The sequence below is a fragment of the Peromyscus maniculatus genome, chromosome 19, assembly GCF_049852395.1.
Source record: "Peromyscus maniculatus bairdii isolate BWxNUB_F1_BW_parent chromosome 19, HU_Pman_BW_mat_3.1, whole genome shotgun sequence".
Taxonomy (NCBI): domain Eukaryota; kingdom Metazoa; phylum Chordata; class Mammalia; order Rodentia; family Cricetidae; genus Peromyscus; species Peromyscus maniculatus.
The window spans coordinates 23,325,231-23,397,319 of NC_134870.1; the positions used below are offsets into that span (position 1 = coordinate 23,325,231).

At 42.3% G+C, this 72,089-nt stretch overlaps 1 protein-coding gene and 1 pseudogene across 3 annotated transcripts; one reads left to right on the forward strand and one right to left on the reverse strand.

The window, feature by feature from the left end:
• Positions 1 to 4,179: 4,179 nt before the first annotated feature.
• Nrep (neuronal regeneration related protein) lies at positions 4,180 to 31,926 on the reverse strand. 3 transcript variants are annotated; one of them, XM_076554894.1, is made up of 5 exons: positions 31,436 to 31,562; positions 30,958 to 31,001; positions 29,628 to 29,691; positions 10,007 to 10,084; positions 4,180 to 5,952 (listed from the first exon to the last, which is right to left on the reverse strand). In XM_076554894.1, exons 3-5 carry the CDS (start codon positions 29,628 to 29,630, stop codon positions 5,827 to 5,829), a joined length of 207 nt encoding a protein of 68 aa, XP_076411009.1. In that variant the 5' UTR covers positions 29,631 to 29,691; positions 30,958 to 31,001; positions 31,436 to 31,562; the 3' UTR covers positions 4,180 to 5,826. The 3 variants fall into 3 exon arrangements, with proteins under 3 accessions (XP_076411009.1, XP_015852127.1, XP_076411008.1); XM_015996641.3 differs by lacking the exon at positions 31,436 to 31,562 and adding an exon at positions 31,173 to 31,291; XM_076554893.1 differs by lacking the exons at positions 4,180 to 5,952; positions 10,007 to 10,084 and having other exon boundaries at positions 29,624 to 29,691; positions 31,436 to 31,926.
• Positions 31,927 to 65,005: 33,079 nt separating this feature from the next.
• Positions 65,006 to 72,089, forward strand: part of LOC102913804 (elongin-B pseudogene) — a 22,226-nt pseudogene continuing 15,142 nt past the window's right edge.

The following is a 72,089-nucleotide window of genomic DNA, read 5'->3' on the forward strand; positions in this document are numbered from 1 at the left end:
TGAAATTTCTCTTCAAAAAAATAGTGTGGAAAAGGATTATTATGAACCCAGAATCATTTTCTGCAGATTGATTTTAGGAAAAGAATACAGAAGACCTTAAAACAAACTTCCTTAAAGCTACTCATAAACATACAAGTATACGCTCTGTGGAAAGCTGTCACATACTCCATTCTGAACTTCTTGAGTCTCTTCTGCTCATATATCGTCTTTCCTGAACCAATTCAAGACTTCTTTTCTTTTTTTCAATCATAGAATCTCAGGGCCTGGAGGAGGATTACTGGACATTTCCAAGGAGAACCCGAGGAGGTGCAGATGGTACCACGGTCAGACTGTTGGAATGGTATGGAGGAGCTTGTTTCCAGTCTGCTTAGTGCTACTGCAAGTAGTTCCACTGTAAACAACAACTCTTGATAAAGGTCCCTGACCCTTTGTTGGTAAAACAAGGGTCTCATTGCTCCCTAGGCCCAAAAGATTAATGTTGAAAACTGCCTTTCCAGCGGTTTCCAGGTGATAGATGTGAGTGAGGCAGGGAGTGAGAACAGATGAAGAAGGCATGTTTCATGCCAAGGCAGGGTCCGCTGTATCAGCTGTTCTCCTATTGTTACAGCGGCCATTTTTCTACCTAGATGTTTACATGGACTCTCTCAATTTGTAAGCACTTGCAACTAAACAACACTCTTAAAAAACACAGTGTAGACAAAGTAAGGGGTCAACAGGTTATATCTGGTCCCTAGTTGTTTGGCCATCTGCTCTCCAAGGCGATATGGTAATACTTTTTTTGCCACTGGTGAGAGAACAAAGTCTTTGATCAAAGTCTGGGGCTCCTGCTTGACTCCAGCCAGCCTCCAAATGTAGCCTTGCTCTGCCATAGCAGGTATTAACCATTAACAGTTTAATGGCTGCTCCTGGAATGATTCTTGTATGTTTACAGTGGATGGCAGGGTCAACAATCTATCCCTGTAAGCTTATGGAGGCTGTATAAGCCGTCTTCAGTGACCTCCCAGAATACCACAGGATTTTTTTTTTCAGAACTGTAAACATCATGCATTCCAACTTCTGTGTTTTTACAACTGCTGGCAACTATTTCTTTGGGGGGTACCAGCACTCTGATTAGTAAATGGAAGCTCCATGGCCTCCAGTCTTGGTTTAGACATGCTCCTCATAACCATGGTCTCCAGAGCTCCAAGAACTTTCAGTTGAAGAAGCATCTGTAATTCCAGGTTTCAGATTTTCTTATATACACAATATATAAGAAACCTACAATAAACCCTAGGTTGTTTTTACTAGAGATGGTGTATTATTTCAAAATTATGTCCCCAAATTCTTTAGTTTTCCCCATTTCAAGAGATGTAACTTGAGTTTCTATCTTGTAGAGTATACCATAAGACTGTAAACTTAATGGCTAATTTACACGAACAGAATATGGTATTCGGTTTGGGGATATCGTTTGTTTGCTTTCTAGTTTCTTTTTCTTTTTTTCTGGTCTCTGATTGTAAACCAAGCTGGCCTGAAACTCACTGTGCAAATGAGGCTGACCCAAGCTGATGGCAATCCTTTGGACTTGACTCCTTAGTTCTGTGATTATAGATGTGAGCCACCATCCCAGCACAATGGTGAGGTCTGAGACTTGATCAGAGTTACTTGGGCTTGTTCCTAGCTCTTTTTTGGGTGTGGTATGGGGTGGTGGTGGTGGTGTTGGTGGCGGCGGCGGCGGCGGCGGCGGCGGTGTGTGTGTGTGTGTGTGTGTGTGTGTGTGTGTGTGTGTGTGTGTTGCTGTAGATAAAATCCAAGGTTTTATGCATGCAAGGCAAGCTATTCTACCAACTCAATGATATTCCCAAACATCTCTTGATATATTCTTTAGGAGGGCAGAAATTATGGGGACATCTAGACAGCTCTGCCCAAAGACCTGTGTATAGAGGGACTGAGATGCTGTGGTGGTTTGAAAAAAAATGGCTCCCAAAGGGAGTGTCACTATTAGGAGGTGTGGCCTTGTTGGAGGAAGTGTGTCACTGTGAGAGCGGGCTTTGAGGTCTCTTTTTCTCAAGTTTCCCTCAGTGTGACAGTCAGTCGACTTCCTGTTGCTTCTGAGTCAAGGTGTAGCACTCTCAGCTCCAGCACCACATCTGCCTGCATGCTGCCATGCTCCCCTTCATGATCATAATGGACTGAACCTCAGGTATTGTAAGTGAGTCACCCCAACTAAATGTTTTCTTGTAAGAGTTGCTGTGGTCATGGTGCCTCTTCACATCAGTGGTAAACCCCAAGATAGGTGCCAGGCCAACAGCCAAGGGAGTGGGCGTGGTTCTCCAACCCCAACCAGAACATCAGGTAGCTGTAGCATCATTTGACATCTGGGCTGCTAGGAGATACTAAAAACCACCAGCTATACTACTCCAGAAATCCTGACCTGTAGAACCTGTGGGATATGAAAGTATATGGTTTCAATATGCAAAATGTGGTTGCCACCTCTTTAGTAGCAACAGATGATTAAGATAGACAGAAATCAAATAACAGAGAAATGCCACCCCAATGGCCCAGTCTCATCATCCCTTCATAATCTTAATTTGATAAGGCAGAGTATATCCCCTCATAGCTGCGATACCCATCCAAGCAAAGGGAGCTTGTTGAGTAGGAAAGTAAGGATTGTTTCTAAGTAGAAAGGTAATGAAATAAAAGAAGACCTTCCTTTATATGCAGAGGCATTAGCCTCTGGGTGTGTATACAGGTGCTGGCATCTCACCTGAGATGTGCATTAATTTCAAATTAAACCTAAAAACCTCCAATTTATAAGATATCTCTTGACATGCACGATCAGGAGCCAGGGTCTTCCCCCAAAGCATCTCTGTCCACCCTACTGAGGATACACTCCCAGTGTGGGGATTGTAAGACCTCTCTATTTCTCTCTCTCTCTCTCTCTCTCTCTCTCTCTCTCTCTCTCTCTCTCTCTCTCTCTCTCTCTCTCTCTCTCTGTCTCTCTCTCTCTGTCTCTCTCTCTCTCTGTCTCTCTCTCACTTTAGAATTCTGTTCTTTATCCTCTACTGAGTTGAAATCTCAGTATCTACCGTACACCAGTCGATTTTGAAGCTGTTCCATAAATCAAGGGGATGCTTCTGTCCCATGATGAATGAGAAAAGCAGTAGAAATTTCTCAACAGACAAGATGGCAAATGGGGCTAGAACCATCTGATGTTCTGGCTGGGGTTGGAGAACCATGCCCATTCCCTTGGCTGTTGGCTGGGTAACTCAGTCCCTTTACTCATAGGTGTCTCTTAGAGTTATCTAGATGTTCCCATAACTTCTGCCTTCCTAAAGAATATATCGAGCCGGGTAGTGGTACACGCCTTTAATCCCAGCACTAGGGAGGCAGAGGCAGGCAGATCTCTGTGAGCTTGAGGCCAGCCTGGTCTACAAGTTGAGTTCCAGGACAGCCAGGACTGTTACACAGAGAAACCCTGTCTCAAAAAGCCAAACAAACAAACAAACAAGAATACATTGAGAGGTTTGGGAATATCATTGAGTTGTTAGAGTAGCTTGCCCTGCATGCATAAAACCTTGGATTCTATCTATAGCAACACATGTACACACACACACACACACACACACACACACACACACACACACACACCCCACACACAAAAAAGAGCTAGGAATAAGCCCAAATACCTATGGAGTATGAATCCCCCAATTTTGTTTTCAGAGTCACTTGAGACCTCTAAAAGGCTCTGATGATGGCATCTTATCACCCACAGGGTTCTGAGTGATTACATACCTACACATTAATGGCTTAAACGCTTAGTTCAGAATTATATCCTCTTACACATGTAAGCCTTTTCTCTGTGTGAAGGTGCAAACACTTCAGAGTGGGTCACCATGGCAAGGACGGGGTGAGAAAGTACATTCTGAGGTGTGTGGGAATGCCCTAGAAAGAAAATGTCTAGAAATGAAAGGATTTGGATTTAACTCTCCTTTGTGACCAAGGCAATGATGTTAATACCCATCTTAATAAGCCCCTACCTTGCCCCTAGTCTCATAAAACCCTCAAAGAGAAAATTCTTGAAAGGTACATCTTCTCCCTTCTAACACTTGGCCGGGTGTGAGAGGTCCTGGGAACGCAAAATAACCATGGATCTGCATAGGCATTAAAAAGTATGACTGCAATGACGGGCCACACCACAGGTGTCTTACAGCTTGCATATTTATTGAACCAATACTACTAAAATAGCTCCAATACATTGGGTACTTACGAGAGCAACAGTAAGGACCACATGTTACAAAGGCTGCGTCTCCAGCGGTGCGCAGCTGCAAGTCTACATAAATGCCACAAATGCACAATACTGTTTTCTTGCTCTATTTACATATCTGATATATCTATCCTAACAAAGGTGGGGGGTAGGAGGGGGGGGGATGCACGAGAAACTCAGGCCAGTGGGAGGAGCGAGAAGAGAAGGAAGAAGGACAGTGCATGCGTCATTGGTGTTTAACAGTCAGAAGCGCAAACAGTTCAGAACAAGGCCTGCCCTGTCAAAGGAAGAGCTAAAGACGTTATATAAAAATTAAGGTGGGCTTTCAGTCTGGCCAACACAACAACATTCCGTGAAGAGATGGCATTATCGGATTTTATTTTTGTTTATCCATTTCACTGGGAGCAAGGACAAAAATGTAAACTCTACACCTTGCTTATCAAAACTGCCCCCCAAAAAGGTGTTTTGCCTTTTATCAACGTCATCATTATCATCATTTTCTAAAGACATTTTTTCCAATTTCAACTTTGGGACAGGTATAATTTTCAAATTCCTACTCGGATGTCAGTACTTGGATTTGTTTTTCCCACATGGCACTTATTGAAAAAGAGTGGACCTTTACCCCCCTGAATACCAGTCAAACAAAAAGAATCCAAAGAGATACCTCGAGATGCCTGGGGAATTATTGCTTTTCTTTTTTCTAAGTCAGGCAGGTGAGGCTGCAGAACGGAAGAGTTCTGGTAGGTACATTACAGTTTTGTGATTGCTCCCGCTAACGTGACTGCACATCCACCAGAGCCAGCCATGAGGGGACAGCCCCTCACCCTCCTGGTAGCATCCGCTCAACCTACAACACTGAAGAAGAAAGCCACACTGAAGACACAAGGAAAACAAGACGATCCAGTCTAGAGAACAACATTCGGGGAAACAGAGTACCAACAACACCTTCTCAGAACATGGAAATAAAAAATAACTCCATCAGAGCTACCTCGCCAAGGAGCATGTTGAAAGTCCAAAATAGCACCATTCATCAGTGTCTCAGGTCCTGTGGCAGCATCTCGGTCACTTACCACCAGGAAACAATGGGTTTCAAACTACTTCTATACATCAAAAGAGTACATGGATAAAATATAGATATACAGACAATTGATGAACATAAACTACTAGGCTTGTTACATCTAAGTGAGAAAAAAAAAAGTGGGGGGACTCTCAGCCTCTGCAAGAAGCCGTCGGGAGCCACGTGATGAAAAGGTGGGAGTGGACCAGTCATGTGAGAGCAGAGGGAGTCTGAGTTGTGGAAGACATTGTTGTGGCGAACCAGGCCTGAGGGCCCACCTGTGGGGGGTTGTAAACGTGGATTCACAGTGTGAAATTCTGAGTATTTTCACTTGCGTCTGAATGATTAGAAACTGTTTTGATGATACCTATTTGTCCACTGTAAATTCTCTAAAGCAAGGCTTAGAGTCCCATAGTTTCTTCTTATATTTGATGATTTACACAGAAAAAAAAAAAATCCCATATATGATACCAAGACCTCATCAAAACCCCATACACCATATGCAATACAAATGGAGGTGTTACAATTAAAAAAAGTAGAGGTAACTGATATTCGGGGAGCAGAACTCATGGCTGCCTGGTGGAGTCAGAGAGGCAGCGCTGGTCTCCTCCATCTTCTTATGGTTCACTTCCTTTGGCACAGGAAGTCTTCCCTGCAGGGAACACAGACAGAGAGACAGACAGACATACACACACAAAGATATACTTAGTCACTTTTTAAACCATTTGAAACTTTTTTTTTTGCTTCTTCTACCCACTTTTATCCTTGAACTTGTGCTATTTTGCAAACAGTTTATATATTAACAGTATTCCCTTGAATGTAAATATTAGGTCAGTGGGCGGTGAAGCAATTAAAGACCAGCTTTCCTTTGCTTGTGCAGAGGCAAGTGTTTCTGTCATGGTGGTGGCACTGTTCCTCAGAGTCAGATCTCTGGGAGAGTTGCTAGTCCTAGACAGCACCCAGGATCAAACTGGATTGGGAATGCACATCAGAGTACCAATACACTTTTTAAAGATTTATTTTATGTGTGTATAAGCATTTGCCTGCATGTATGTACGTGTACAGCATGTATGTCAGTGTCCATGGAAGCCAGAAGAGGGTATTGGATCCCTGGAACTGTAGTTACAGATGGTTGTGAACCATGATGTGGATGCTAGGAACTGAACTCAGGTCCTCTGCCAGAACAAAAAGTGTTCTTAACCACTGAGCCATCTTTCTAGACTCCTATTTTTTTATTTTTCAGTGAGTGATGTGATGGAGGGCTGACAGTAGTCTATTTTCCATTACACAATAAAGACTTTAAATATCACGGTGCATAAATCTCCCTGCGTGAACTTTCTATAAGCAGCTGGCACACTTCATCTAAGCGCTAATGTCGGGACTAAAATGGTACCCAAGATCCAAGTGTTTGAGATGCACACAATGGAAGGGAATCCCAGATGGCAGCTGTAGGAAAGAGAAGGAGAGTGGGAAACTACATCCAGAGGATGGTGAGATTCAGGCAGCCTAGAGCTCAAGTCTCTCCTTACAGAGCTGACGACTGAGATGACGGCCCCACGGATGGCTGAGGACCACCGCTGTGCCGCGTCGGCTGACACACTGATGGGGAAGTGCAGCCCCCACCAGAACCCAGCAGCAAAGAGAGCAGGACAGCGGGGACCACTGAGCAACTGACACAAAAACTTCATTCATTCGAAGAGGAAGACGGCATGCCCCATCCAGACACCCTCACAGTGAAGACGAAGGTCTCTCTTAATTAAACCGTTACTTATTGGTGTTTTCTTAGGGAGGAAATAGCCTTTGTGGGTTTTAAGTGTTTCTTTTCTTTTTTTCTTTTTCTTTTTATCTTTTTTCCTCAGGTTATAGGTTCTAACAAGAAAGTTTCAGTGAAGTTACCTGGATGGAAGTGCTTGGATTGAAGTGATATTCTGATTTTGTGACTTGTAAATTATCACATTTGAATCTATATTGAGGATGAATTTGGGAGGCAGGAACTTCCAAACAACCTGACACATTTGAATCTATGTTGAGGATGAATTTGGGAGGCAGGAACTTCCAAACAACCTGAAGCTGAGTACTATTTCCAGTAGCCTCAGGGTAGATCACACAAGCTGAAGAAACAACACCTACTGCGTTCGACACCCAGTGTGCCTACAACTTTGAAAGCATTTCCACGTATTCCCTATGTGAAACACACACAATGTGCCCCTTAACGATCCAGCCTAGGTTGTGATGGTGTTTTGGTATCAGTAAATAGCCAGAAAAATATAATTCTTCACACACCATTAAGGGTCTAAATAAAATTCCTCAAAGCATATTATTGGGGCACTCAATAATAGTGTGTAAAACATAGTAAAAATTAGTAGTTTTCAACCTTGAAATTTGGTATACAACCCACAAATTAAGAAAAGAAATCCATTGATATTTTCCAAGCAATGCCGCCACCTCATCTGACCAGTTAGTGCAGCCTTGAAACCGTTCCAAAGTCAGCACACTGCTGTGTCTTGCTTTATGAGACTCAGTACCACTAACCTTTGACCTCCATGGAAAACACACTATAAAATGAAAACCGAGAGCTAGGGAAGAGTATTTCAGATCTGAATTTAGCACTAGCATGACTTTGTCTCCCTCAGGCACTTCGTCACTCATTATGGTTCTGAATGCTTGCACTCATTACTGGATTTTGAACCTACAGAGAGAAACAGAAACCAAAACAGTCCCTACCCAGTCTGCCCTTAATTAACTTGTTCTAGGGGAGACACCCAAGTAACCGCATGACAGAAGACCATCAGTAGGTCATGCAGAGGCATGCTACTGAAAGACCTTGAGGGCTAATAAACTAAAACGCCTTCAAGGGGAGGAACTCCCAAAGAGATGGCTCTCTGCACCTCCTCCCTGGAGCCTGGATTTACTAGATTACAATCCTCTTCTTTGACTCCTACCATTCTGTTGTAAAGAACTGTCTGTGTCCAGCATACCTTTTCCCCAGAAGTCAGGCCTTAGGATAGTTGAGGTCAAACAGGCACCTTTCTCCATCATCCACACACACACAATGATTCTTGTGAGGCAGAGGGCCCTGAGTAATCTGCAAGTCTGAGGGTGGGGGCAAGCAGAGATGCTCCGTGTCCACAACAGGCCTGCTTTGCCAGAAGCTACCTCCAGATGGATAGAGTTCCTCCCAATGACTGCTGGCTCAGTCCCAGTTACTAAGTAATGTGCTTTGGACCAAGTATATTGAGATTATCTTTCATGCAGGTATGCAAAGGTGTGCTTTTCTAGAAGTTTCCTTCTGGACAAAGGACAAGTATATTGTGCTTAAAATACCACTGCATTTTTAGAGAAGAAATAACAAAAGAGCTGAGGGTGTGGCTCCAACTACCTACAGCGCCCACCCTAGAGCATGCTTTGACGGAGGCACAGAGTGAAGGGACGCACCACTGACCTCACACCTCACTGAGGACCCTCAGCTAGTCTTTCCCACTTGGTTGATATTGCCAACATCAAAGGCTGCTGTAGGGAGGGCTGATCCTTTTTCACCCTCAGCTGCTTCAGGGGAATTATGACCTGATTTGGCCCAGAAAAGAATGTCTAAGGACAAAAATACACATGTATATGTAGAAATAATTTTAAAGGGTGAGGCATGTAGCCAGTGGCAGAATATGTGCCTAGCATGGGTTCTACCTCTAGCACCTTCAAAGCAACAACAATAATAATAAATAATAGTAGTAATGAGGAGGAAGAGGAGTGGGTGATGGTAGTGTTAAATGGTTAGATTGCTACTGCTGTATGTGGTGGTGCTGGAGTTGTGGGGTGCGGATGAGTTCTGTACTTCAGTTCTTTTCTACTCCAGCTCAATAAGACTAGCACAAGTTGAGTTCCATCCGGTCCCATAAAATTCATTCCGTTCATCTGCATTTCTGCCAAAAGTTTCAACTTGACCTTCAGAAAGTCTCTGAAAGTCTAAAAATGACTTAGAATTGTTTTCTTTCCATGTCAACTGCCAGAGGACAGGACTGCGATTTCTAAAAATTCTGTCAATAATGGGAACTGCCTAAATCATTTAGTGTAAATCAGGTCATCTCATACAGGAAAATGACAGCAATGTTACATCTGGGGTGGTACCATTGCTCAATGACATGAAACTTTGATTTTGGGGGGTGGGAATAATATTGTATGTGTATGGGTCTTTGGCCTGCAACATGTCTGTGTACTATGAGCATATAGTGCCCACGAGGCCAGAAGTGGGCACTGGGTCCCCTGAAACTGGAGTTAAAGACAGTTGTGAGCCACCATGTAGATGCTGGGAATCGAACCCTTACCCTCTGGAAGAGCAGCAGAACTCTTAACCACCGAGCCATGTCTCCAGCCCCAAGAAACTGCTTAATGGAAATTTTATTTTCAATGGATTTTTTCTTTCTCGTGAAACTAGCTGATCAGTGCTAAGAAGCACAATCCTTCCATTGAAGGTCAAACTAATATTTACTGTAGTCCAAAGTATGTACAGGGAAAACTGGTGACTTACCTTGTAGGTTATGTTTTTAAAAATATGTTATTTCCAAGACCAGCACAGAATTATATTAGTGGGTGATTCTGGGAGTGTACAATGGACATTAAGATGAAATGGAGTAAGCCTGATCTATTTCTTTGTGTGTGTTTATGCTTCAAACTTGAAAACGGGGTTCACGGACAGCAGCTGGGGCTCTTACCTTAGTGAGACTTCCCTCCATTTCCTTGTATGGAAATGGTTCTTGGCTGACCCAGACCAAAAGTTCTGGGTAGTAAACCTATGGAGACATAAAAGCACACACATTCAAATCACAAGGTCCATCCTGAAACCACATGGCCTCACCCCCACAAGCTCAGTTCTCAAAGATGACTCTAGATTCTAGGCTGTCCTCTTGCCCCCCCCTCCCCCCACTGTCTGCTCAGAGCACCAGGAAACTCATTACATGTTTTCCCAATATGTACTGCACACAGAGAGCTTTGGCTAGTCTTCCAAGATGGAGTCCAACAGAGCAGAGATATCAATCGACGTTAGCTACAGAAGGCAAAGTGGCAGTTGAACGGCATGTATGGCAGGGTGCACTAAGGGGCCATGGAGAGCTTTCAAAGCATCTTCCATTCCATAAGTATCTTTGCAAGCCTCAATGTTTATGACATAACCATTCGGGTGGTGATCAACACTGTTAGGAGTTATCCTTCATTTATGAGAAGGTTGAAGAAGAGGAGGAGGGCAGAAATGTCTTCTATTCTCCCCAGCTCCATGCGGCCACTCACACCACACTGTATCCAGCTCCCCGAAGCAGCCTAGTATCTGAGAGAGGGGCAGGGAGCTGGGCAGCTGCGCAATGAATGATTCAGATAATAAGAGTTGATGAATTCTGAGGGTGGGCGGAGGTAGAGGGAGGGAGGCAAGCTGAGCAAGTCTTCTTTAAATATACAAAGGGTTATTAGCATAAGGCTGCTGACCAGCTGTTCTCTATTTCCAGAAAGCAAGATGGAGAGAATGGGGTGGGGCGGGGCGGGGGAGGCTTAAAACTACAAATTGCAGATTTAGGTCAGCTATAAGAAAGAACTTGGCACAAGAATCGTTAAATTACTAAATGAATTTAGAGTGGAAAACTGTGAAATCTTCTTTAAAAAAATTTAGAAACAGAATCCAACAGCCATCTGTCAGAACTAATTCACATTTGATACCGTACTGCCTGAAGAGAGGGATGAAATTAGAGGAGACGCCTTCCAGATCCAAGTTTTGTAAATAAGCCTCCTGTACAGTAACTATTAAGAAGCGTATCTCATTAACAGGTTAACGAAGAGACTCAGGAGTCATTCTCAGTTCTGGAAGTACTAATTGTTGAATTAGTGGTTAATATTTTGTGTGTCTCAATCAAGCTAGTTAGTCGGTTGGGGGTCTGAAGCAGGAAACGTGGATGGCTCATGTGTTCATTCTTTGGGATAACATAATAGTAACTGTTTTGCTGTTCTATCAGTGTTTATGACACATCATAGCCACGGCTCACAAAGTAACCGCATACACTATTTAATCGAGCCCGGCAGTAGGCCTATGAATAGGAATATTTTAATTTCACAGAGGGAAAAAAGGAAAACTCATAAAGGTCAGGACAACTTGCCCAAAGTAACACATCCTGGGTCAGGACTGCAACTCAAATTAGGTTCCTAGATCTCAGCTCTCTTCTTCCCAGTATGCTGGTGTCTCTCATTTCCCCTAAAGCAACATGTCTACTCTCTACCATCCCTCTCTCAAAACAATACCAGCCCACAGCTACCACCCACTTTTGGCTCTCAAAGACTTGAGGGCTCATCCTGTGAGAACCGTTTCCTCCCCTTGGAGTGTCGCTCCCTTCTGAGACATGTGCTTCCCTCCAGTCTCCCCACTTTCCTTTCACAGATCTTTCCCTCCTCTGCCCAGCTCCTTCTTAAAGAATGACACCATCTGCCTTCTTTGGGACAGGCAGCCAGTCTAGGCGGTCTCCCTAGCCAGAAAAGAGGGAATAAAATTACAATTTAAAATAAATAAGCCTTTTTTGGTTTCAAGGCATGTAACAAAAATCATAGCACATAAGATCCCAGGTTAGCTTGACATCCCAGTTTGACCCCAAACTGAAATCAGGAATAAGTTCACTTAATAGAAATTGACCTCAGTGACTGATACTTTTCAACACGCTCACTACAGTTTAAAAAAAAAAAAAAAATCAAATAGTGAGAAATGGTTTCCTCAGGAAGCAAAGGCAAAGTCAAGAAATGACATTTGTGATTGTGTGTTTCTCTGGGGATATTCCATTTTAACCAAGTCCCGCTGCTTTAGCGTTTAGCATATCCAAGCTACCAGAGCCTGTGTCAGCTAGAACAAGCAAAACCAACATTTGGTATAACATTCAGAACTTCTGGCAGGAGAGGCTGCTCGGGAGTAAGAAGTTCTGGGAAGACAGTTACTCTTAGATGCAAATCCAGGAACAGACTGATGGCAATGTGCTCCAAGCGGGCAAGACGCCCCTGTGCCCACCACTGTGGCTCTCAGGACCCAACACTGTGTCACACAGGCGGCTGGACCCTGCCTGGCTTTCTAACTGTTGGGAATATTAAGAGCTGGAAATGACTCACGATGAAGGCCTGAAATGCTGATGGGACTCCGACAACAGGAATGCGCTATGGACCCACCTGGAGTCCCTGTGTGGACGCTGGCTCACAGCCTCTCTTTCTCCTTGGTACCAATCGGCTCCTGCTGCACTATACACATGACTCTACCTGCATTTGCTTTTCTGAATTCAAGTGCATGTTTTTCGTGAAAACTAAAGTAACATTCTTCCTCACTCTCTTTTGAGTTCTTACTTTGAGGGCCGGTGGCTTGTATCTCAGAAACGCCAACGTTCTGGATAATGTACACAAAAATACCCCATGAAACCAGTAAAACAAAGTGTGCCTTGATCATCACAAGAGAAGCACGGAGTCTTTCTTCCGTGTAGAAAAATAAACAGCATTTTCCATCAAATTCTTCCAGAATATTACTCTCTTAGATTTCAAATAGGGACCCAGGGATACAAGCTGTATTTTCAACTACAAAAATATGAGCGTTCACTCCAAAAATATAGAGAAGGAAGAATTTAGCATTTACTCAATTTTGCCTGAAAGTATGTTCATATTTGTCTCTGAGCATACTAATTAATGTACCTTTTCCCACAAAGTACTCATTAATGTACCTTTTCCCACCTCACTGATGATTAGATTAGGAACAACAGGATTGTATGAAGATGTCTTAATATGTTTCAATCTATGATATACATTTAATGGCTTATGATGAAAATTTACCATTTCTTATTCTCTAAAGTATTTGATTGCTGGGCCGTAAGTTTAAATATCCCAGCACAGCATACACATTGGGAATAAAAAGCTCACTTTCCTCCCTCCCTCCTTCCCTCCCTTCCTCCCTCCCTCCTTCCCTCCCTTCCTTCCAACCTTTTCTCCCTCTTTTCTTCTTTCTTTGAAGACTACTTTACTGTCAAGTCCATAATAAAAAAATAACTTCAATTTTTAAACCTCTAGGTCATAAGCTTGAAAGCAGTTTGCTATCTGGTAGGAAGTATAAATAAGAACTAGTACTGTAAATTAGAAAAGTGTGTGTGTGTGTGTGTGTGTGTGTGTGTGTGTGTGTGTGTGTTGGAGGGGAATCAAAGATCAGTCTTTCCATGTTTCAAAAGAAAAAAAAAATTAACCTAGAACACTGCCTAAATTCTTTCAAGCTTTTCATTTGAAAGCTTGCTGGTTTTTGTTTTTTATTTTTATTTTTTTTTCCAGTAGTCTCGTGGTCCACGTTTAGGGGAATGGAAAAGTCCTTTGTCCTATTTCCTATCACTCCCATTATTCCACAGCAGAATTTGATTTCTATGTATTATTACCAGCTGGTAATTTAGAGGCTTCTAAAATTTCCCTATTTGTTTACTGCCTTTATCAACATTTCCTTGAGAAGACCGTTCTCAGATAATAGCCAACAAAGGCACCATTATATCTTTACTCTGAGCATATATACGCCACATAGCTAAACACCACTTACTTAGCTGCTTAACAAACCTTCACAGAAATCTGAAGTAAAGACTGCTGCATGGCTTAGCTGTTAATGACCATAACTGTAACGCACTATTTTTTTTTAAACCCTTGGAGGGGTCCATTGTGTTTCAAGGATGTAGACAAATGGCCTGCTTAAGACTTAAAACGACAGATGCCCACCCCTTGCCATTAAGGAAACAGAGTAGGGTAGCAGGTGGCCAGCCTCCACAATTAACTCTTTGTATAGCAAAGGGGTATATTTCATAATTTAGCTGCCAATTAAACAGTGTATGCCTACATATGTACATGTTCTACTATGCCTAATTGGTCAGGAGGTTGTGAAGCCTAGTCCTACAATTTGAAGAGAATTTATGTGCATATTCATACACCTCATTTTGGTAAAAATCCTCTGAAGTGGCGCAATTACGAATCTTCCTCAAAAGGCACCGAGACCCAAGTGTTGCTGGTTGCAAGAGTTAAGGATGTAGACTGAAACCATAAATGAGGAAGAAAGGTCATTTTTCCCTAAGCAGCATCACACCAAAGACCAAAAGTTGCCCAAAAAATGATGCATGGTGCTGGCTTTCTAGAGCCCTGGTCTTAGAGGCCTTCATAAGCTAGACAAAGCTTCCTCAAGGGAAAGCACATGGAGAGAAATCCATTGCCATAAAAGATAGAAAGGAAAGCATGGAAAACACCAGGCCACCCAAATGATGTATAGAATCCTCGCAAACTTCAGAAAGCAGAATAAAGGTGTTAGTGCCTAAGCTGGCAAACACTGTGATGGGAACTAACTGAAACACACACACACACACACACACACACACACACACACACACACACACACACCTTCACATACTGGCTGTTAGAACAATGAGTAATTAGAGAGAAAACATTATGGGTTTTCCTCCCAAGAAGGAACGGCTGGCCCTGTAGCTCGGCTGACACTTCCAGAGTCCCCATGGTTTGACAAGTCCCTAACACGGAGAAAGTGGGGTGGGGGAAGATAATTGTACCTCAAAAGAAAGATCGGGACGGCTCCCAACTTGGCCATACCCATTGGTATCAGCTCGACCCTAGGTGCGTGTTCCTCTGATGGGCCGAGAATATGTTCCTGTCTGATTTCATATTCTGTAGCAGATTGTGTGACCATTTCACATTATGTGTTGGACAATCCAAAGACTGGTAATTCTTTGCTGGCGCAGTCAGAGCACTTGCAACAAGCTGTGTGGACTTCAATAGTAGAATCCTCTGAACTCTTTCTGCTCATTGTAAAACCGCCATGAGAGGCCGCTGATGAATACGTGGGAACCTGACAGCTGTGGAATTTTATTTCTAGACTTCAACTAGGCAGAGAAAGGAAATGAAAATCTCCTTGCTGGCAACCAAATGAAAGTGTTTACATGTGAAATTAATCGTCAGCACAAGGAGCTTTCACATCCCCTCTGTTCCACAATGTAATATTCTGTTTGGCTGCCGACTTTTAGATTTTTGTCTTCTAAGAACAACAGCAAAGACTTTCAAGGGTAGCAACAAACAAAGGCAGAAACAAGCCACAAAAGGTTAACAACTGTGTCTGACTTTTCTTTTACACTACTGTATGAACCCATTGATTATGTGAATTTTCTAGGCTTTGATGGGGCATAGTTCAAGTCCAGGTATAGTGCGATGGCTTGATAAAACAGAGTAACACTGAGGTCACCTGCAAACACTGACAACTGCCCTTTATCCCAGCCTCATTCCTGGCCGATAGGAACTTGCTCAGCACAATGAAATCCATCTAAGACTACAGACACCCAAAACAGAGAGCATGCATCGAGGGATTCTCAGTTTTCTGCCAAGACACCTCCCCGGGACTGGAGGTCAGTCTGGTACAGGAATCAGAGCCAAGTGTGGTCTAGACTCAAGGAAGTAAGCTCCGTGCTTCAAATCTGGACTTTAATGGGTGACTTCTCTGTAATGAAGACAAAACAAAGTCTAAACAGCTGGTAACCGCTCAAAGTAAACCACGAGAGAAAGCACAAGACTAGAGCTTTGGAAAACAGCTCGTCGCGTCTCAGAAGAAACTTTCCAAACAAAGAGCCAAAAGCTAAGGAAGCTTTTGAAATTCTGAGATTAGGTAGCTGCAGCCGATGGACAAAAAAGTAGAGCCGGGTGGCGAGATGCCTCAGTGAGTAGGCTTGCGGCCAAGGCTGATGGCCTGAGTATGAGCTGGCTCCTGTCCTCTGGCTGGCACAACTGTGCTATGGTACATGTGCACACGTATGTGCATGTGTGCATGGGCACACACACAAATTAATTATTAATTAAACAAATGTCAGTAAATTGTTTTAAAGCAGAGACCACAGTAGATTTGCCTTTTCAGTAAAGGAAAAAAACAAACAAAAAAAATGAGAAAGAATAAAAAAGGAAAACTGAGTCTGTGTTAAGCTACAGCCAGAAAGCCCTTGAGGCGTGTAAGCACAGCATAAGCTTTTCTTTACCCCTATGACTCCAACAAATATGTTATTAAGATCTTTTACCTCCCTGGAGTAGAACCAGAGTAAATATTTACTTAACACATCTGAATTCTAAGTCTGGACCACCTTATCCCACTGGATGGATTTGCTTGTATTTGTCAGTAAGAAAGGAGAAACATGGCATCTTGTGAGATTTCTCCAACGCTGAGGGTCCATCGAGGAAGAGAACACTGGGCTATTCGTTCTGATTTACGTGCAGTGTGCCCAAGTGCAGCTCTAAACCTCAGTCAGCACTCTCCCACTGGAGTAGCGCTGCTGTTCTCTTCCCAGCCTCCAAGTCCAGCACCTCAGAGATCCTTACATCCCAAGGCTAGCAGGAAACTCCAGACTTAATTTTTTTTAACATTTTCAATTTTATAACTTTATTATAAAAAAAAAACTTGCAATTGCTTAAAACTGTATTTCTTTTGTTAAAGCCTTCAGTCAAAGACTAGTGAGATACTTAATAACCTAGACAGAGAATGCTGGCTTTCCATGGTTTGGGCAGATGACAGACTGCTGCCCTGAAGGTCTGAAGACATTCCAGAGCATTCATCCGGTTGACTTTTGTAAAAAACCTAAGAAGAAGCTTCCCAGAAAAACCTGCATTTCCTCCACAAGTGTTCATTCCAAAAGGCTATAACCACTCTTTCCACCAGTCCAGTGTCTTTGGCTGGCAGCCACAGCCACAGCCACCCTGGCACTGGGCAAACGTCATCTCGCAGGTGCTTGTCATTGTAGACTGAGGGACCCTCACAGCCTCATAACCAGGTCTGGAGGGAAAGTCGTTTCTCTGTAAGAAGACACAGCTTCTGAGAAGCCTGGCCTTCTCGAGAAAAGGAGCAGTGTCTACGGATCTCCAGGCACAGCCTATAGGAGCTCAGGTCAAAAGAGGCCAGCCGCTAAGCAGTTTCCCAGAGCCCGACCTCGGCACAAACCAGCACATGTCTAGACGGACAAGAGAGATGACAGAAGCGGGAACGGATGCGCTACAGCTCGGGACACTGCCCGGTTTCCAACTACTGGGTGAAGCAAGGACTGAAGGCTGAAGGCACTGTCTGCTGAAGAGTCCTGGAAGGCGGAGGGCCAGAGGAGGAGCTCCACCCCTCGTGGAAAGGGTGTTTCAGAGCAAGGCGTCAAGGAAGAAACAATGCTTTGAAGAGTTGTGAAACTGACTGTAAAGGAGACTGCAAGTTCCGAGGGGAAGTGCCTGACCAAGATCACACCTGTATTCTAACCACGGTGAAACCCCTGTTTAAACTTAGAGCATCATCATAAACCTTGACTTTATTCACCAACCTTCTATTTAAACCCCTTCCTGAGTTTTCACTCCACTGTTAACAAAACATTAAAAGTACTTTTCCAAGAGAGGAGACCAATGGGTGTTGTGGGGACCCACAGGGACTGAATGTATAAATTCATGGACCCACAGTCACATGCAGTAAGGTGTCATGGAGTCCATCATAATGCTTAGGGTTTGTTTGTTTACCCCCCTTCCCCCTTACAGAAGATGAGCCCAGGGCTAAATGTTTATTCTATCATTGAGCTACACACCCCAATTTACATGTGTGCTTTTAGAAAAACAGTTGTAGGCATGTGGATTTATGCATACATTTAGTGGTACTGGGGAGGGAACCTAGTACCTTACACATGCCAGGCTAGCATTCCACCACGAAGTTTCATTAGCTCTGGGCGATAACTTAATCCTCACCATTTTCCTATAAGGATGAAATGAGCCGATACACAGTATTCGCACCAGAGCCAAGCACACGGGTGGGTGCTCGGGGGACCACTCTCCTCTCACTTACCATTCTATAGATGAAGACACTGAGGGAGAGTTGGGGCGTCTTTCCCAGGGTCACACAGTCAAGACATGGAGAAGACAGATCGCCTCTGTCTTTACAGACTCAGTGGTCACGACTGACACTGGGTGCCTTCCCTGGGGCCACCCGGATTGTCTCCGAGGCTCTCCAGAGAATGGAGAGGCCTGCTTTCCAACCCCAAAGAGTGCTGATCACCCCCTCTTAGCGCCCTGGAGATGAAATGTAGATACATTTCTGATACTCACTGTCAAAAGTAATTTTCTCAAATTATTTGTTGTTCTAAAACCTATTTCCAGTAAATAGTCACTCCTTCAAATAGAACTAACCTTAAGAGAAAAAAAAAGAAAAGCAGTCTTCGAGGACACAGGATTACAGGATTTGTTCCACAGTGCTCAAGTATTACCACTGCTGCTGCGGAAGTCCACTAGGTGAGCAGAAACTTCAGCATGGCGACATTAAGATTTTGGATGTTACTGAACCCAACCGAAGAAACACTGGCAGTCTCCGTTTATCAGTTTTCATCTCCATCCTTCCCCTCCCTCCCTCCCTTCCTCTATTTCACCTTCCCTGGAAGGAAATGATCAACACAGCACAAATATATCTAGCAATTGCTACAGCAAATGACAAGGCCCATTTGCCGAGAAAGCACATTGTTTTATTATGACCCCCAAATGAACTCTCCAACAGCTCCTCCTCAGATGGCCTCCAAAGGCCCCTCTAATTCTGCTCACTCTTCTCTTTCCTGGAAGATACTGGAAATCCTGTTCACTATACCTTTGCTTTTCAAAATTCTAGCCAACTTTAAAACACACTGCTAAAAGAATTCGAGTCTTCTCTTTAGCAATGATATGTGGAGACAAACCATGCATTGCATAAACTATAATGTGATCTTGACTAAAAAGGAAGAAAATAAACACTAATTAGAGCAGAGAGGCAGTGACCAGGCTACTAGAAATTAGAAATTCAGAAAGAAAAATAGATTTATCATGATTTAATTTGGAAAGTTTTAATTAATGTAGCAGAAATCCAGACAGTTCTAAAGACAGGCTAATGAAGAAATGGAGAAGGGGTAACAAGCCAATTACTAGGTAGTCATGGTCTAAAGACTCCAAATAACAAGCAATAAAATGTGTCCTACTTCATGCTCAGACCACATGGAAGACTACATTCAACCATAACTAAAGTTATAAGAACAGCTGGTGATTTTAGTAAAAATTCACATTATCAAATAAGGTGCTTCTATGAGGCCAAAGAATAAATTTAATCGAACCTCTGATTGAATTGATTTTGACAGTGTAGATAACCAAGCCTCATATAATAAAATTAAAGCTTAAAAAACAGTCCTCAGGAAAAGGGGATCGGGGTAGGAGAGACTCTGTAAAGATGAAATAAGAGCATGTGGAGACTTGGCTCCCAGACCAGGATAACAAGATCTGAAGAATTTAAGATTCCATTATCAAGAACTCAGCAAACTGCAGGCCAAAGCACTGGATGATGTGTAGTTAGAGAGCCAAGAGAGCCTTGCTTGGAGACTTGGCCTGGTACAGATCATTGGGGCTTTGGTAGAAATCAAATCCAGATAATCCAGATACACATGTATGAAGACAGAGGGCTTAAAGATATAAGCAGATATGTTGATTCTGTATTAACTAACTGGCTAAGTATGGAATTTCAATCGCCCAATCAATCCATGAAAAAAATATTACGAAGTCTTTATTTCCTGTGAAGTAGTGGGTGTGTGGTGGGCACTTTGCAAAAGCAGAATGCACATTTTTTTTTTTAATCAATAAGTGATGTCCCATTGATCTGAACTGGAACCATCAAAGAAGCAAACGCAATTTTCCTAAAGGTTTTTTAGGGGATGGGGAGCTAAGGAGATATCTCCGTGGAAAAAGTGCTTCGACACAACCACGAAGACCACACTTTGCATTCCCAGTACTCATGTAAAATCTGAGTGTGGCTGCACGTGTCTGTGACCTCAGTGCTGGAGGAGACAGCTGGAGTCAAGGGCTCACTGGTCAGTCTCTCTGAAATGGCACGTTCCATGTTTAGTAAGGAATCTGGTTTCAAAAAACAAGGTGGAGAGCAGCTGAAGAAGACAGTGGACATCAACTTCTAGCCTGTACATGTGCATGCAAGGGTGAGCAACACACACACACACACACACACACACACACACACACACACACAATCACAATCACAATCACAATCCACAAATCAAAGAAAGTCTGTTCAAGAAAGCAGTGTGCTGGTTAATATAATTCACCTGTTCAAGTTCTAATTATCTTAATCACACAACATCTGAAACCCTCTGACGTTCATGACTTGGAACCATGGCTGTGTGCCCTGTGCCTGTTCTCTGTTTCCTCTGGTTTAACTGAGTTCCCACAGCGCATTAGGGGGGATGCTCAGCCATAGGCTGCCAACCCCACACATGCCACTATGGCCACTTAGCAAGGGTCTGACAAACTTTCAGACTATGGTCTCACCAAGCCTTGGGGTAACTTTCACAAGGACGACCTAGTGAAGGGTAGGAAACCGTGCTGTGCTGGAAGTGCTGAGTACTTAATCCCAAGCACTTTCTGGGGCCATGCTTGCCACTGCTTTTAGCCACCTAACTACTGACTATAGTCTTTCCTTCCCAGAGGATGTCCAAGAAGCAGGGTTCTCCCCTACTTTCGAACTCCTTCCGGTCCAAACAATGGCTTCCTTTAGCAGACACCAACTTTATCCAGTAAAAGTGTCCTCAAAATGCCTGGGCCCTATATTAAACAAAACAACTTTTGTAAAATTCTCCCTGCTCGGCCTGTAGTATTTTTCCCGGCTGGAAGTGTATCAAACCCAGTTCCACCAGGAAGGCTGTTACCTGCCCCAGTAATCAAAGGACAGTTGTGTGTGATAGTGATCTGAGTGCAGGAGCTGAAGGGGTAGAGCCAGCCAGCCACACCAACACTTCTTTCCACTTTCTGAGACTCCCTCTGTTTTCACTACCTATCGGGAAGGCTCTGATTCAGTATTTTCATTGGCACCAACCATTTGGCTATTCCCCCTTCTTTTCCAATCAGTGTCTCTAACTGCCAATTTCAGCCAAAAATGGAGCAAACAGACCTTCCTTTCTTCCACCACGCTCTCTTACATCTCCTCCTCCATCTCAAATTCAAGATATTCTTGTATTGTCCTCCATGAAAGTTAGGATGGACACTGAACCAAGGATTCTGGAAGCCGGGCTCTGAGATGCCTCCAGCTAGATAATCATAACACCCTGAAGGCAAACGGTTTTAGGAAGCAGGCCAAGGAAATACTCAGTAATAATTTTGTCTTAAGAGATTTCACCACTTTGTGAAGCCATAGCAGATTCTGCTCAACTGCATCCATTAGAGTACCGAGAGGCGGTCCCTGCTGCCTGCTGGAAACACATCACTCTAACTGAGGGCATAATGGTGCTCCACAGCCAGCACCCTGGATAAGGTCTGGGACTCATAGAAATCCAGCATTCTGAGCTAACACAGTGCCACTCTGCTTAAAGGGGTATAAAAGAAGAGAGTGCAGAATTGAATTTAAGAGTTGTGCTTCTAGGGTGGTTAGATCTGGCTTAACTGTTCGATTCACCTCCCTAACACAGAGTATTCCAGAATGTTCAGCGATCAAGTCTTTGGTCAATGAATGCATCATCTGTCCAGACTCATCTCGTTTCCTGGACCACAAGATTAATAATCTGAGAGATTGTGACTCTGCACAGGGTCAGGCTGTTAATGGTTATGAACCCTGAAGTAGGCCACCTGGCTCTGGCCAGAAATGCCAGACTGTCGTGTAGCTATGACACTAACTCATTGTTTATTCCACAAGCATTGGGGCATTTATTGATCACTGGGGATGTGCCAGGTCCTGGTTAGGCATTATAGCAGAGATCAACCTGGCTTATAGATGGAGGTAGGCTCCATTCCAAGGTCCCATTAGAACATGTTAATGAAGGCTAGGCTTTGCTTCCACACTATGTAGTAACTATGTCAAATTATTTTACTGGCTGTCCAAAAGTTCTGAGTGATGGAACTTTCCCATCTCTGAATTCACCACCTTACCCACAGACGAAAGTGGGGAAAAAGCAAGACATCACAGCCTTATTGCTTCCAAGAAAGGCAGGCTTGTGTGGTGGTCAGGGTGTCAGTCCTTCAAGGTCACAAAGAGGAACTGTACTGGTGTGATACATGGACAAGGCACGTAAGATTATTTCCACCAGGGATACTACTAGGATTATTTCACAGAGATCATTCTCAGTCTGGAAGCACACCTTTATTCTGTTAGGTGGTGCATTCCATACAGACCAAGCCCCCCCCCAAAAAAAAAAGGCACAGAAGAAAGGAACCCTGGGACAAGTGACCTGGCTAACCCCAACTATGGCTACAAATAAAGGATTATTTCAAATGGTTCCTGGCAAGTTGGTTTCACCCCAGAAATTAAACTTAGGAATATCTAGTACACTGGGAAAAGAAAAAAAAAAAGTATTTGTAAAAATGATGGAGGACAGATAAGCAGTTCTAGGAGCAATGTTCATCTATGCTGCCCTGGCTGAAAGGCCTGGAGAAGAGCCCCACTCACCTGAAGGAACTACAGCTGCTGACCTATGCTGGCCTCACTGGAAAGCTGAGGGATGGGCCCAACTCACCTAAAGAGGCTATGGGTCAGTCCCACAGATCCTAGTCCTGACACTTCCTGTGGAGATCATGAAGCTAACATCTCCCAATGTGAGGTTCTAAGGAAGTCCCTCGTGGACAGACTTGGCTTTTCCCAATTCGGGTGAGTCATGTGAGGTGATTCCCCTCAGATACTCATGGCTATTGACTACACAAACAAGTGTCTACAGGACTCAAACGGTAATTTTATTAAGCTGCTGCGCGGAGCTGGCTTGTACTTCAAAGCATGTCTAGTTTAGTCAGGAAGACCTGAGGGAAACAGCAGCTGAATCCCTAACACATCTGGTCAACCTGAGCATGCACCAGGTCTGCCTAACCAGAAGGAGATCCTGCCTCCTTCCAGGCATCTGGCACAGCAGGAGGCCCCTCTGGCTCAGTGGATATCATTGAGGGACTCCTCACAAAGAAAGGCTGCTGCTGCCTTGGGAGGAGTAAGAGGCAGGCTCCCTTTCCCAGGGGCATCCCTTTCCCCATCAGTGTAACCCCTGGTCCAAGGACAGTAAAAGGGCGCAATAAAGACAGCTGCACCTTTAACCAGAAAGCATGTGAGTCGGGACACGCTCAGCTCAACCAAAAAAGAACCCGAGGTAGTCTGGTAACCTGAGTGAGAGCACTGGGCCATCTGGAAGACGCCTGCCGAGTGGCTTCTTCTGCTTAGTGCATCAAGTCCTTGACTCCTAGGTCTAATTTTTAAGATCTGTCCTTGACAGCACAGAGGTCCTTAATGGGGAAGAAGCGCTACTGCAAGTATAACTTCCCGATCCATCCTTTTTATCTAGAATTGCCTTCTGCCTCCTCTAAATCTGCCCCGAATATCCTCAGTTCTTCGTAGACCCAATGTTTATCAAAGACTACTTTCAAGACTTTAGAATAGAAAATGTAATACAGCATATTATTCGCTCTCATGGAAAAAGAACAGCAGCTCACTTCTAGGCTCAAATTTTGTGCTAACACCAGGTAAGTGTGCGTGTCATCCTGAAACACTATATTGAGGATTTGGACATGACAGTCGGGATGAATAACAAATGTTGAGGCTGACTGATGCTTGGTCACAGGTGCAAGAGGAGTCAGAGGTGGCGTGCATGAGCAACCTGCCATGTCTAGCTCTAGATAATTTCTATTTCATCAATAGGAAAGATTTCCAATGGTACCATCCATCCTCATCCTACATATCCGCCTCTGAATTTTATACTTAGTCCTGGATTATGGAGTCTTGCAGTGTCTGCTAGATTTGCTGTTCAAGCTAGTCTTCCTTCTGCAATTAAAATGTGCATCCACTGAGGCCAGAGGCTGGGTACGTGCCTTCTGCAATCTAAAGAGCTATGCACAATGCTTACTTAGGTGAGAATGCTCTTCAGTTGACAGGCAAATGGTGTATATTCCCACTGCTCATTCTTCTTAGTTTTGTGTTTTCAGGCATGCTGCCTTTGTGTCTTTGGGACCACAGATTCAGACTCTACCAGAAATAAGTGAGTGTTAAAGTCACAAGGCTGACAGTGAAGCTCCTCTTGGATTCAGGAGGGGATTTTTATAGCCATAGGATAAGCTGCTGTGAGCTTTGAGTACCACAGATGGATCAAACCCAGAGTACCAGAACCTCATTGCCTACTCAGAGCACGGCTCTGAACACTGGGAATCGGGGCAGTCCAAGCTACTCTCTTTTGGCAAGTGCCACACTTTATGGTTTAACCACAACGTTTCTTGCCCCTGTAACAAATCATGGCAGGTAATTTGCTGTGTAAATGAAAGTTGCGTTCATTTTGGCTTCCTGGCACTTTACAAGGAGAGGTTAATGATACAAATTACCTCTACTTCACCAAAACTAATCATGGTGACTCATTAGAACTAAATTGTAAAACATCCAATTTAATAGATATTAGCATGCACACACGAAATATTTATTAAGCTTCTACTACATATTTACTAACTTCTAAGCATGAAATATGAAGTAGAGAATTCCTCTGTGGGCCTATAATCAATTGGGCAATATGAAAAAAGCTTATGAACTACTAACAAGTTACATCATTGGGGTTAGTAGCGTGTCTTTGCTACTCATGAATGGGTTGATATTGAGAATTTAGTGAAGAGAAATTTAAATGCTTAAGTCACAAACTAAGAGGGCTGGTAATACTTATAACACACTAGGCAGAAGCACTGTGATTTTTTTCCAGCCAATGAGATGAAATATTATTGACACTCTCTCAAGGATAAAAATGTCCTCAAATATCTATTTTGGATAAATTTAGACCCAGTGCTAAGCTGTTTTCTAGTTCAAGCCAGAAAAGCAGTTTAAAGTTGGACTCTTGCAACATACCCTCAGACAAGATAACACAGTCCAAGCACACTGGAATCCTTCCCCCTTTGTATATCTGGATTGAATTTGCTGATAAGACTGCCTTATCCCTAGCCTTTTCTTACACAGCACAAGAATTATGCAGATAAAGCAAGCAACTCCTTCCACTACCACATCACTCCAGCATCATTTGAGTTACCAAGATGAATCAGATGAAATCAAAGGCTTTTTAAAGCGTGGTTATTCAGATAATTATTTCAGTCTTGCATGTCACTGAAGCTGTTAGGACATGGTCCGAAGACTTCCCAGCCATGAGCAGCACTAATGAGAAAGCCTGGGATCAAGGACACTTCAGGGCCCCCTTTCAAGGCATCTGAATGCACTCAAGGACTTTTAATGACCAGGTAAATGAATATTTAAACATTCAAAATTCTTATTTGGGGACTACTCATTCATCTGTGCAAAATATTTATATTGTAGAAGCCCATTTTCTGATTTTGGAAGAATTTATTTTAAGATTTAAAATGAATTTAATTCCTTTTGTGTATTTATGGTAATCTGTCCTATATCTAACTTTTCAAGAAATACATAGTGTTAGAGTGAATAGCTATTTATTCCAAGGTGTTTTTACTCCAAGATAGTAGGTACTTGAGTACCATCTCCAACCTGACTATCTCTATAACTCAAGAGGAAGCTGGGCTGGGCCTAAACCCAGAGAGACTGATTATCTCTTCTGTCCTCATTCCCCAAACAATCTCCCCTTCATGGGCACAGGAAGGCCTGGTGAAAGACAAGATGGCACCATATAAAATTACCTCCCAGGTAACACCAAAAGTCACTGCTGCAACTTGTCAATTTACATCCCAAACCCAGCGACACAGGCTGCCAGTAAGACTAACCATTCCCAAGCCCTGCCTTTTTCTATACACCAGGAAGTTTATGTTAAGGGGGGAATTGCTGGAGGAGTTCTCTCATGAGCCCGTGAATGCTCCTTCACAGCTTGTGTGGGAGCAGAGCGCCATGAACAGTACAACAGAGTCAACTCATCTTTCTTAATGCCCAGCATCAGCCATAAAGAGAACTGAAACTGTTCCAGTTCCTAGATCTCTGCTAGAACATTCCAAGTCCATTCTTAGGCCACTGGGAGTCTGTGGCAAACACTGGGAGGCACGTTTACTCCACAGAGGGTAAAACCAGGACTTTAACTTTGGCAGTGGATTAAAAATCTGGTTTGTTCAAACCAACTTCAGAATATATTTTCTAAAATGTTTTCTCCTTGTTGGCATATACAAGTCAAGTACTTTTAAAACAAAATGCACAAATCAAAAACACATCATAAAATAGAGGTCTAGAAACAGCAAAAAGCTAGGTTCTAAAATGAAAAAAAAAAATCCCAAAGATCCCTGTAGACTATCAATAATTAAAAAACATGCAGAACTCTACAAATTGCAAACAATAAAGGCAAAGGCATGTTTGCTAGAAAACTGAAAAGGCTGGAGAATGGGTCACTGACAAAAATATTATGGTCAATAAAGATGCAGAAAACTATGCTTAGAACAACAACTTAACAGTATGCTTGGGTTGTTACCACCTCAGGCATCACCTCCAATACCATCACATGATTGGCACCCTCAGAGGCCCAGGCACAAAGGTGGCACAGAGCTGAAGACAGACATGTACATCATTGTATGTATTTATCATTTATTTTAATAGTGCACACAACACTCTATGAATCCTGCATGCCTCCAATTTACTACTGTGGAACCCTAAGTTCTAGTTCGGTTTCCGATGCTGGAATAATATTATTGACCTAAAACAACCTGGGGAGGAAAGGGTTCATTTGGCCTAGAAGTGATAGTCCATCATTGAGGGAAGCCATGGCAGAAGCCAAGATTGGAACCCGGAGGCAGGAATTGAAGCAGAGGCCATGGAAGAACACTGCTTTGGCCTCAACACTGAATTGCTCCTCACAACTTGCTTACCCTGCTTTTTTATACAAGCCAGGACCACTTGCCTGGGGTGACACTACCCACAGTGGTCTGGGCCCTCCCACATCTATCATTAGTCAAGAAAAACAACCCACAGACATGCCCACAGGCCAATTAGATTGAGGCCATTCCTCAATTGGAGGGGGGGGTCCCTCTTCCCAGGTTGTTCTAGTTTGTGTCAAGTTGACAAAGACTAACCAGTGCACCCTACCTACTTAGTGTAAAAAGGCCAGATATTCAATCATAACCTGTAGAATTCCAGAGTTTACTAATTCCTTACATTGGCCTGAATAGATTATATTTCTGCATTTGAAACGACCTCCTATAATATATGGAAATTGGATTCTCTGTAGTGTTTTATGCTATGTAGATAAAAAGGCATGTTTAAGAGAAAAAGCAATGCTTACATATATTCCAGAGATGGCCAGCAGTTAACCACCCTGCTTCCTGTAAGTAATTTCTATCATATGTGAGCCAAATCTTTAAGTAAACTAGTTACAGAGTTCTATAAAGTAGTCCCAGTTTTAATCAAAGAAAGCAAATGAACTTCATTTTGCTAAAAAGAAAGAGGTTAAAGATATCTCTAGTATCAGGTTTAAAAAATATATTTGAAAAAAAATTTTTTTTTCTTTTACATTACTATACACAAAGATTTTTCAGAGCTCAGGCTTTCCAGATACAAGAATTTCTAGAAAGTGGCTTGGAATCGCCCTCAGACAATAACTGCCGGAGCTTTTATTTCAAGCAGTGGGCTTGTGCCAGAAGGGACTGCCATCCTGATGAAAGGAGCATCGAAAAGTTGTGAGAAGATTTTTTTTTTCACGAGTAAAAATCCTCCCAAGGGAAACAAAGTGCGACCGTCCACCCTGCCACCCCATGTCACGGACAAGTGAGGGAAATCAGCATTTAATATTAATTTGTCCTTGCTTTTCTGCCTTTGAATGGTTCCAACTTTCATTCTCAGCTTGGCATGCATGTCTGCCTTCCACAAAGCACACTCCACGCCCCCCCCCCCCCCCCACAGAAGCATGGTGCTTGGCTTTGACCTTGATCTATAGGCCTGGATTTGGCAGAGTTCAAGGGTCCCGTTTATGTTTAACTAAGACTGTCACTTGAGACATTGCAACATACAGCCTTTGTGGTCTACCTAGGGTGATCCAGTGGGCAGGGCTGTAGAACAGGGCCAAGCAAGCCATGCGTCCACTCCAGGAAAAGAACCGAGTACTGAAAACTCCATTCCACCACCACCTGACTTAGTACTTTGCAAAAATGGCTGACTGGGAAGGTAACCTGAAGGTAACGGCTTGCAAGGAGTTCATTGATTACTTTCTCTGTTCACCTCTTTTGTCTTTCTGCCCCAATTCTTTAATTTCATCGTTAGCACACCAGTCCAAGCAAAACCTACTTTGCTCAGGGCTTCGACACCCACTTGTTGAAATGCCAGGCAAGTCACAGGTTAAAAAAAAAAAATGAAAAAGCTTGCTTCTTAATGAAAGCCAATCTGAACTCATTTAACTGCCTCTGATTCATCTTTCTCCTTGGAAGCTAATTCTTGGTTGTTCTCAAAGAAAACATGAAGTATATCAGATCCAATTTTAATTCACTAAATTCCACCCTCATTTAATAGAGAGAAAAAAAGAAAAGAAAAAAAAATAAGAAGTAAATTAGGCAGGCACACACTTTAAGTAGGGAATAAGTGCTCTGAGGACCATCAACATTTTTAGGAGGCATGCTGCACAGAAAGCTGCAGAATGTTTTTGTCTGTTTTTTTTTTTCTCCCCACAGAAGTTGAACATATGCATTCAGCTGCTTTTGGTATGTATTTCCTATGGTGCCTGATTTAATCAGAAATTTAACTACCCTCTCTGTGGATCACACACCTTGTGGGAAACCACTATATTTCACTTTAGAGGTTAATATGTCTGCCCTCTAAAACTGAAATGTCTCTTTTAAAGGAAGTTATAAGTAGGGAAAAAATACATATGTATTTGAATAACAACACATGACACATTCATTAAAACGATCGTATCTACTGCTGTTAAGGACAGCATATACTATAGCTTGTTCCTTAGACACAGACTCAGTTTCTGGATAAGTTCTGGCTCTCTGTAATAGAAGACCCACTGCTTTGTTTGAGCCTGCCTGCCATTCCTCCTTCATGTATATCACAGCATGTCAATCTGCTTAAAGAACAGAGCAGTTCCTGCTGTTTGAGTTAAAACATCCTTGCTCTGAAAATCAGAATTTTAGGTTTCTATTCAAAATGACTGCAAGTCAATAGATCTAATCCACCACATCCGATTCATATAGACTGTTCTACTGCAGAGCACTCACCCACTGGAGACAGACCTTTTAAAGGTCAGATGGGATAGGAACAATAGAGAGGCAGGCTGCATGAAGGCGGGGGGCTGACACTATATGTAATCACTGATAAGGAGCTACTGAGAATTTCTTCTGGTGACCGCTTCTTACCATTTTGAGAATCTTAGTAGTCTCGGGCTCCTGTTCCCCCTTTCTTCAGTCCAGGGAGACCAACCTGCAAAATATGTTTAAATACAGTAGACACATTGCTTCACCACAGGTCAGCAAATGCAAAAATGTCTCCTCGGAGGTCACAGACAAATAACTACTTTGTGTGCCGAAGATGAGTTCCATGCAAATTATTCCAACCACCGGAGCCTCTGGAAGAGCTTTCCAAGTGGTCTACAGGTTTACATAGGGACAAAGGAATCCCTGGCACCTGGCTCTGCAGTCCTGGGCTATTCTTAGTGTCTGGTTCATCTTTAAATTGCAGTTCAAAAGGTTTAGCAACTTAAAAGTAGACCCAAGTGATAAAAATAGATTGTTTTCTGGCTGCTCTTTGTTCCCAGACATACTACTGGCAGTCTATTTGCAATCAAGACGAGAGAACAAGAATCAGCCTTCCACCGTAGTGTAATGCCTCAGAGTGGATATTTTTGGAAATGGCACTGCATTACATAACCTTCCGTGGGTTTTTTTTTTAAAAAAAAAAAACTACACGGGGAGAAAGTCGGGAATATACACCATTATGCCCTTCTCCCGAAACCAAATAAACATTCACGTACATGCTTCACTGGTTCACCCTCTATCTTTATTCCATTAGAGCACAACTCTCTTGTTAATGTAAGTTATAGCAAAATTAAGATGAATGGAAAAACTAAAAGTTCTCCAAACGGGGCATCAGAGGCACCTAGAGTTTTCCTATAATGTTGTTATAGAAACATAAATGCAAATCAGGTTATAAGCAACACCCAGAAAAAGTAGTCATTTATTTTTTTTAATACTCCCGAACCCCAAGTTCAACTGCTTTATAAGAAAATACAGAGAAAAGTGTTGCAACAGCGAAAACATGAAAAGACCCACCGCCGCAGCAGCAACATTGAAAGAGTAATCAAGTGTAAGGATTTTATACAGGGAGGGGGAAGCTTGCATGCACCAAAGTGCATTTAATGCAAAGGAACAAAACAGCTCCTAACAATGAGCAAGAACAAAATTAACCACACCAGCAAGCAAAACCCCACCCCTTCACAAAAGAATTCATTTCTCTCAACTTGTGCGTTAAACAAAGGAGGGGGGGGGGGAATCGAGTTAAATTCCAGCCTTAATGCAGCAGGAGCAAAATGACATAATTTCTCCAAGGTGTCAGCTTTAGCTCTAAAATTCGGAGGGAGAAAGCATGAACTCTGCAAGGTTGAAGGGTCCAGCTTAGAGCAAAGGCAAGGAATGGACACAAAAGAGAAAGCAGCGCTCCCAGCTGGGGATGAGAAAGGCATATACTTACAGACAAAAGCCCCGCTCCCTGTTCACTCTCTCTCCTCTCTACACCTGAAACACAAATGTGGATGAAAAAGGGCATCATGCTAGAAAGACAGCTGAGGGAGGGGGAGGGGAAAGGGGTGGAGGAAGAAGAGGGCGGAGGGGGAAGGGAAACCAAACCCCAACCCGCTCCACTTCCAAGAAGTGCAGCCTCGGAAAAGGAGGGGAAGGGATCCCTGCCTTGCGCGCTCTCTCCAAGTGTGTGTGTCTTGTGTCTCTCTGTTCCTCTAAACCAATCTCTCAATCTCAACTCTCTCTCTCACTCTCTCTCTCTCTCTCTCTCTCTCTCTCTCTCTCTCTCTCTCCCCCCCCCCCCCCGCTTCTCCTCCCACCTCCTCCCCTCTCTCCTGCTAGTGTACTAGTGAACAATGAGCTAATTCTGATGGAGCTGGCACGCGGCCAGCGCCCCAGCCTTGCTGCCACCGCGGAGCCAGACTGCTTACTCGGCAGGAATCGGCGGCTCGCGGCCCCGTGGGCGCGCGGCCAAGCGGCGCGCGCTCCCCGGCCCCCGCACCCGCGCTGTCGCCGCCGTAGGGCACTGGGCCCTCGAGGAGTGGGGGGGTTGAGGAAGGGGGGGGAGGCAGAAACCGCGCCGAGCCGCCCCGGGAGCGCAGCGCACACTCTGGCGGGTTCTCCGCCTCGCCGCGCGGCGGCTTTGCAGACAAATAAGGAGGCGGAGGCGGCGGTTTGGGGGCGTGCCAGGCGCGGAGGCGGCCCGCCAGGGAGAGGCGGTGCAGCCCTACTGTAATAATAAACCTGCGGCCGGGGCATCTGAGGGAACCGGGACAGCCACGGCCCTGCCGCCTTCCCTTTTATGTGCCTGTCCTGAGCACAGCAGAAAATGGTGCCCACGGCAGCCCCGGGGCGCGCACCGAGGGCCCCGTCCTAGCTGCTCCCCCCGGGCTCCCCGCCGCGCCCGCCCCCGCGCGGGGGAAGCCCGAGCCTGGAGCCCCGCAGCCCGGCGCAGCGGGTCAGGGGCTGCGGGCGGGAGGGACGCACACGCACACGGTCGCGTGCACAATCTCACGCGCGCACTCGGACACTGTCAGTCGCGTGCGCGCCCCCGCGCGCACAGACTGCAAGAGCGGCGGCCTGGTGGGTGCAACCGGAGACGCTCGGAGCTAGAGCTTTCTTCTTCCCTCAAGGATTTCCAAGTTCTCAAGCTCAGCCCCTGTAGAGCAACTTTCCTTAAGTTGTGGATTGCTGGGGGGGGGGGGGGGGGGGAGAATATGTTTTGTTTTGTCTTTTAAATTCATGTTTTAAAAAAATGGATCTTTTCGTAGTAATGTAATAGCTCAAAATGTTGCAACAAACTGGTGGTGTTGCCATGACGGCAGATATCATACTATGGTAACTGTCAGAGGTTTCATGGCGAAGATTAGTTCCTAATTAAACTGCTTTGCCAAAGGGGGGGGGGGCGGGGGAATAAAGGTTCCTAATGTCTTCTAAATTGTCTATCTATATTTTACCCCTAGTCATTAAAAGGAATGTTTCTATTTTAACAAAGAAAAGACAGATTTACAAAGCTCAATTTAAGCCATCTGTTTACAGAGTATCTTTTTTTTTTTTAAGAGTCAAGCACTGGGTACAGAAATAGCAAATCTTGAAAAGTAATCTTTTACAAGCATAGTTCTAAAATAATATAAGCTTATTTGTAGTGCTTTTCAAACTACAAAAGCCACTACAGCAACAAGTACCTTTCAGAAGGATGAGTGTGATGCTTGGGAGGCCCAGGAGATCTCTGTTCATTGAGAATTTAACTACCATTTCTTCACCAGGAGCAGAGAGTGGGAAATACTTGGGAAGGGTTGCTAAGAACAAAGGAAAGAAACAATTCGTCGAACTTCCCTGATGCGTTCATGGTCAGTATTTTCCTGTCAGGAAAGTACTGGAAAGAAAGTGTGGAGCACAGTAGTCTAGGTGTGGGAGTGGAGGCCGTTTCTCCAGTCTGAACCCCTTCGTGGTAGGATAAGAAGAGACTCCAGCGAATTGTCCTCTGACCTCCACATGCACACTGTGGTGGCACTGGTCTGCAGAGCCCTGGCTGCGCGAACATAAGGACCTGAGTTCAGCTCCTCCGGACAGGTGGAGAAAGGCAGGCGAGGCAGCGAATGCCACCTCAGTGCCGGGGAGCCAAGGCAGCAGATTTCCCCAGAGCTCTCTGGCCAGTGAACACCAGGCACAGCAAGAGACTTTCTCTCATAAATAAATAACTTAGGCAGAGGGGGACCACACAGTGCCTGTAGTGTAGCAGTTCCCTCTGAACTGAAACATTCACATTCAGGGTAGAGGTTGGGGCTCCTGAAACCCAAGAGGTAAATCAAGTTTACACTTCCCTTGGGGAAGGTAAAACGTAGAAGTTCCCCATTCATTCTCCAGCTTGATAACACCATTAAATAGAGGTCTGGGGAAGGGACTCTGACCAACCAATCCCAGCCGTGGGGAAGAAATTTCTTCAGTGTGTCAAGCTGCTTGCAAAGTGTGCAGAGTTCCATTGATGTAGCCTTCCTGAGTTGTGACTTGCATTGGGGTAGGCTTTTCTGTGATGCAGCTGCTTCTGAGTCATCCTGTGAGTAACTTCTCACCCATAGTCCTGTAAGTAACCATAATAAAAACTCACTAGTCCACCAAATTGGACTTTGATGCAATCGTTCCTTTGCTTCATCCTGGGTTGCCTTCCTGGAGTAAGTGAACATGTGTGCAGTATGTCTTCATAGGAAAGGTTATTTATGACTTCTGACCTTCGCATGGACCTATGCACACACACACACACACACACACACACACACACACACACATGAACCCATAAACATCCAAAACACACACACACATACATACATGCACACTGGTTTTACATGGACACACACAGGCACCGACACAGACTTTAGTGCTTATGCAAAATTACCTTACGATGTCTTTTCGAAACCAGGGCAATTTTGTATTTATTAAATGTTAGTTTTTCACCATTGCAACTGTAGACATTCAGGTGACAGATAGTTAAGCAGGATGGCTCAAAATCAAAGCCCTGCCATCTGTTATATTCCAGAAAACAGCTATCATACAACTGTTCAATACAAAGAACACAAACGATTCTTGAGTCCCTTCTAGGTTATGAGGGATGGGACCAACTACTCAAGGGTAGAGAGGACTTCACACCAGGTCATCTCGCTCTAGAACTTTAGCAATAGCAGTTCCATGGTTGGCTGACTGCTGTGTCCTGCTCACTACCATCTAGCCTACAGATTGTGCAGCGGACCAGCTCTCCTTTTTAATCACGCCATGCCATGGTCCTAGTTCATTACCAGTAGAAAAACAAAGTCTCTGTAGTCAGACTTTTCATTGGGCTGCCAGCTCACAAATAACGACACAGAGACATTATGAATTGTGAACGCTCAGCCTTAGCTTTGGCTTGTTCTCAACCAGCTCTTATATCTTAAATTAGCCCATTTATTTTAATCTACATTCTGCTAGGTGGTGTTTCCTCACCTCTGTATTTTCCATCCTGCTTCCTCAGTGTCTGGCTGACAATTCCACCTTTCTTTTTCCCCAGAGTCCTTTCTCTCCCCGGAAGTCCCACCTATTCTCTCCTGCCTAGCTATTGGCCATTCAGCTCTTTATTAAACCAATCACAGCAATATATCTTCACACAGTGTACAAATATCCCACAATGGTCTCTCAACAATTGCCTTAAACAAGGGAATCTCAAACCTCAAATTTGGTACCAGATGAATCTTTACTGGAACAGGAAATGAGGTGGAGAGAAGACTTTAGTCTATCGTAAGATGTCAGTAGTAAACCCATTGTGGCAACCTAATATATGCCCAAATGTTGCCAAATCCTCTCTGGAGGCAAGCTGACCCCTAGTTGAGGGAAACTGACTTACACAGTCAGAATCGAGTCTTTTCCTTGGGATGGAAAGGGGCTCTGTGGAGTCAGGCGGACTGCATGGAGAAGGGGCAGGCATCTGGAGAGAATCAAGGTTTTCTTCAGAAACAAAGAAAAAAAATGAAGTAGACAATGGCTTCATCTTTGACAATGTCAGGTAGTGGAGGAGGAACTAAAGGCAAAGATTTGGGGTGGTATAATAAGGACAATTAGAAACTCCTCCTCTGGACACACTGTCAGCAGCAAGCTCTAAATCAAATCAGGCATCACAGAAAGTCCCATGAGGAGCCTGCACTTGTGGGAAAGAAGGAGGCAGCAAACTGAAGAAAGCGGAGGGAGCTTATCCAGCCCAGGCAGCAGGGCAGGATCATAAACTTAGAAATTCTGCAGCTGGTGACACCAAGGGGCAGGAGAAAAGGTGAAGCCTGGGTTAGAACTTGACTCACGCACTCTGTCCCTGGCTGCAAGTATATGAGGGAATGTTCCATCGGAGAACAGGTCGGAAGGAAAGGGTGCAGGCAGCCCTCGTGGAAAATTCATTCTCAAATACATCCTCATACAGCCCAATGGATCTCCCATGTGCAGTCCTGTGACTTTAGTAAGTGTTTTGCTTGGAGCCACAAATTCTAGCCAGAGGGCTATGTAGAGAGTGGCTTAAAACAGGTCTATGGAGCTTTAGATCAATTATATATAATCTTTTGTCTACACTTCATCAGCTTTCAGTTGAGGTTTATACCACAGAGGTTTATACATATGTGGCATTGTGGGCAGTACTTGATATATAGTTAGCATTGGACACATGGTAACAATAAGCCTTCTAGATACGTTTCTAGAATAAATCCCTGGTGACCTGTCATGTCCTGCCCTGGCTTTTCGGTCTGGTCTGGCTGTTGCCCTTCTCTGGTGAAAGTGAAGGATAGGCTGCCCCCCAGTGAATCTCACTACTCCACAAGCTTTGCATCTTTCCCCTGCTATTCCTCCTGCCACTGGGGCAGCCTTTAGTCCCTTCTTCAGTTTGCTGCCGCTTGCTTCTTCCAAACTTTATCTTAGATGCCCAGTGTGGGGAGTCACACCCGCTGTCCCAACACTGAGGAGACAGAAGTATGGCTCAAGTTTGAGGCCACCTTGCCAACATAGCAAAATCCTACCTCAACAACAAAACAACAAATAAGGCAGGGGAGATTTTCTCCGCCGTGTGAGCCTGAGGACCTGGTTAGGGATCTCCAGCACTCATGTGAAAAGCTGAGTGCTTGGCTGGGGAGGCAGAAGGAGGGAGCTCACCGAGGCTCTCTGGTCAGCTAGTCCAACAAGTGAGCTCCATGTTCAGGGAGAGACCTGGTATCAAAACCATAAGAGTGGAGAGCAATTGAGGAAGAGATTTGACTTTGACCTCTGACCCCACTCATGGACACACATGTGCACACACATGAAGATGTGTGTACAGCCCTACAAGCAAAACAGAACAGAAGAGAATTTAGCTTAGAGGGGGAGGGGAATAGCATAGTGGAAGTGTTTAGTATTCAAGTGTGACGCATGAATGTCTGGATTCAGTTCTCATCACTTACACACACACACACACACACACACACACGCACGCACGCACGCACGCACGCACGCACGCACGCACGCACACGCTACAATCTGTATCTTTTAGGAATCTATCATTGAGCTCCTAGTCCAATTTAGAAAGTTTCTGTGCTCCTCTATGCTGAACTGTACACTTATCTTTATCACGCGACACAGTAACATTGACTTCACTTTTTCCGTCTTCTCCACTGGAAGCAGACTACACCACTACTGATTGCCTTTCCTCCTCATTGGTGAAGCACTGGCTCTTTTCCTGGTGTTCCTCACTCCCCATACAACCCACAAGGACAGGCGAGATGGCTCTGAGAAGCAGATCCTAATTATTTAGTCAATGTGAATTGACACCCGTGGATTTGGTAATAATCTAGAGATGTGAGAACGGAGTTATTGGAAACTCCACCAACCCAACTGACAGGGAGGAATTACATTGTGCACTTGAGTTACAAAATTTAAGTGCAATCCTTATTGAAACACAAACCAAGTGAAAATTTAGCCAGAAAGTAACATGACTGATTTTTTTTTCTTCAAAGAAACATTTTCAAAGGATTTTGGAGGATGGATTTAAGCATGGAGGAGGGATAGAATTGAAGGAGTGAACTTAATAAAAATATGCACCGACCAATACCAGTGAGTAGTTATGAGTGGCTCAAGTTAAGCTGGAGACCAAGGAAAGAAGAGAGTATTCAAGCTGATTCTGCAGGTGGGCTTGCAGGATCCCCTGGGGTCTCCACACAACACACGAGATTAGCTGGAGGAGAGGCAAAGATGATGCCAGGCTTCTGGCTTCCTTCCTGCTGGAATAACGATGCTCCTTCCTAAAACTCAAAACACAGGAAGAAAATAAATTTGGGCAGAGAAATTGATGGCAATAGAGTTCGTTTTGTGCCCGTTAAGTGTATAGCTTACATGTGCAATGTCCTAACCACTCACCTAGAGTAAGTTTCTTACCAGTGTCCCCTTTATCCTTATGCTTCTTTTCTGTTGAGAGGTAAATTATATCCGCCCCCCACCAACTTCATATGCTGAAGTTCTGATCCTAGTGTCTCAGATTATTATTACTATGTTCAGAGAGAAGGTCTTTAAAGTGATATCGGTCAAATGAGATCGTATGGTTGGGCCTACTCACAGAACTAACCTAAGTGTATTGTCTAAACTATTTAGTCTGGGGTATTTTGTTAAGTCATGCCAATTCTAGCAAACTAATATAGTTAGTTCCCTTGCACCAGATATATAGATGAGTAAAGGGCCTGAACCTCATGCTGGTTATGAGAATCGGGCTATTGTGGAGTGGAAGACAGTGCTGTCCTAGCACACAAAGAACAGAGTTTTATCCAACCATCAAAAGTCACTTAAACATGTATGTGAAAGGTGCCATTGTGGAGGCTCCAATGAAATCTGTGGCTCGTGGTTCTCAAAGCATCATTCCAGAACACATAAGGGAAAGGAAAGTGACTTATGACTGCCCTGTCTACTTGTAGCTTCCAGCTGTGTTTACACAGCTGCTGAAGACAGCCCAGAGAGAGTCTCTGCCTCACCCCTGAGAGACACACACTGAAAACACACTCAGAGAGCGGCCTTCCTAAGGAAGCATTTGGTAGGTCTTGAGAAATGACGTAAAATACCCAGAACTGAGCCACTGAGGACAGAGACAGCAAAAGGAAAATGCCAGGAACTTGACAAAATGTGAAGAATAGACGCAGAACTTTGATGATGTACGGCTCACAAGTGCCATTGTTCTGTGAAATATAATGAAAAAAAGAAGTCAAAGCATTTAGAAGATAAAGGGTAAATGTATGAGTTAAGAACTTTTGAAGATCTGGCATCATTGTGGTCTTTTATTTTGTTCAACATCTGGAAATAGTTGAAACTCCCTGGAAAAGTCAAGCTTGACCTGGAGAGGAGAAGGGGGCGGGCTGTTGCAGAAGCAAAGAGATGAGAGAAGGCAGTCTCAAAGGAAAGCTCCCCCACGACCCACCTTACAAAACCAAGCATTCCAAACACATTAAAATGTTTTCCTCTTCTTGCCTTAAAACTGATTTGAACTATGGTGTGAAATTTAAAAATAATACTAGTGCTTAATGCTGTGTTAAAATAAGTAAAGGGAAATTATTTTAAAATCCCAGCATCTGGTGTGTGTGTGTGTGTGTGTGTGTGTGTGTGTGTGTGTGTGTGTGTGTGTACTAATTTGCCTTGACAAAGAATTTCTACCTTGCTTAAATTTGGAATTTTAAAGTTGATTAAAGATTAAAATAGTGAATGAGTATTTTCCACAACATTGGGAAAAATGCCAAAGTGTACTCAAAGCTGCTGAAAAAATGTATTCTGTTATAGTAGGGTACTACCTATTTTATTAATCAGGTAGATTAACCAAACAAACAAACAAACAAACAAACAAAAAGCACCTCTAGATTTACATTTTTCTGGTATTGTGGTATGGTTAGAATGAAAACTTGAACATATGGGATAAAATTTTGAAATTAATACAAGCACCTGACAGCTAAGCAATGGCCTGTCCTCTTTGTGACTATAGCCTCAGATCCCAGGATTCACTGCAGCTTGAGGTACAAGGGGGTGAGGCTTAGGACCCTTCCATTTAACTGTCCACTAAATGTGGTGATTGTTTTACTTTGGAGGAAGAGACAGAAAGGGTTACCCAAGAGATAAACAGCTCATTGGAAGACAGAAGGGTCTTTGCCCTTAGGATGAGAAGGCTCCTCTTCCTCTCTCCTTCTCCTCCTACTTCCTTCTTCTCCCTCCTTCCTCCTCCTCCTCCTTCTTCCTTCTTCTTTCTTCTCCTCCTCTTCCTCCCCTTCCTCCTCCTTCTTCCTCCTTTCTTCTTCTCCTCCCCCCTCCTCCTACCAATACTACTCCTCCTATTTCTCCTTCTCCTCTCCCCCCTTCTTCTTAAAATAGATAAGGTTACTACCCTCCTGCCTGTGGAAAAACCCTCTCAAGATCTTAGTACATCAGACAGTGTGGTCCCCTGAGAATTTGTGGAAATACACATGTAAAGAATAACAAAAGGCATGTATGTGTGTTTGGCAATAGTAATATCACGTGTTTGCTACACTCTTTTTAAAAATTTTATCCTTTACTGCATGTCTTAGAAGCTATAAAACCATATCTCTTTATTCCCATTTCAAGATAAGAAATAGAGGTAGGAAAAAAAGTGAAAAGATTTATTAAGGATCACAGCTTTCACCAGCAAAACTGCTTAGGCAGTCTAAATCTTGACTAGACTGCATCACTTTTCACAAGAGCATACATTCCCCCAGAAAACTGCTTTCAAATCAAGCGTTCTCCATGGATGACAGAGTCCTTGCATTGTTCCTTAGCCTACGTACTAACATCAGCATCCATATTTCACAGGTGAACAACTGGGTAGAGAGAGGTTAAGCCATCAGATCATAGTCCTCCTTTGGTATCCTCAGAGGACTGATTCCAGGATCTCTCTCTGATTCCCAAGTCCTTGGACATAAAGCCCGTGTGTAAATAAATGGAGGCAATATTTGCATAAACCAAAGTGCACAGGCTTATATACTTTATACTTTAACTCATCACCAGATGACTTATAATGTCTAGTGCAGTATAAAGGCTGTATAAATAGTTGTCACACAGCATTACTTAGAGAATGATAGCCAAGATAGTCTATATACATCCTATATGGCTGAAATATTTTTTCATCCAAGGTTGGTTGAATTAATGTGGAAGTAGAATACAATGCACATAAGATCTACTGTGTTTTAATACAGTGTAAATGAAGGGACAGAGACTTGAACTCAGAAAACTTGGATCCAGAATCCAATTAGCCAGCATGCTCCTATACTATAACTGCTCCGTTTGACTATGGTTCACTGGACATGACCACACCGTGTGTCTCCGTTACCCTTAATCCCTTGGCTTTGCTGTCCGGCTAGTCCTCTGACCAATTCTTCCCATGTGCACCCCAGACTTCCCAACTTCAATTTCACCTGGAGTTTGGTGTTGCACACGGCTTTCTTATTCCGCATTAATCACTTTGCAGAAGTGAAAAAAAAAGTCCTAATCAATATTTTATTGTAAACGTTTTGCTTTTGCTAACTCTGTGTTTTATAGGAATAAATGAAACAGTAAAAAATTAACGCTGGGGTTGGGAAGACCTATGGGACTTCCCTTAGAAGTCTGAGATTGCTCACATTTGGAGCTGAATTTGGACAGTCTGAAGGAGAAAAAAAAAAAAAAACAAGTTTTCATGTGCTTAGTTTTGCTTCACTTTGCACCAAAATGTCAGCATCTTTAACCATCCAGCTGCTATCCTGTAACTACACCCTGAAAGCCGAAGAGACAGAACACACCTGTTCCTTAAAGCCAGTGACCTCAGGCTTAGCTGATCAAGAATTCCGATGGGAAGAGTTCCTGTCCTTTCAAAGCCCTCCCCCCGCCCCCCCAGCTCCCCACCCCCACCCCGAATTCTTGGTCCACACCAGGCCGACACAGCTGCCTTCTTCACAGCTTTTTTGGCTTTCTGAGTTCATTGTCTCTCTCATCTCACATTCCAGTTGTCTCTCCATGGCTTTCTGCTCTGTAGAGCTGCTTTCTCTCCATTTGTGGTGGCCGTGGGCTGGGGTGAACATGGGCATTTTCCATGAAGGGCTTGACAAGAACAGTCCTTGTCTCACCAATTGTATGAGTGACACATCTTCACTGGTTCCTCTGGTGGCTCCTTTTGGTTGTCAACTTGACTACACCTGCAATTAACTAAAATCCAAAAAGTGGAAGGCACACCTGCAAGGGATTTTTGCTTAATTTGAGGCAGGTAGATTCACTAATCCGATCTTTGAGGTAGGCAGACACATGCCTTTAATTCAGATCTTGAGGTGGGAAGACACACCTTTCATCTGGACCACACTTTCTGCTGGAAGCCTACATAAGGACGTGGAAGAAGGAAGCTTTTCATCTTTGACTATTTGTTCTCGCCTTGCTGACAAGCCCATCCCTTCACTGGCATTAGAGGCTGTTTCTTCAGGGTTCCAGCATATTCTAAGACGAGCTGAGACATCCTGCCTCATGGCCTGAGCAACTACTGGATTCCTGGACTTTCCATTAACAGCCAGTCATTGTGGATTAGCTAGACTGCAGCCTGTAAGGCATTCTAATAAATTGTGTGTGTGTGTGTGTGTGTGTGTGTGTGTGTGTGTGTGTGTGTGTGTGTGTGTGTATTCATTCTATAAGTTGTTACCCTAGAGAACCCTGACCAATATAGTTGCTAAGTTCATAAATGAGATAATTTCTTCTGTCAATATTGTTTCATAGTTTTAAATGCCCCCAGTTCTTTTTATTTTTTTCCTCTTTAAGTTTGAGGACAATTTTATTTTATTAGTGTTAACACACACACACACACACACACACACACATACACACACACACCCCAGGGCAGGCAACTGGAAATTTCAGCAGCTGCCCAGGGGAGAATAGACGAGAGAAGGAAAAACAGCCATGCTGTTTAAGCCAATATGGAGGTCAGGCACAGGGTGGACAAGAATCTACATGGGGGAAAGGGTAGCTTTAGAGACAAACTAAGAAAGCCCAAAGCATCAGAGAACTTAGGTGCTGGCCACCAGACAAAAACAAGATAGAAGAAGAAGGGAGAGGTTTGCTTCTCCGACTCAGGCCTCACAAAGTTGGGCAAACCCCACTGAACCTCATGGCAGCTCACAGGGACTGTGCTGGGTGGGGGTGGGGGTGGGGCAGGAATTCTGGGGAGAAAAAGTACAGCATCACCCTGAAGGAAAAATAATTCTGCTTACCTCTTTTGCATGGCTTAAGGTCAGCCCCACCTTCCTGTGATCTCTTGGCCAAGCGCTTGACCCAGCCTAACTAGAATGTTAGGTCTCCACCCAAGGCAGAGAGAGATTCTACTCTCTTGACCAGAAGGAGTTTTCTTAATGTGTCATTATTGCTACTCAAATATATCCTTCCTCCAAGATCTTTTAACCCTAAATAGCCAACACCCCCCACCTCCCGCCAACTCATTGCCCTCATCAGTAGGGTTTTATTTTGTTTTTTGTTTTTGTTTTAGATTATAACCCAGTTCCATCATTTCCCCTTCCCTTTCCAGAACCTTCTATACACATCCTCACTTGTTCTCTTTCAAATTCATTGGCTCTTTTTCTAAATTGTTCTGTTGTTGTTGCTGCTGTTGTGCGTGTGTGTGTGTGTGTGTGTGTGTGTGTGTGTGTGTGTGTGTGTGTGTTCTTAAATACATAAATACATCCCTGCTCTATCTGTGTAATGTTACTTGCGTGTTTATGTTTTCAAGGCTGATCATTTGGTATTGGATATCCGATTGGTGTGCCCCTCCCTGGGGAAGACTGTTCCTCCCATTCCCAGCATTCCTCAGCGGCCTACAGTTATTTGTATAGTGTTGAGGCCTCCTGGGCTTTTCCCTTTTCCACTTTGGCATGTGTGTTAGTGGGGTTCTTGTCCAGCTCATGTTCAAGCAGTCATGTTGATAAGACTTCATGGATGTAGTTTCTGACATTCCTGGGAGACACAATCTCACAGCACACTCCTGTTCCTCTGGCTCTTACAATCTTTCCAGTCCCTCTTCCTCAGTGTTCCCTGATCCTTAGGTGCAGGGCTTGTATAGTAGACATATACATTGGAAATGGGCTCCACAATGATCCTTAGGTGCAGGGCTTGTATAGTAGACGTATACATTGGAAATGGGCTCCACAATGATCCTTAGGTGCAGGGCTTGTATAGTAGACGTATACATTGGAAATGGGCTCCACAGTTCTACATTTTGATTGGTTGTGGTTTTCTGCAATGGTCTCTATTTGTTACAAAGTTATCTTGATGAGGGTTGAGGACTAAACTTATCTGTAGGTATAAGGACAAATATTCAGAATGTAGTTAGAGATTATGCTGCCACACATTATAGGCTATGGCTATTATTCCCCCAGAGGTGGAAGGTAAGTTGCTATGGCTTAAGGTACCATGTACCTCAGAAACAGGACCCAAAGGCCCCCAAGCTGGAACTGACTTGAATGCCCCCTCCCTGAGGACTAGCCTTCATGGTACCAGAAGGTGCCACACAACCTTCTATAGGAAGGAAGCAAACATCAGTCCTATCCAGCTATGACACCTATAAACAATGGCCAGCATGGTACAGTAACCTTAAGGGTGCTGTAGTGGCATGCATAGCTTGGTGGTAACCAACAGCTCTGTAACTGAACTTAAGACCCACTCAGCAGGAGGTAAATCACACCTGATACTGGAAACCTAGCCGACTACCCAGGGCTAGTGAAGTCGTGGATCATGGAGGAGAACCTACAACCACTGCTTTACTAAGCCTGGCCAATTTTTTAATCTCCTGTTCTAATCTCCCTCTTCAAAGAGGTAAGCCTGACTGTCATTATAGAATTGGTTAAATACCCTAAACTCTTTTAAGACACCCCATAAGTTACAAGTTAGTTTAATTTACTAGCTACTCTAGGGATTTAAGAGCACATGAACAATTGGTGAGATTGACCATATCCTCAGGAGTTCAAATAATTACCATTCTAGTTCAGCCTGAGTTAGGATGAACTGAACGCAAATAAAATGGTGCACACGTGTACAAAAAAATATTTTATGAAATCAATTCATGCAATAAGCAGGGTTCAGGTTCTTGAAAGTCTAGATTTAAAGCACATTTTTAGTAATTTTATGATCTCAACTGATGTGTCGGTCCTGAAGAAGCTGGGTGTAAGTGTAATTCATCAGCAACTCTTCCAAGTAGCTTTACAGCATTTTGTCTTTTTAAGGCAGTAATATCTTGCACCTACATAGACAGATTTCCTTTTGTCTAAGTGTCCCCAGCACAACATCATCTATAGAACCCACAGCATCATAGACTTGCTTTATCTAAATTGAATTTGCCATCTCCCTTGCAAAGTTGAGACCATCTTCTATTCCCTGTTTATGTAAATGGGCTCATTTCCACATATTCTCTCAATCAAGGTAAAAAAGTTCCTCAAACCCCTCTTCCACTTAATTATGAATTTTCATAAGTTCTGCATATTAAACAGACTCCTTAAGGCATTGGCAGAAGCATCACAATACCTCTCCTGCACTCTTGGTGCAACTAATCACCTTCAATATTTTTTGAGCATTTGTTTACTATGCCTAAGACAAGATGTGAGGCATCTCAGATAGAACAATGGACAAGATCTACCCAACAGCATTGTCCTGGTGGAACTTCATGCTGTAAACAATCACGAAGACACAAACAACAGTAAATGAGGCATTTCCAGATCAAGAATATTAACAACAGTAACAGAGGGTGTGGCAAAGAATGCCAGGAAGAGACTGATGGAAGGATGTTCAGGAAAGTCCTTGCTGAGTTGACACTTGCGCTGAGAGCTGCATCATGAAATGGAGGCAGCCATTGAAAGAGCCGAGGAATGAACGTTCTTATTAGAGTGGAAACGCCAGTGCAGAAGTCTTCAGGTATGGACGAGTGGGAATTTCAAAGAGACAAGGACAGCTTGAGTGACACGACGTAGCTAGAGCACAGTAAGATGCAGAGGAGATTGGGAAGTCAGGCAAAGCCTCCAGGTGATGCTGGGATGAATCCATGCAGAGTGCCTCTGAGAAGCCGGTAAAGGACACAGGAGTGGATGGAGCAAAGACTGAAAGGAATAGCTGTTGAGCCTGTGTCTTTTGAGAAGCATTGTGTAAACGCCTTCATTTGCATTATTTCCCTAAATGTAATAAAGTAATTGGGAGTGTACATTTTTTATTATTAATTAAAATATGATTTCACCACTTTTCTCTCTCCCTTCCCTTTATCCAGCCCTGCCTACATCCCTTCCTTCCAATTCTTTCCATGCCCCCTCTCAAATTGATAGCCTCTTCCTCCCCAATTATTGTTACATACACACACATATTCATATACAAATATAAAAATACAACCTGCTGAGTCTATTATTGTTGCTTGTGTGTATATCGTTTCAAGGCTGACCACTCTGCACTGGACAACCAGTCAGAGGGCTCATCCCTGGGAGATGCTAACTTTCCCTCTTTCAGCTGTCATCGTCCTCCCACAGTTCCTTGTGCAGAGATGTGACCCCTTGAGAGTCTCCTGACTCCACTCCAGCATGTCCAGTGATAGTGCCATTGTTTAGATTCTGTTTATACAGTCATTTCTTTGAGAGAATGTTTCACAGCAGATTTTCTGGTGTTATTGATTTTACAGTCTTTGTACCCTCTCTTCCAAGATGTTCCCTGAGCCACAGATGCAGGAGCTGTGGTATAAATGTATCCACTGGGGCTGAATTCAGTTCATCTGATCTTGGATCACCAAGGAAATAATTTTGCTGAAATCACAGACAACACACACACACACACACACACACACACACACACACACACACACACACACAGAGTTAATAAGCAACAAAGGATTTAATAGCAATATTTTCTGACAAGAGGCTTCATAATATATTATATATACATGTACTTTGAATATTTGTGCAGGTATTATGTGAATATATATGTGCTAGTAGAATATTTAGAAACAGAATTTTACTGTGCCAACAAAAATCAGCATTTCCTTATTCCAGTGTAAACCAAAATTAGGTCAAAATCCACAAGAGTGCTCTCTTTGACTTCAGTCATAGTGCGTGAGCAAAAATTCATGATTTTTAAACCTTCCTTTAAAATAGTTTATAGATTGCTAAATATAACATCATAAAACACTGTGCTAGGGAAATTTTTAGAGGAAGTGACAGTATTACAAATTCTATTAACTTTAAAACTAAAAAGCTCCTTTCACTCTAGCTAAAAAATCCTAGAACTAGAATTTGTGATAGAATTATGGTGTGAAAACTTACAAGCAATATCTTTTTTTTTTTTTTTTTTTTTTGGTTTTTCGAGACAGGGTTTCTCTGCGTAGCTTTGCGCCATTCCTGAAGCTCACTTGGTAGCCCAGGCTGGCCTCGAACTCACAGAGATCCGCCTGGCTCTGCCTCCCGAGTGCTGGGATTAAAGGCGTGCGCCACCACCGCCCGGCTAATACAAGCAATATCTTATGCCTACATGTAATTCTTCAGTCTTCCTCAAGCTGTAGTTTGTAAATTATTATTTTAAGCCCCATCAAGACCTTATTTTTATAGTCTCCCCCCTTAAAAAAATCATCAGAAGTGAGGTGATGAAGAAGTTGTGGGGGTTATTTTATTTTAAATTTAGAGTTTTTAAATAATTTTATGTGGTGGTATTGTGTTCCCCAAAATATTGTGCACCCTAATAAACTTATCTGGGGTCAGAGATGGAACAGCCACTGTATACAAAGGCTAGAAAATAGTGGCACTCACACCTTTAATCCTAACATTCCAGAGGTAGAAATCCCTCTGGATCTCTCTGAGTTCAAGGCCACATTGGAAACAGCCAGGCATGGTGACACATGCCTTTAATCCCAAAAAGTGAGCCTTTAATCCCAGGGAGTGATGGCAAAAACAGAAAGATATATAAGGCATGGAGACCAGAAACTAGAAGCATTTGGCTGGTTAAGCTTTTAGGCTTTGAGCAGCACAGTTCAGCTGAGACCCATTCGAATGAGGCACAGCAGCTTCCAGTCTGAGGAAACAGGATCAGCTGAGGAATTGGTGAGGTGAGGTAGCCATGGCTTGTTCTGCTTCTGTGATCTTCCAGCATTCACCCCAATAACTGGCCTCAGGTTTGGTTTTATTAATAAGTACCTTTAAGATTCATGATACAGTTTTGAAATATTATTTCTTTGACATTTTATTCACCCTACGTCACTAAATATATAGAAATTATTTTGAGCATTTTTAGTCAGACCTTTTTGTCAGAACCACCAGCTCCCCAATAATGATGCAGAGACTTATTATTAATTATAAAAGCTTGGTGGATAGCTTGGGCTTCTTACTAACTAGCTCTTACAACTTAAATTAACCCATTTTTATCAATCTTTACTCTGTACTGCCCATGCTACTTCCTCCTTGTCTGACTGACTTCCTGAGTACCTGAAAATCCTGCCTAGCTATTGGTCATTCAGCTTTTTAATGAAACCAATCAGAATGACAGATCTTCACAGTGTACAAAAAGATTATTCCACAACATTTCCCCCTTTTGTCTACATAAAAAGGAAAGGGTTTAACTCTAACATAGTAAAGCTATATATAATAAGAACAATTATCAGGTAAGAATTGCACTCACAACATTTAGTCCATTTATATTTGGCAATTTTGAAGAAAATACTTTTTTATTTATCTTATCTTCATGAGTTCAAAGTCCTGTTCCTGAATTATCTTCTATCATAACTAAGGAAGACTATAAATGTGACTACCTAGTCTTCAACTCCATCAAAGACCCCAGAGAGATAGATTATCTTAGTAACTAGGAAGTACAGAGCAAGCAACTTACATAACTAAAGGAACTGATAGAAATACCTGGCTGTCTGGACAGTCACCCAAGATTCCTCTGTAATGTTAGGGCATCCATCTTCAGTCCACAGGGCTAGAATATCTGACAAACTTTTCTGTGAAGCAGGAATTTCTGAAGGACTGTCCTACCCTGTCTTGGAAAAGTTCAACAGTCACTTTTATTTGCATCCTTCTGGTCCAGTTTGGATAGCATACTGTCAGCAGTCGAGGTAAGAGCAGTTTCTTGACCAAATGATTAGCTTTTGCCATTAAAAAAAGCAAACTCTGTGTGGAGGTTCTTCAGTGTCCACCATCCTTTCTGAAGTAAATTGGTGATGCCAGGAGCACACATGTCTCACTGTCATGAAAAACCTTTTGTTATTAAAACATTTTAAGCCAGGTGGTAGTGGCACACATTTTAATCCCAGCACTTGGGAGGCAGAGGCAGGAGGATCTTTGTGAGTTCGAGGCTAGCCTGGTCTACAGAGCGAGATCCAGGAAAGGCACAAAGCTACACAGAGAAACCCTGTCTCAAACAAACAAACAAACAAACAAAAAACATTTTAAATGCCATATTCTGTAGGTCTTTGAAGTGTTTGAAGATCACCTATCTATCTAAAATATACCTCTGTATGATCTTGAAAACATACCTAACATGACTATGTTTGACAAGTGAGTAACTATTAACCCACCTTTATTATCCTAAATAGCTTTCAAAGACTAAAACTTTATATAACCTTTTAAAAACGAGCTGCATCGGTACAAAACCTTAAACAAGAATAGAAACATACATACGGTATAACAAAAATAACCTTAAATTTGTATCAATATATAAAAATCCATACAAATGTAAAATATTTGAGACTAGTGGTTTTTTAAAAGTAGACTCCACAATTCATGTTTTTATCTAATTATTTCTATACTATATTTTCCTTTTTTCCTTCAGAAAGAGATCCTTGAATCTAACTTCTTTGTTTAGCTTTTTTCCTGACCATGACCAATAATAACAACTTGTAACCAACCCCACTAAATGATGACAAACATCTATAACCCATCAAATAACCAAAAACCACCATCCCATCTCTTAGGAATGTGAGCATTGTGTTCTCTGGACTGCTTCCTGTTGTCTAGGGGTTCTGTCATCTTTGGAGGACCCTGAGAAAATTAGGATAATGGTCAATTCCTGGCTAGAATAGTCTGTGAGGCTGGATCATCTCAGCCAGCAACCTAGAAGCTGTTCTGGATGCAGAACTCTGAGGAAATTGCAACAGAAGCATTCTGAGAGGCTGAGCTACCCTGGTCCCCTTGCTCTGAAAACACACAAACTTTCAAAGGTGACATACATATCTACAGTAACATAAGTATGGAATGTGCATTGTACATAAGCCAGCCAAAGATTTGTTTTGTTTTGTTTTATGTTTGAGCAAGTAAAAATTACATCACCTGTCTTGTAGTTTTTCTAGGTTTATTTCTTTATGTCTGTAGCCAGGATTTTCGGGGGTTGGGGGGAGTCTCACCCAGTCAAACCTGATCTTCTTTAACCTGGAAGGAATCTACAGTCTTTCATTTCTTGTGGAAACATAAGTATAACCTCTTTCCCAAAGCAAAACTGATTCCCATTTTAAAGTTAAGGCATTCCTAAAGTGTCTAGGCTGGTTTAATTCAGCAGTTCCTTTCACAATCGCATGTCTTCTAGCAGCTGCTATTTGCTCATCAGCATTAATAAAGTTCAAGGTTGCCGGGCAGTGGTGGCACACGCCTTTAATCCCAGCACTCAGGAGGCAGAGCCAGAAGGATCTCTGTGAGTTTGAGGCCAGCCTGGGCTACAGAGTGAGTTCTAGGAAAGGCACAAAGCTACAAAGAGAAACTCTGTCTCAAAAAAACCAAAAAAAAAAAAAAAAAAAAAGTTCAAGGTCAATACAGCAACATACATGATTCAGACTCCCTGTGTATTTCCCATATCTGTGTGATTTATTCTTGTTTGTTTTTCATTCTTACTTTACTTCTCTCTTTAAAGACTTTACATTTTCTTATGACTATCTATACCCTTTTTCTTTTATTTTTTAAGTCTATGCACATTTTTTTTTAACACACCATAATCTGTTTAGAGGTTTTTTGTTGTTGTTGTTTTTTTTCATCTGAACCTGCTTTACTGCATGTCTGTAACCTTTCTGTCTGCATGAGAAAAACCTTAAATCAGCCACATAGCTTAGCCCATGGCACACTGGCAGCTCAAGTACACAGGCAGCTGCCAAGAGACATGTTTCTATACCACAGCCGGCAGGAGAGACATGAGACTAGGAAGTGGATTTGGCTCTGTTTTTGTGTGTTTAGAACCTTTTTTTAAAGCTTTCTCAGGTCTTATGTGGATATAAATGACTGGATGTTGAGTGCCATTTGTAGGTAGGTTTTTCTGTTTCACTTGCCAGCTCCCAAATAACCACACAGAGACTTCTTAATAATTATGAAAGTTCAGCTGATATCTTAGGCTTGTTCCTAACTAGCTCTTATAACTTAAATTAACCTATATTTTTATTAATCTATGTTCTACCACATGGATTTTACTTCCATTCCATTTTGTGTATCTGACTCATACCTTGTTCTCTTCTTCCCAGTATTTTCTCTGCCATGAATATCTCCTGCCTAGCTATTGGTCATTTAGCTTTTTATTAAACCAATCACAGTGACATATCTTCACACAGTATAAAGGAATATTCCATAACACTTAGTTGGTTCAGAGGATTTGTTCTTCTGGTGTCCTCCATCTCCTCTGGCTCTTAAAATCTTTCTGCTTCCTCTTTATGGTGGTATTGTGTTTCCCAATATATCGTGCACCCTAATAAATTTATCTGGGGTCAGAGAACAGAACAGCCACTAGACAGACATAGAGGCCAGAAAATGGTGGCACTCACACCTTTAATCCTAGCATTCCAGAAGCAGTGATCCATCTGGATCTCTGTGAGTTCAAAGCCACACTAGAAACAGCCAGGCATGGTGACTCATGCCTTTAAATCCCAGGAAGTGATGGCAGAAAGCAGAAAGGTATATAGGGCACGAGGACCAGGAGCTAGAGCCTGGTTAAGCTTTTAGGCTTTTGAGCAGCAGTTCAGCTGAGATCTATTTGGATGAGGACTCAGAGGCTTCCAGTCTGAGGAAACAGGATCAGCTGAGGAATTGGCAAGGTGAGGTGGCTGTGGCTTGTTCTGCTTCTCTGATCTTTCAGCGTTCACCCCAACACCTGGCTCCAGGTTGTTTTTATTAATAAGAACTTTTAAGATTCGTGCTACACCTCTTCTTTGGGATTCCCTAAGCTCTAAGGGGAGGGATTTGATAAAGACCTCTACTGGTGGAAGTATTAAGGCAACTCCATGTAGTTAAAAGGGAGATTTATTTGGGGGTTTTACTTACAGCAAGTAAAGGGATAGGTTACAGAAGAGGTGAAGTGCAGTCCAGCAGTGCTCTCTGGAGAACTCTCCTCAGTCTACCATCCAACATCCAGGATTACCAGGAACCAAGAGAGCTGGCACATCCAGATCTTGGGTCTTAAGGGCTCCCATCTCGGCCCTGCCTCAGGGACAGGTCATAGGTAGGTGTGACAGTTACCAGAAGCCTCACTGGGGGTAGTACTTCCAGATCAAAGCTGGAACAGCTACCCACTACAGACCTCCAATTTAGACTCTCTCTCCACATAATGTCTGGGTATGGGTTTCTGCATGTGTTTCCATCTGCTGCCAAAGGAAGCCTCTCTGATGATGACTGGATAAGGCACAAATCAAGGAATGCAGCAGAATATCATTAGGAATCATTTTATTGATACTTTTTTTTTAGACCAGTACTGTTGGTTTTTGAGGCTGGATTGGTGTCCATGTCTCTCTTTTAGTGGCCTGAGAATACCTTCCTACACCAAAGAGACCAGAATGTAGGGGTGAGGGCTCCATGTAGGCACAACCTCAACTTTTCCATGTTCAATGAGTTGTGTAGATGTTGTGCTCAGCAATGACCCCCCCCATGCTGTCAGTTTGTAGAGAGCAATCCTTTGTTAACATCAGCCTATGTTTTGGGGGGATTTCCATGGACCCCCTTAGCCAACAACTCAATTGAATACAACCCAGTCCCACCACTGGAAGCCTTGCCTGGCAACAAGAGATGGCCATTTGAGACTCCTTATCCTCCATTACTGGGAGTCCTCCTTAGGATCACCTTCATACATTGTAGGAAGTTTCCACTGCAGTGGGTTTTCACACCATCCCTCAAATGCCCCTCAATTCCAGCTTTCTCTCCCCACACTGTCTCCCTTCATTCCATCCCCCATCACTGGATCCCATCTGCTTCTGTCTCCACCCACCCACAGTCCACCCACAATATCTATTCTATTTCCCATTCCCAGGAAGATCCATGCATCCTCCCTTGAGTCCTCCTTGTTACTTAGCCTCTCTGGGTCTGTAGATAGTAGCATGATTATCCTTTACTTAACAGCTAATATCTACTTACAAGTGGGTACACACCATGTTTGTCTTTCTGGGTCAGGTTACTTCACTTGGGATGATCTTTTCTCGTTCTATCCATTTGCCTGCAGATATCATGCTGTCATTTTGTTTAAACAGCTGAGTAACACTCCTTCATAAATGCACCACATTTTCTTTATACATTCTTTGGTTGAGAGACATCTAAGTTGTTTTCAGTTTATGGCTATTGGGAATAAAGCTGCTATGAACATAGTTGAGCAAGTTTCTTTGTGGTAAGATGGAGCACACTTTTGGGTATATGCCCAAGAGTGGTATATCTGGGTCTTGAGGTAGATTGATTCTCAATTTTCTGAGGAACTGCCATATTGATTTCCATAGTGGCTGTATGAGTTTGCACTCCCAACAACAATGGAGGAGTGTTCCCCTTGCTCCACATCCTCACCAGCATGGGCTGTCACTTGCGTTTTTGATCTTAGCCATTCTGACAGGTGTAAAATAGAATCTCAAAGTAGTTTTGATTTGATTTGCATTTCCCTGATGGATAAGAATGTTGAACTTTAAATATTTCTCAGCCATTTGAGATTCTTCTAGATCAGTGGTTCGCTACCTTCCTAATGCTGCAACTGTATTAAAATACAATTCCTCATGTACTGGTGACTCCCAACCATAAAATTATTTTCATTGCTACTTCATAACTGTAAGTTTGCTACTATTAGGAATTGTAATGTAAATATCTGATATGCAAGTTGCAACCCACAGGTCAAAAAATGCTCTAGATAATGCTTCCTTAATTAAAATTTATTAAAACTTCATTATAAAGAACTTGCAAGTAAAGAAAAAAAAAGTCATGCAGGGAAATTAACCAGACCCAACATCTAGCCATCTCAATTAACTTCCATACAGAGAATAACCATTCTGAAGTTGTGGAGCTTCAAAGTTGCTTCTACACTTTCACTATCACATATATATTTTTTCTAGAGAATATTCTTTTTATTTTATTTTATTTTTCTTTATTAAGAAATTTTCTACTCACTCCTCATGCTATCCACAGACCCTCCCTCCTCCCTCTTTCCACCCCCAGACCTCTTTCCCAAGCCACCCCGCATCCCCACATCCCCCAAAACGAGGTCTCCCATGGGGAGTCAGCAGAGCCCAGCTCACTGAGCCTAGGCAGGTCCAAGCCCCTTCCCACTGCACCAAGGCTGTATCACATATATTTTTATGCACTTATCCATCACCAAAAACCATGAAAATATCAGTGACAGAGTTAAAACCTCAAAAAACAATTAGCTCTAAATCTTCCTTCACAACATGTGTCTATTACCTACATTCCACTCTTCCTCATCATCTAATATTTACCTTCCTTATTCTCCTTTCTACATGTTCTCCTGTAACCATACATGTATTTTTATGCACGCACACACACACATGTGCATGGCTAGGATCTGCATATAAAGGAGAACATGCATTTTTTTTATTTCTGAGGTTGTGTGGCCTTACTCAATATTATACATCCTGTCTATCCATTTCCCCACAATTCCTTTGAGATACCACCTAACCCTAGTCAGAACAGCTATCCTCAAGAACTCTGACAGCAAATGCAGAGAAAGAGGAACATTTATTCACTGCTGGTAGGGGTACAAATTAATGCAAGCCATTGTGAAAATCAGTTTGGAGATCCCTTGACAAAATAAAAATAGAACTGCCATTTGACCCAGCTATTTCACCCCTAAGAGAATACTCAAAGAACTCCATTCTGTTATATATATAAAATAACATAGAGATATTTTCATCCTTGTTTTTGGTTATTTTTGGTATTTTGCTCTTTGCTCTTTTGGGGGCCCACCACCCAGCTCCCAAATAAATCACATATGAGGCTTATTATTACTTATAAATGCCTGACATTCGCTTGGCTTGTTTCTTGCCAGCTTTTCTTAAATTATTCCATCTACCTTTTGCCCCTGGGCTTTTTCCTTTCTCTTACTTCTGTATATCTTTCTTTCACTTTTACTCCATGGCTGGCTGTGTGGTTGGGTGGTTAGCCCTGGGGTCCTCCTCTCCTTATTCTCTTGCTCTTCTTCTCTTCCTCTCCTCCCACATTTCTCCTTCTATTTATTCTCTCTGCCTGCCAGGCCCACCTATCCTTTCTCCTGCCTCACTATTGGCTGTTCAGCTCTTTATTAGACCATCAGATGTTTTAGATAGCCTCACAGAGATAAACAAATGCAACATAAACAAAAGTAACACACCTTAAAATAATATTCTACAACACACCCTCATGCTTATTGCTGCTTTATTCATTACAGGAAGAAAATTGTACCAGTATACCTATCTATCAACAGATTAATAGGTAATGAAAATGTGATACATATATAAAGCAGAATACTATTCAGCTCTTAAAATACAACTCTCTTTCAATTGGTAAATATAGTCATAGCTCTTCTGGATTCAAACAGACAGTTGAGGATTGTTCAGGTTATTAGATATGTGTGTTCTATTTAATTCTCCAAGTTTTCACTTTTTTGTTATTTTTTAAAAGAAATTGCTGTATGACCTTCTCTATGCTGTGTTCTTGGATTAAAAGTGAATTCTTTGGTCAAGGAAGGAATAGTCCTATGAACTCTCCTTGCTGAGGGAGCAGAATTACTCACATTTAGTAAAACACTAAGTTAACACTGAATCCTAAAGCAAATGGAATAATCATTATTTGGAAGTTACTTCTTGGTCTTGACCATAAAAAAGAAATAGTGGTAACTGGGTGTTTTTGATTTGCTCCAACCACAGAGTGGAAACTAAGTCATCAAAATCATTTGCTGTTACTAAGATTAGTTAATAGAGAGGGGTTACCTTAATTTATTGCAAGAGTGAGACCTATTGTTTTCAGTTGTACAACAGGGATGAGTAGAAATTGCCTCTGGGTTAGTTATACCCAAGATTCCCATGCAGAAATGTTGCTTTACTCTATAAAGAAGACTCCAGGATCAACGATAAGGTTTGAAATCACCTGAGATTCTTCATCTCTACAGTGAAGCATTTTTCTTTATAGTTCTATGATGCTGAGCACCACACAGTCATTGTTCTCTGTATTTTGACCAACTGTGACTCTCTGTAATGGCCACAGTCTCTTGCAAAGAGAAGCTTCTTTGTTGAGGAGAGCAATCCTAAAACTGATTTAGGAAAGGGGCAATAGAAGGTTCTCCTCTAGCTCACGTGGCCTATCCAGCCAGGGGTAGTTAACTAGGTTTACATTACCAGGCATGAATTCCCTCCTACTGAGTGGGCCTTAAGTCTAATTAGACAGCTTTTAGTTACCTCCAAGACAGAAGTGCATTAAGATGCCTTTGAGGGTATCTTGCTCCCATAGGTCATTTTTGTAGTTTGTCAACATTACACTTGCTAAGACCACTGGTTCATCTTCTTCCTTGGCAGATTGCATAGCACCTTCCAGTACAATGAGTGCTAGTCCTCACAGAGGTGGCTTCCAGGTCAGTATCTGCTCAATTCTTCCAGTGTCTAAAATACGGTGTCTTCAAATTCTGGGAGGCAACCAAGGGCAACAGCAATAGCCTGTTTGTTCTGGAAGTCTCTTAGCTCCCCTGACCAGCAACTTAAAAAAGAGGTTTTTCATGCCTAGTACTGTGGATTTTATTGCATAGACTATGGTTCTTGGTGGGAAGTATTATCACCCCAAATGATAGAACTTCATTCAAGCAATATATGCATGCATACATACATATACCCATAGGTATATGTTTATCTAAAATTACATTATATATGTACACACATATGATGTAATTTGAGATACATTTACATGTAAACATATATAATTAAATATATGATGTAATTTTAGATAAATATAAAATAATGTTTTCCTATGAGTTTTTCAAGCATTGTTTGTTATTTATTCTTCTTTCTCCCTTCTCCATTCATATTCTCTGCCCTTCCCTTCCCCTATTGGATCATTGTCAATTTTTTCCAGTTTCCTCCTTCAAAGCATATGTGTCTGCTATTCCCTTCTCTAGAACTCCTTTTCTCTCCTTACCCCATCACTGGTCCCCTTTTACTTTCCTGCTACACCAGTTGACATGCAAATGTGGTTGGGGTAAATCTCACAAGGCCCCACCCCTGGATGAAGAACTACATGTAATTAATGACTACTGAGAGGAGGAGAAAACCATCTTCTCCAAGGAAGAGTTCCCTCAGCTGGTTATCCAATACTGAATGATCAACCAAAAATGTGTTCATATGAGCGACACTAAATGGCCTCACCAGGTTGTGTTTATATATTTGCATGCATGCATATATGGAACAGTCATATGTAAAGAAGACTAGAGATAATACATGAGTGCAGAAGGAAGCCTTGGAAGGAAAGGAATTGGTGGGGGGGACAGTGAGAGAGGAGGCAGGACAGGATAATAAGGGATTGAAAATGGTCAAAGTATATTGTAATGCATTTATGAAGCATCATAATGAAATCCATTACTTTGTACAAATATTAATAAAATATGATGTCTTCAATATTCTTTACTGTATTTTTTTTCTAAAGATGCTATTGGGTCAAACTTGTGTCATCCCAGAGTCTGATCTATTCTATCCTTGGCCCTCTACATTATACAACAATCTGAGGATGCTTAGAGCAACCCGAAGGGTTAAGCCCAGACTCAGAACCCACGAAACTGCATTCCCAGACTAGAAAATGAAAATGTGTGTGTATATATCACCAAATGACATTACAAATCTTTTCACAGTAGTTTTATTTAAAATCAGCCCTAAGCTGGAAATGTTCCATAGACTCATCAACAGGAGAATGAGCATATAAACAGTAGTCTATTCATGTAATGGATGAATACTCAGCAACAAAAACAGCAAACCAATGAAACACCGGTCTAATAAAAATACGGAAAATCACTGAAGCCTACAGAGGGGGCAAAGAAAGATCCAAATATGGTTTCAGTAGCGTGAAGTCTCCATCTTAACTTTTATCACAGTAGTTACTACTGAGTTTCTCCTTTGAGCCTCAGCACACACGAAATTATTTAGGATTCTTTCCCATGGAACATATAATTAAAACCAACCCTGGTGCTCAGAAGAAAAATTAAATATATTACATACAATGCTGTAGGCCATGAGAGTTTAATTTTCTCAAGAAACCCTAGATGAGAATGGCTATCCTACATTTTATGTGGGTATGATTTACATATATATTCATGTGAAACCAACAGCGATTGTCTCAAGAGGGAATTGGATAATGAATGCACTTTTCACTTTGGGACATATTGCACAATTGGAATTGTGTACTGTGTGAGCGTATACAGACATAAATCTCCCTTCATATGTGGTAGTGAGGTATAAAATAGGAGAAGCTGAAGACAATAAGACAATGCTACAGTGTTGTTGCACATCAGTTATGATGTGCATGTTTGTGATTTAACAATGAAAATGTTCATGCTCAGAGGCCATCTCCCGGCTGATTCCAGATCTCTTTAAATTGACTACTGAGATTAACCATTACACTCTTCAAAAGCTCAAACTTCCAAATATTTCCAGAGAAGCTTCAAGATCATATGATTTCTTAAGAAAGTTCTCTGAGCTGGGCACAGTGTGCCCACCATATTTCTAGGAGACTGAAGCAGGAGGATTGCCCGAACCCAAGAGTTTGAGGCTAGCCAGGTCAACATAGTAGGGTCTGGTGTCAAAAATGAAGCCATCAAAACTATGCTTTGGTCACTCCAGAAAAGAAGCTCCCAATGACAACTTCATTCAGTACTGAGGTGTGTTTGATTTCCTTGTGCACTCAGTAGAGCTGTGGATATCATGCATAAGCCTATCAATATTCCATCACAGATGGGGTCCAATAAGGCCCATCTTCTTCCCGACTGTTTATTGGCAGTTAATGGTTGCTAAGGAAGAAGATGACATTGGTTTCAGTGGTACAACCACTGATAAGTCCTGATAAGTCGCCTCTGTCCAGTAAGCAATCTCCCACTAAGGCTCCTGCAAACTACTGTGGGTCACATATAGGAAGACGTGAAAGGAGGAAGGACACTATTTGGGAAGAAGAGTTTGAGGGAGAAAGGGAGAAGATGGAATGGGAGGGGGGATAAAATTAACTAAGATGCATCATATACTTATATGAAACTGTCAAAAATGTTAAAGACAGAAAAAACTCAGATTCTGAAAAGGGAAATAACATGTAAGGAAACTCCTAGGGCTAGAGGAATAGCAATCATGCTTCCTTGGAACTCACTCACACAATTTTCCCACCACTTACAGCCTACATACTCAGAAAACAGTTAATTATTTAACACCCAAACCGGAAATATTTCATCTCCTTTCTCGTGTCCTGTGCAGAATAATCTTCGATTGGTAGCAAACTAGCCGGAGCAATAAGTGTGGAAGAACCTCAGCGAAGCCTTTGGCCAAGGGGCGCCCAGATTTCCCAAGGCTGGGTGGCGGGAGTCACCAGGATTCCAGAGGTGGGTGCGTTTCTCTCCGGCACTGTCAGAAACCAGCTCCCATCACATCACAGCTCCTAGCAGGTTCTCTGCTTCTGCTGCTGTAAGTGGCTTTATTCTGCTTGGCTCGGGCATTTTTTAAAGCTACTGTCTTTTCATCTTGTATCGCTGTCCTGGGAGAACAATCTGATTGGACTATTCGGAGTCAGGCATTCAACATTATATACACACACTCAGCTGGGGACAGGCATTGGAGGGAGGGCTTCCTCAGGCAGTCTGTGGAGACTGGGAAGAGTTGGGGCAGCCTCACCAAGAAGGCGGGAAAGGATAGAGAGATGGCAACAGCTGAGGCAAAGAGCTGCAATTCACATTCTAGCTGTTGTGCGGGAGCACTATCCTTCTAGAATCTGGCTATTTAGGGGCTAATTTAAAGAGTGTGCCTTTCATATTTAGTTATTTCCATAAAAGCCTCTCCTGGGTTGACCTATTTCTAAAATGTACATAGTTTAAATTGAAGGATGGGCTTAGAAAAGGGAGTCCAGTCAGAGAGACGGGGAGGAGGAGGAATGGTTCTCAGGTAAGGGGAAACAGAACTGAAACCCAGGTCTCTATTGAGTAGTGAGTTTTTGCCCCCAGAATCTCTGCTCTTAAGCCATGTTCACAATGTCCGAAACTGAGGTCCCCGCCCCCCGCCCCCCGAGGGTTTTGGAAATGAGAGATGGAAATTTTAAGGGGCCAGCACTGGCTCCAAGCCAACGCACGCTCATTGGAAGCAGAGGTGGACATGGTATTTGAAGCCACAGCTGAATGTAGCAACGTCTGCCCTTTCGGTGGAGAAGACAAGAGCAGGAAGGGGAGTGATTCACACAGGAGGGGAGTAAAATCTCATCAGCGCCCTTCCCCATAGAAGATGAAAGGGAGAGGAAGGGAGGGCAAGGTTTGGGCTCAGGTGGCCTGTGGCTTCACAGGATGTGGAGATGTTTTTGTACTGAGCGTGGGTGTGCAGGGGCAGCAGAGTCTAACCGGACTGCTTCCATAGGACTCAGGAAGACAACTAACAGGAAGGAACAAGGAAAGAGGGTAACTCTGGGACGCAGAGAAGAGTTCATTAGAGCATTTCCAAGTAGGGCTTCCAACGTTGTATTTTACGGGTTTTATTTTCTATGATATAAATCTATTCTTTGCTATAAGTGGTGCTGTCTGCAACACAGAGGGAAAAAAAAACCTTTAGTGAGGGTTTTGAATTTTTATAATTATATGGTAAATATACATATTTATGGGGTACAGCATGATAATTTACTACATGATAATTTACTACATGTAGACAATGGGTATTGACCAGATCAGAATAGTTAGCACTTTCATCTCCCTTGACCCTGGAATATTTTGACTAACATAAAATAGTTACATATTTATGAGGCCCATTGTGAAGTTTCAATACATGTTTACAATGTGTACTGATCAAAAGAGAGTTACTAAGGTTTCCATCTTATCCTTACTTTATGTTTAGACTCCTTTTATTACCTATAAATACATAATAGGTTATTGTGAGCCACAGTCACCTTCTGGGCTGGAGAACTTACCACCGTCTGTGTTCTAATACCTGTCATCCAACCTTCCTTGGAGTCCTCCTCCACCTTTGCCTTCTAGTAAGAACTGCCCTGTAGTCAGGTCAACAGGCTTCAGCATCTACTCGTGAGATAGAAGGTGCAGTGTCTGTCCTCTCTGCCTGGTTTGTTTCACTTAATGTCCTCTGATTCCATCCATTTTACTACAGGTAATAAGATTTTCCTCTTAAAATTTATTAATGGCTGAGGACTGAACCCAGAGTCTTGCACACAGTAAGCACACAGTCAGTCCTGCCTAGAGTGACACCCTCTGCTTCTGCATAGTATTCTTTTGATGGCTTAGTAATGTCCCTTTGTGAATGTATGCCACATTCTCTTTATGTATTCATCAGCTGGTTCTATGTTGATTTTAGATCTTAGCTATTGCAAATAGTACAGCTATACACATGCTTGTGCAAGTAGTATTCTATGCATATATATATATATATATATATGATAAAGAATGCGAGATAACGTCTACAATGTTCTCAGTAATGGCTATTCTAATGAGCCCTGCACCTACAGGGAGCTCCCCTCCCCCCGTATTTCATCAGCACTTATTAGCTTTGTGTTCTTAATATCAGCCATGCCAGCCGAGGTAACACAAGAGCTCACTGTGGTTTGGACATATTCCCCTGATGGCCAATGATGTTGAATATTTTTTCTTAAACTATTGGATCACTTGAATCACTTCTTTTGAGGCGTATCTGTCTGTTGTCATTTGTCAATGCACCTTTTCTCAAGGATTTTTTTTCTTTTTAATTATACGTGTGTGCAGTATGTAGGCTTGTGCATATGAGTGCAATGCCTGCGGAGTCCAGAAGAGGTTGACAGATCCTCTGGGGCTGGAGTTAACAGGCAGCCATGAGCCATCCAGCAGGGGTGCTCAAAAAACTGAACCTCAAGCCTCTACAAGGGCACACTATGCTCTAACCACTAAGCCATCTCTCCAGCCCTCACTTGCCAATTTTTAACTGCATTCCTTCTTACTGATTTTTGCACTACACAGCTTAACTCCTTATCGGTTTTGGATGCTAATCCTTCGTCACTGATGAATTTGCAAAGACATTCCCATTCCATGAAGTTTGTCCCCGTGCTGATGGTTTGCTTTGTTGCACAGATGTTTTCTAGTCCCGCCTACCCGCTTTGCTGAAGATAACAGGAAGCAGTCTTTATTAACATTTGCCTTCATGAATTTCCTTACTTTTGGTGGGAGAGATTGAACCGAGGCGCTCCCACATGCAAACCACTCATTCTTATAATGAGCAACAAAAAGTTATTTTTGCCTGTGCTAAGGAGTCTATTTTATTTCTAAGTTATTGTTTATACCAATGTCTTAAAGTATTGCCTGTTTCCTCTTCAGGTCTTCCATTAATATCTTTGTTTGCTCTGAGTGAATTTCTTTTTTTTTGGGGGGGGGTCGCAGATACTGTCTAAGATATGCATGTGAATATACAATTTTCACAAGACATGTTTTGCAGGGCTATCTTTGCTCCAGTGCATATTTTTGGCACCCTTGTGGAGAATCAGTTAGCTGTAAATACATGGAGCTATTTCTCGGCACTCTCTTATGGGAACTCTTCCTTGTGAGTATTTGCCTGGGGAATGATTCTTTGTGCATCTTGATGGAAGAAGGCCAGGTTTCAGTTTTTTTGTGTGTGGTAGAAAGAGGGAAATAACATGCAAATCACTTAGACAGCTCATTGATTGAGCTGACGTAAGAAAAGCAGAGGCTAAGCCACCAGCGACATTTAGAATTCCTCACTGTTGCTCCTTCGTAACAACCTTTACATTGTGAAGTGGGCAGCTTCTACGGTTACCCTATGTTTGCTTTTCACAACAGAATGCGGTCACATTTCCACCACAGTTTACGTGGAGAGCTGGGAAATGGAGCCGAGCGCTGCCAAATGCCATTTCCTGGCCATGGCATGGCCATTACACTATGAACAACACATAGATGCTGTGGTTGTCTGCACGAGATGGAGCCCATCAACATTCCAGTATGCATTAGAGGGTCACATGCATAAGTCACCCCCAGCTGAGGAGCTATTGGCATTTAAGGGCTACTAGAGGAGGTGGAGCCATTTTTCTTCAGTGGTGTAGCAACTGGTAAGTCGCCTGTGTTCCAGGAAACAACATCCACACTCATGTAAGCAACCCTAATTAAATTCAGTGGGCCACCTAAAAAATAATATCAAAAAAAAAATAACCTAAATAAAACTAAAAAGAAGAAAGGATCCAGAGGAAGTAGTAGAGGAATAGGAGGACGTAATGGGGAAGGAAAAATCATCAAATAGTTGATTGAAAATTTTTAAATTCAATAGTTCTATTGAATATGTAAAGTACAAAACTTTGCAAGATTGAAAATTGCAAAGAATAAATAAGAATATGAAGGATCAAGATGAGTCAGCATTAAAGGGGCCTGCCATCCTGAATTCAGTCCCTGGGACCCACACGATGGAAGGAGAGAACCGACTCCAACAAGTTACCCTGACTTCCACACGCTTGCCATGACACATGTGTGTGCACAAACATACAAAATAAGTCAATGTCATAAAACCAGAGGAGGAAATGGTAGAATCTATTGTCTTTCTTCTTGAAATGGCAGATTTCATAAGCTCCACAAGTGACAGACTAAGGGGGATGCAAGGCTGCGTGCATGACTTTGGGGACTGGGGGGAAAGGCAGCATGGTTTCCCTGTGGTTTGTGCTTCCTTTTGAGGTGCCTGCACCGCACGGTGAGGACAGGAAGCCTGTGCAATGTGGAAAGGCTGTGTGCATGTGGATGGGTGGATGTCGTCTAGCCAATAGGACTGGCTGAGCACCCAGTCAGCATCACCTGCTAGGAATACAGGTGACCAAGGCTGCTGTGGTTCGGGCTCCTTGTCATAGCAATTTCCAGCTGAGAATCCATACCCTATGCACACCTGAATTCCTGACTTGAAAGACAGAGCCATGGGAAATAGTAAATAATTACCCTTGCTTTAAGTTGCAACATTTTTTTTTGGTATAATTAATTGTGCAGCAAAAGATAATATGGCCTATTTTCAGGACCCCCAGAAAGACAGACAGACACACACAGAGAGACAGAGAGATAGACAGGCAAAGACAGAGAGAGCTGGTGCTGAATTTTTGAGCAGCCCTATCTGAGGTTTTACAAGTCAGATCGTATCTGCTTTCATGGCATTTGTTAGATCTCCAGCTCAATTCTTTGTACTTCAAGACTTGTGTTCCCTGAAAGATAAAGACTCTCAGGGCAGGGGGAAGGGGGGTTGGATTAGATCATCTCTAAGAAAAGAAAATGGGGGAGGGTAGAATAATGAAACTAGACACGTGTTTCTCACCCTGTGCAGAAACCAACCAAAATGGATCAAAGACTTAATGTAAGGCCAGAAACTCTGAAACATTAAGTGTGTACTTGAAAGCTCAGGCACAGGCAGCGACTTCCAGCAAAGGTCTCTGATCGCTCACGAAACAAACCAAGAATTGACAAATGGTATTACACGGAATTAAAAGCGTCTTCACAGGAAAGGAAGCAATCAATATGGAGGTTCTTCAAAGTACTAAAGGAAGAATTATCTATCACAGGACTCAGTTACACACTTGTGGCGTATACTTAGAAAGATTCTAAGTCCACATACCACAGAGACATTTCACATGTGTCTGCTGCTCTGCAGAGCAGCCTCAGCCTAGGTATCTGTCAACAGATGAATGTATAAAGGTAAGATGCTCTCTACACACAATGGAGTTCTGTTCAGCCACGAAGAACAAAATCCATTGCAGGAAGCTGGATTGTCCTGGAGATCATACTACATGAAATGAGTCAGACTCAGAAAGGTAAATATTACATTTATTTTCAGTTGTGAACCCTAGATTTCATAAACACAAAATCATATATATGTAGGTGTGTTTATATGACACAAACATAAAAGTGAGACTGTCTGGGGTCTGAGGTAGAATAGAAGGAGGAGAGAGGAGAAAAAAAAGTTGGGGAAGGGGCATATATGGTCAAATACAAAATAAACTTTGTGAAAATGTCTATATGAAACTCACCATTAGATAGTATGAATATACACCAATAGACATTATTATTAAAAACACAAATTAGGAAGGAAAGTAGAAACTAAAGGAGAGATCTTCTTAAGAGTCTTAAGTCATTAAGGAACTAATTCTTCTAGAGCCCACTGAATGATGCACTGACTGCATATCTAGTCTGATTTTTTTCCTTCAGTTCCTTCATTTGAAAAGTAAAGCTAATTATTATAAGTTTTGACAGAAAATACATATAAAGAGTTTAACGACAAACCTGGCAAAAACAAGCATTGTGTAACGGTCACCTGTTGCTAATAATGTGAGCATTTTACTCAGACTAAGTGATGGCCTCAAAGTGGCTGTAACTACCGTAACACCATTGATGTGCACACTCTTAGGTCCATGGCTAAGGGTTTTAGAACGTCCACATGGAGAACAGAAAAGGTTCTGTAGCATGTGGAGTTGTCAGCGTATCGGTGTGCCTGGGATGTTGGAACATGTCCTCACCTGAAAGCCATTTGTGAGGTAACCTGTAAAGTCCCCCAACTCATCCCAGCATGTGCTGGAGTAGACATGGCAAACCTCAGTGATGTGATCACAGCCTTTGCCAACCTTGAAGCAGTCATAGTTGGGATTTCTGTGTTTCACGTGAGACGCTTACATTTTTAGATTTTGAGTTCATTTGTACTTAACCATACGAAATGTTTGACTGCTCTGTAAAGTGGAGCTGAAAATAGATTTCCCGGGCATCTGATCATTCCAAATTAATTCTAAAACTAACATTTTGATGAGTAAACTACAAAAGCCAGAGATTTTCCACTAAAACACAATAGATGGAAAATTCAAGTAAGTGACTATAGCACGACAAAGAAATGCATTGTATTTTTTAATAGGCTTTTTTCCCCAGGCTCTTGGCAAACTCACAGTAATAAGGACTCATTGTTCCCCGCTATCAACAGGAAACAACCTTCATGCTATAGGGGATGTGCTCAATAGGCTTGCTAACTACAGAGCATGTCCCATTGCGCCCTCTTAAAATCTTTATGTCCCTGTGAGAGGTGGAACAGGGAACAGAAGCAAGTCAGGTACCCTGTGTAAAGTCCTGGTCTGCTGCTTTCCAGTTTGAGACTTGACAGAAAACTCTAAAAGTCTCCCCAGTATTACCTCGTATTTATCAACTATGTGTACAGAAATTGTGCACTGGGAAATGATCTAGCTCAGGAGTTCAAGTTGGCATTTTTGGCCTTAACTTCATTTGCAGGGAATGCAGCAGAATAAGAGTTGCTAAGGTTATCAGTTGAGAGTGGAAATACTCACTCCTAAGAGATGCCTCCCTGTATGCAGACTCCAGCAGATTTCTCAGAGCTGAACAAGTTGACTTTGGAATTCATGACGCAAAATAAAGGTGGAAACTGGCCAGGAGCCAATTTATATTTGATTTTTTCACCTCTATTATGCCAAAATACAACAAATTGCATGTGTTTAAAGTCTGCAATCTGATCAACTTTGACATATATAATAAAATAGACACAATATACAGTGTATGTATAAATATGTAAAATCATCCTTTTAAAATATTTAATTATGTGTGTATATATAATATAATAAAATAGACACAATATATTGTATGTATAAATATAAAAATTATCCTTTTAAAATATATAATTATGTGTGTATATATAATATAATAAAATAGACACAATATATTGTATGTATAAATATAAAAATTATCCTTTAAAAATATATAATTATGTGTTTATATAATATATATAATAAAATAGACACAATATATTATATGTATAAATATATAAAATCATCCTTTTAAATATATAATTATGTGTTTTTATATATAATATATATATAATGAAGTCATTACCAGAATTGAGACAACCCATGTCTCATCACCCTCCATGCTTTCCATGACCCTCTTGAAGCTGCCATGCCTGCATTTCCGTCCATTATCTCCTTTCTGCTGTGCCAGAGGATGTTTCATGTTTAGGAATTTTAACTAAATAATGTGTTCTACCCGTCTCCTTTTATTCATTTGCTTTGTCTCTTACTCTAATGGGTCTTTCCATGTGATCGTGAGTAATAGTCCATGGTGTGAACAAAAATATGACTGATTTATTAATTTATTTATGGTAGGTTAGTTTTCTTTTGTTGCTGTGATAAAACACCACGACCAAAATCAATTCATGGAAGAGTTCATTTGGCTTACGGTTCAAGGGGACAGTTTGTAACGGAGAGGGAAGGCTGGCAGCAGGTGGCTACAGCAGGAAGCTGAGGGGCCACATTCTCAACTGTGAACACAGAGCAGGGAGAGCAAACTGGAAGTGTGATGAGGCTACAGACTCCCAACGCCTACCACCGGTGACTTACTTCCTCTGGCCAAGTTCCACCTCCCCAAACAGTGCTACCAACCAGGGACAAAGAGCTCAAATGTGCGAGTCCATGGGGGACATTCCCATTCAAAACACCACATATGTACGAGGATCACTTCTAATTTGGATGTACTACAGAAAAAGTTGCTGTCCATCTTCGTGTGTAAGTCCCTGGGAGGACACGTGCTTTCGTTCCTCTCAGGTAAGCAGTAAGCAATAGAAGGGTCACACGGTGCAGACATACGGTTAACTCTAAGAAAATGCCGCGAGTAGTGGAGAGCATCCTCGCTCCACCCGCTCGCTGATCTTTCAACACTTAAGCCAATGTAATCGATCTGTAGTCAGTTTGCTGGATTTGCCCTTTGATGACGCTGGTGGTCACTAGCTGTCCATTTGTCATTGTTTGTGAAGTCTGTTCAAATCTCCATTTTTCTCCCGGATGCTGTGTTTTCTTACTTTGGAATTTTTAGCAATCTTTAGAAACACGCAATTGACTTTTGTATCCTGAGATACAAAATGAATTGAACTTTCTACTTCCAGTTGTAATAATTTTTCGATTTCTTAAATTTTCTAGAACAACTAAATCTTTAAATAGGAATATTTAAAAATATTTTGTTTTGGTCTTTATGTCTTTATGAATTTTACTTCTTTTTTATCCCTTAAGTCAATGGATAAATATGGAAATAGTAAGGATGGACAACCTTACATTACTTTGGATCTAGAGGGAGAAACAGTCTTCAGTTTTAAGCACACTGCCAGCTCCAGTACCTGCTTTCTGTGGATTCCCTGAACCATTGGAAGATGTCTTCTGCTTCTTATAGTGGAAGGGATGGGCAGGAAATTTTTCAAGCACACAAGTATGTGCTGAAACATGAGTGTGTATAGGAAGGCATGGTCATACACAACTGTGTTTCCAACTATTCCGGAGGCTCAAGCAGGGCCCTCTGGCAAACATAGCAAGACCCCATCTCAAAAAATAGGAAAAAGAAAAATTAGGAATGTATAAGACTTTCGATCCAGAATGTGTAACCCATATTTCCACAAAAAGAGGAAGTGTTCCAAACATCACTCTATCACCAAAATCCCTGCTAAATTTCCTCCCTTAGTATAGAATCTTTGAAACTTAAAATTTCCTCCATGATTTTCTTTTTTTATTGAAAAGTATAGCTTTGGTAAACATAGAGATGCTGAGCTCAGTCTCATATGTATTTTTACTCTAAGTTTCAGAAGCAAATGTAGGTAAAAATATCTGCGTGTTGGGGCAGATTCAGAATTTATATCTTTATCATCTATGTATCAGTGGCTGAGGGAGTGATGAATAATGGAAGGAAGAAGAATGGGGATGAAAAGCTGTATTTTATTTACGTGTTTATTAAATTGGAGAAGCATAGGGTGGAAGGAGCGATGGAGGAGGGGATGCCAGGACAGAAGAGAGGGGAAAGGAATGCCGGGACAGGAGAGAGCGGCAAGGCTCTGCCAGGCCTTCCTAAGGCCTTGTAGTTCACCCTCCTGTGCTGTGAGAAGGGAAGGGACAGACAGAGGAAGAAGGCACGCACAGAGATAACAAGAACAAGCACCAGACAGAAGGATGAAGAGGTCATTATGTCTTCATTGGTCCTGAAGAGGTCATTGTCTTCATTGGTCCTCAAAGGTGAGAAAGAGATTTCATGCCATGTTGTCTACTTTTCCCAAAAAGATCTGTCACAGATGTCCATTCAGCTTGTGGTCGTCTGCAACAAGAGACTTAGGTTGATTTCAGAGAGGTCTGTCCTGTTTTCAAACTTTGATGGCTGCAGGATTGGCCCTGTCTCATGCAGAAACCAGGCGAAGAAGCTGAGTTGAGCCTTTGTGGGCACAGTGTGAAGAAAGGACAAAACACACGTGGGACAATGAGCCATCCTTTAGAAAGATACTTCAAGCCAGAGCTTAACATCAAGCTGGAAGAATGTTCATCAGTCTCAGACACTCAGAATTCCTGGAAAGACTAGAGAGAAAGCCAGTTGTCTAGTCACATAGGATGGAATGTGGATGGATTTTATTTGGCTCTTGAAGGATAAGACAGCTACATAAATTTTTTTTTTCAAAGTAAAACACACTGTGATGGTTAAATTTCTGTGTTAACTCAACTGGGTCAAAGGCTATCCAAATATTTGTCAAACATTACTCTGAGTGTTTCTGTTAGTGTCTATTTGGATGAAATTCCCTTTTAAATGAGTAGACCAACTGCAGCATAACACCCTCCCTAGAATGGCCCCTGCATTTAGTTGAAAGCTTGGCTATACCAAACTCTGACACCTCCATGAGTAAGAGAAAAACCCCCTGCCCAGTGCCATTCTAACTGAAGCATCCGCTCTTCCTGTGTGGCAAGCTCCACCACCGCATCTTCCGGACCCTACAGTGAGCTCTAGCCTTGACAAGCCAGTGGAACGCTGCCTCTGCTGACTTTGGCCTCGCTAGCCTCTTTAAGGGCCAATTCCTTTTCTCTTCTCCACCCCCTTACTCTGTCCCTCTCTCCTTTCTTCCATCACTGGTTTTTATGTACATGGAGGAGTCTGACTGATGGACTTTATTTTGTTTTCTCTAGACAAGTATCAGGGGGAAAAATGCCATTGAACATGTTATGGAAAAGAATTGCCCGCAATCAAGTGGTCACATCCAATCACGGTGAATTTTCCATCTCCACATCTTACTTCCAGTAGATTTATATTGACAATGGAGGTCCTACAAATGTGAACTTCTAGAATTCCAAGATAAAAAATATTTTAAAATTTACTTGTACTTGTATACTTTATAAATAAATTTTGCTTTGAAAATTTCCTGGTTTGCACTTTTAAGCCTGTGTTTTAAAGGAAATCTTGGGGGTTACAGGCTGGGACACACCATTAGAAACTGTTAATTCACTGAAAAACAGTCAGTACTTTCTCTGACATGCGTCTAGCCCACAAAGAAGACTACAGCTTCCTAGTGTGCTGCAGTGTGGTTCATATTTCCTTTCTCACCTTGAGAGGACTCTGAATAATGTAAGATTATTGGCACCTTATATTATTGGTTATTCAGTAGACTTACAGCAATGGTATAAAACACCATAAAGCATGAATGGCAGGGTTGATGGGTTTAATATCTACAAACAAAATAAAATTCTATGTAGAGGAAAACGAGCAAGAAGGAAAGCAAGTGACACGTTAACTGTAAAAGAGCAGCATATGACAGCTGTTGAATAGTGCAAGTCATCTACAAAGAGCTGTTACTAATAGATACTAAAGGATCAAAGAGCATAAATAATTCACAAAGTCAGAATTACGAGTGTTGGGGTCCACAGAGGTTTCCTAGTGAGAGCTGAGCTTGCTTGGCACAGCAGGGCTGCATAAGGGGATGGACTGACCACGTGCACGGTGACCAGGTGTTCGGAAGGGTCTGCACTTGGCTGTGCTAGGGGGAGGTCTTTTAATCCACCCCTTGGCATTTCTATAAGTAGCCCTTTAGAAGAGACAGAAGGGACTGGTGGGTTTTGACCCAGGCCCTCCCGAGGCTGTCCTGTGTTTCTGTCTCTTTCTCCTAATATTTCTTTCTAAATATTTCTCACTTCTCCCTGCTCAAGAGTACCCTGGTGGGAAAAGTGGGGCCAGTAATCACATACAAGTAATCAACACATGGAGAGAGTTTGCAGCTTCCCTTAAAAAGATACTACACAGCTAGACCTAAGAAGCCTCTCAGGCAAACGTGTGCCCAGTTCCAAACTCTACGAAGATCAGTGAGCTTCTGCAGTTTTCTGAAGCCATGGAGCTTCACGTGGGGTTTTACACTTCACTATTAGTGCATTTTTATGAACTTATCTGTGCCCCACACCCAGAACTATGACAGAGTTGAAAACGGAAAAACAATTAGCTTTGCATCCTCTTTCATGACTCATGTCCTTTGCCTGCATTCTGTACTTTCTCATCACTTAATATTGTCCTTTCTTGGTCTCCTTTCTAAATTAGCCATGCCAATACTAACAGCTATTTAAATATAAAAATGTATACATTACAGGATGAGATCCATATATGATGGCAAAATTTTTTTTCTGGATTTGAATGACCTAGCTTAGTATCATACATTCTAAATTCATCTATTTCCCTGAAAATTTATGATTTGTTTTTCTTTACAGTTGAATACTGCATTTTCTGTATGTACCACATTTTGTTTTCCATTCATCTGTTGATAGACACCCAGGTTAATTTCACTTCTGTGCTATGCAAATAGAGCAGCAATAAACGTGGATATGTAAATATCTATAAAAGAATATAGGATACTTTGTGTATATGGCCAGGCGTGGAATAGCAGGGTCATATGGTAATGCTATTTTTAATTTTTTTTGAGAAACCTCCAAACTGATTTCCATATGGCTGTATTAATTTGCACTCCCACCAGCAGTGAATAAGGCCTCCTCTTTCCCCACATCCTCTCCAACATTTGTTGTCAGGCTTGTTGATGATACTAATTCTGACTGGGGTGAGGTGGTATCTCAAAGTAGTTTTAATTTGCATTTCTGTGATGACTAGTTGTGTTGAATACTTTTTAAAATAGTGATCGACCATTTGTGTTTCTTCTTTTGAAAGCTGTTCGTTTTATTAGCCCATTTGTTGACTGACAGCTTTATTTCCTTGGTATTTAATTTCTGCAGTTCTTTGTAAATTCTAGATGTTAGCTCCCTGTCTGAAGCTTAGCAGGTAAACATCTTCTCCCTCTCTGTGGGCTGTCTGTCTGCTCTGCTGAGTTTCTTGTACTCTGCAGAGCTTTCCTGTAGTCTCATCCTGGGATGCTTAAGCCTGTTCCCGTGCCGCTCAAAGTCCTTACCCATCTTGATAGCTTGAAAAGCATTGCTCACCTCCCTCTAGCAGTTTCCGAAGCTCAGATTTTAAATGGAGGTCTTTGATCTACTTTGAGTTGATTTTTGTACATTTTTTAATATTTATAGAATAGGCTTTTTTTTTTTTTCATCAGCATGGTTTTGCCTTCTTTATATAAAAAAAACTTAGGTGGCCATAGTTTCATTGCTTTACATCTGGGTCCTCCAACCTGTCCCATTGGTCTGCCTGTCCTGTTTCTAGTCCAGTGTCAGGCCTTTGTAGTGTGATCTGAGGTTGGGACTCTCCGGCCTTTTCCTTTCGCCTTAGAAATGCTTAAGATGTTTGTGGTTATTTGTGATTCTATATAAATTCTTGAGCTATTATATTTATATATAATATAGATATATATTATATATAATGTATCTCAAAATTTGCATCTGATTTTTG

Bases quoted from the DNA above. Each gene is read 5' to 3' on its own strand.
- Nrep (XM_076554893.1), bottom strand. From the start codon at position 31,763: ATGCCCCGGCCGCAGGTTTATTATTACAGTAGGGCTGCACCGCCTCTC. The intron at 31,002-31,435 runs GTAAGCAGTCTG...TTTGTGTTTCAG, and splicing joins GAGCCGCCGATTCCTGCCGA to GTGTAGAGAGGAGAGAGAGT. The intron at 29,692-30,957 runs GTAAGTATATGC...CATATTTTGCAG, and splicing joins AGGGAGCGGGGCTTTTGTCT to GTTGGTCTCCCTGGACTGAA.